Source organism: Cheilinus undulatus, linkage group 18 (assembly GCF_018320785.1).
Source record: "Cheilinus undulatus linkage group 18, ASM1832078v1, whole genome shotgun sequence".
Classification (NCBI taxonomy): domain Eukaryota; kingdom Metazoa; phylum Chordata; class Actinopteri; order Labriformes; family Labridae; genus Cheilinus; species Cheilinus undulatus.
In genome coordinates, this window is record NC_054882.1 from 26,922,621 (window position 1) to 26,994,709 (window position 72,089).

Here is a 72,089-nt window from a genome sequence, read left to right on the forward strand (position 1 = left end):
TCTCCTGGGCATTTGCGTGCTCCGTTTTCAACCTAAGTGTAATTTGAGCCCTGGGTTGATACAAAGTGTATGCAGCAGCTCTGTTCAAACCCAATCACTCACCCTGACGTGTAATCCTTTCCCTCGCCATCATCAACGCTGCTTTGGGAATAATGAAACACACTTAAGCAATACACAGCAGTCGTACAGCTGCGAGCGCCGCCGCATCTTGATGAGACGCCTCGTAACTCTAATGAAAGGTGTTTTGACCTGTCAATGGAGGTAAATGATTGCCTCGCTACAGTATCTGTGGGAAACTTATTGACGGCAATATCTGGTCCAACCGGATGATTTGCATTAGAAACGAGCAGCTTTTAAAAATATAAAAACCTCGCCATCGTGCTCTACATTTCATTTCTGTGAGTTTCCAGATCTTTCTCTTTCATACTCGAGTCGTCTCGTCTTGTGATGCCATTGTTTCCACGAAGAGGATTATTACAATTAATTGGCTGGCAAGACATTATTTCAAAAAGGGAAATTGGCTCTTATAATTATATAGAGAAGGGAATACTTAACTCCCTGGAATATCAGCTTCCTGAAATAATGGAGCCGCAGCCCCCTCTCTTCCCCCACCAAACCTCCACAAGCGTTAGCGTGTCTGTCTGCCTGTTTCCTGTGACGGATCCATTTTCAACGGCTCCTGGCCCTGTGCAGGCTGTGGGTGACGGCTGGGTGGCCTGTGTGAATCTCCGCTTGGCTCGGTTTGCTCGATGCCAAAGAATCTGCGGTCAGCTGGGATCTCATCTTTGTTCTGTCCTTTAGCTGAACTCCTCAACAGCCAGCGTGTGATTGTTCGGGGCAGGATGGGTAAATACAGCGAGCAGAGGGCAGGGTGAGGGTGGGTCTACGGGGTGAGTGACTAAAGGCTGGATCAGACCTCACAAATCTAGGAAGATTCTGACCTGGTTGCATCGTTGTTGCCCATCGTCAAATGTTGGGTAGCGTTGTCTGTGATGGCAAGCGCATTGCAGTGCACCATCAAAAATGAATCCAGGATGCCCTACAACTGATTCAACAAGACAGGCATGTTGGGATTTTTTTGCATCTTCCCTCTGCCTGTAGTTTTTTTTTTGCCTTGATTTCTTCTCTTTTGAGTTGAAAAATCTCAACTACACAGTGGATTGTAATGAAAGACACTAAACATGCCCTTGTCAACTACAGAGTGAAAAGTCAACATTGAGTATCATCTAAATTCTTCCTCTAGGTCAAGATTCACAAGGTTGCAACATACACTGTTAATGACAGTGCCTATTAAAAGTAAAGTATTTAAGTGGTTGTGGCTTGGATGTTTAAACCTTTCATTGATTTTATAAATAAATCATGGTCAATATAATTGGCCTTTTTTAGATTAAGATTACCAGTTGTTCATCTGTGAAAAAGGACATTTTTGTGTTTGTGATTTCAGATATGTTACAAGCAAAGGATGCTGCTACCTTTGGTTCAGTGTAATTGTAAATTTAGTGGAAATTTAATTTATCTATTTTTTTCTAAGCACAAATCTAATGTTTTTTATTATGTTTGACACTGTGAGAACAATAGAAATGTTGAAAAAGTGCAACAAAATACATCAATATTCAATTAAAAATCGAATTGTAGCCCTTTCGATTTGAATCCAATCGTGAGGTGCCTAAAGATTCCAAAAGTGATTGTAGGATAAAGACACCTGTGCCCAGAACATCCAGTTACTGGTTAATCAGTATTCCTGGCTGCCATTACACCTTGAAGACAAAATAACACTTCAAGCAAGGAAGTCGCGGGACGGATAAAAACAAAAAACAAAATCCAAGGCACTGAACATCCCCCAGAATTCAGTTAAATACATCTAGAAGTGGAAGGAAATGGCGCACGTGTAAATCTGCCTAGATCAGGCTGTCTTCACAAACTAAGAGATCGTGAAAGAAGGAGACAAGCGAGAGAGGCCACCAAGAAACCTATGACATCTCTGAAAGAGTTACAAGCTTCAGAGGCTGAGATGGAAGAGACTGTATACAACTGTTGCCTTGGTTCTTCACCAGTCAAAGCTTTATGGTAGAGTGGCGAAAGCCAATGTTGAAGAAAACGTATTAAATCTTGACTAAAGTTTGCCAAAAGGCATGTAGGAGACTTCATGGTCAAGTGGAAGAAAGTTCTTTGGTCTGATGAGACCAAAATGGTGCTTTCTGGATATCAGACAAGACACCATGTTTGGTTGACACCAAACACTGCACACCTCCACAAACACCATCTCCACTGTGAAGTACGGTGGTGGCAGCATCATGCTGTGGGAATGCTTCTCGACGGCCAAGCCACAGAAGGCTTGTAAAGGTAGAGGGTAAAATGAATGTGTCAAAATATAGGAAAATCCTGGAGGACATTCTCATTCAGTCTGCAAGAGAGAGAGAGAGGGAGAACATTTGTTTTCCAGCAGGACGATGACCCAAAGCATACAGCCAGAGCTAAACAGAAATGGTGTTAAGACAGCAAGTTGAATGCTCTGGGATGTTAAAGCCCAGACCTCAGTCCAATAGAGGGTTTGTGGCTGGACTTGAAAAGGGCTGTTCATGCCTGATCCCTGTCCAACCTGACAGAGTTTGAGCAGTTTTGCAAGGAAGAATGGAGAAAAAAATTCAGTGTCCAATCCTGTCTTAGATCTATCCACAGACTTTGTGCTGTGACCAAAGGGGGATTTGCTAAATGCTGACTTGAAGAGGCTGAATGTTCATGCACTTAATTTCTCTTGCATATTCTTGTTTAATGGACGCAACTTTGTAGAAATCTGTTTTCATTTTGACATTACAACATTTTGTTTGTATTTTTTTTTTTATCAAAAAAGAAAAATCATATTGACCATGATTGATTTATAAGACCAACATGACCGTTATTGGCATCTAAACAATGTGGGGTTAACTCAGCACTGTGACAAAACAGGCCTGTATAACTAGCCTGGTCAGATTACTTTCAGAAATTGACTGTGAAACTTCATGGAAAGCAATTTTAAAATTTAAACAAAAAACTTAAAGACACATTTATGAGGACTCTACCAGGACTGTTAATCTTCATGTGCATAGGTGAATGTTAATGGGACAGATTGTAGATGGTGTGTTAGGCTCACTGGTCAACAGTTGGTTGAGCTGACTCCGGTAACTATTGATTATTGATGTTTATTATGTTTTTATAATTGAAGAATTAGTACAATAGTAACCTCCTACAGAGTCGCCATTTTTGTAGTTTACATCCCACACATCCTGTACTTGTATATTCAGCCAGTCCCACTAGAGGGCTCCTTCACTAACGTGTGTTGTGTATGAGAACATGATGTTAAACAGAAAGGCTTTAAATCAGTCACTTTGTACTTGGAAGCAAGAATTAGCATGCTAACATTCTGCTAAGGCAGTGAGCACCTTTGTAGTCATGGTGATAAATACAGTCAGTGGATTGGTAGGCTCACAGAGTCATTGGCAATCTTACCTTTAACATGATAGCTTTTACTGCTTAGATGAATGATATCAATAAGAGCAATGTATGCATCAGTTAAACATTTTCCTTAAAATAGATTTTATGTTCAACCACAAAATAATCACAGAGTTCAGGGAGTTTTTAATTCATTGATCCTTTACCTTTTTGAAAATCAAAACGTAAAAGTTACACAGATATTGGTGATTTAACGATCAGAGATATCAATGAACACCATTGCCAAATGATATATTTCACACCATAAATACTCAGAGCACAGACGCAGGAGATCAGTCACCTGCTCCTGTCTGCAATTTATCATCGAGGGACCAATTCTGACACACTGATGTTCATAAAAACACATACCCACTTTGTAACCAAAAAGGGGAGGAAGGGACGGGGGGGGGGGGGGGTCACACTCACTGATGGTCGAGTCACGTGATGGATGTGAAGCATGCTTTACCTTTACAAACAGATCGATGAAGAATGAATGGGAACAGATCAATAAGTACATTTACAAATGTTTTGGCAGGAGCACTGAGGGAGGAGCGGCGTGTGGGCTAAAAACATGGATGGCTCAGGTATGTCACACATGTGAGGATGATAAAGAGTGTTCAATCAGAGAAATATTGACATTATGATAATGAGGTAGTAGTCAGCAGGGCGCTGCATACTTTATTTTCAATGGTACTTCGGCAACCTACTGTATCAACGCTTATATATTTACAGACAGCTTGTAATGTAAGACATGTTCTCTTTTACTTGACACAGTGTCGTATTGCAAGGTAAATAGAAAAAAGTGAGATAAGAGGAGTCGTGTTATTTATGAGTATTATGGCTGATAGTGTTGGGCTACAAAAGTCTAAGTGTAAAGATTTTATGCAAAACTTCATTTATTTTGTACTTTTATTGAAACAAGCACACTTTTAATCTCAGAGCAAATCAACATGTTTCTGATTAGAGATCAAATATGTCACAGAACTTCTCCCAAATCTAAGTCAAAGCATGCTCATAGCATGGTTTCAGTCAGAATTGGTCCCTGTTGTATTGCACAACAGTAAAATAACTCCTCATCACCCTCTACAGTGAAGCTTGGACAGCTGCTAGTTTAAGTTGGGATAATCGGGTGCTGGAGTGGGTCAAAGCACCCTGTGTTGTGTGGCCAATCAGGCAGCAGGATGAGTGCTAACCATTGATATCAAAAGCATGGCGGCAACTCGATCCTACTGCAATGTCAGGGATTCCTTTGATGACAGTATCATATTGTTGTGACAGCGCCACAATTTATCACATCACATAAAATCCTTCAGTAGTATAAGCATTCCCCCTCACACGGAGACGAGCGCAGTGGACTCCAGTGTTACTCACACCCAGTGCAGTGGACATAGAGCTAAACACAGAGGGGAGATCTGTGTCTCCCACCAGAGATCACACCTTGTACTGACACACTGTTGTACTGCTGCTGACACTTGATTTCTTGCATAGCTATTCACATGTGCACGCTCCGGCTCTCCTCGCAGATGCCTACCTGCCTCCTGGCCAGAGTGGAGGGTGTTACCCGCTCTGCACCGGCCGCTGTGTCAACATGAGGTCAAGAAGAAGTGATCCACGTGTCTACTGTACTCCTAGAGGGAGGCTGTGCAGACAACAATCTCCTGTTGGGTTAAAAATAAACCCAGCGTGAAGTGCCACCAGCCTCACTCTGCACCTGCCGTTTACCTCCGTTTGGTTGAAGCTCTATAAACGTGGGCGTAGCTATTAAAAGAAGGGAGGTGTCTAAAATGGTGAGAGCAGATGCTGGGCACCTTGCTCCCTGTGTGTGGGATGACTCTGCCATGGGCTTAAAGGGCCCCAAAATAGAGCGGCTGACATATGGGCCTCTGATTGTTTGAACATGGAATCTCCTGGACGTGTGCCACACGGCATAAATCCTTTGATACCAGCAACACCAGACCTGCTGATCATCTTTCACCTAGCCTGAATCAGGGCCATCTATTTGCATGCCAAGAGGCAATTTCCCCAGCTTTAACAATGACCAAATTTGGAGTTCAATGGGTCGCAAGAACAGCAAGGAGAGGAGGAGAGAGTGACAGCAGTGCAGTGGTGTGTCAGGCTGGTTTGACAGCAACAGCAGCATTAAAAAGCACATGAAGGATCTGAGTTTAAACCCCCCACAGCTCCCTTTATTGCCGAGTCATTACAGAATAAGACGACAGACTAACTGTACCTGCCTATGCTAGTTTGGTTAAACATGGGACCAGCAAGTCTTCCAGTGTGAGACAGATCCACAAGATCACACGGCTTACTGCTCTGAGAGGTATATCCAAGTACATTTAAACTGATAAGAGTTCACATTTATGTCGTTTTTTTTTTCCAGGAGGAGAACAAGAGAAAATGGCCACCGAGGTCACCAGACTTTAAACTGTACACTCAGTCTTCCATCAATAAATATTTACATGTCCTGGTCAAGTCCAGGCAGAAAGACAGATGGGAGACACACAAGTCTGTGGATGTCGACACCTCGGCCGTCTTCAGAACAGCTTACAAAGAAAGGCTTTTTCTTTTATCAAGATCTGGCAACTACTTGTTCTGAAGATGCTGAGGGGCAGCAGGGTCCTTCTTCATATACAGCATGACCACTGACAATTAACAAAAACCAAAAAAATTATTACTGTACATAGTATTTCTTATATATTTTAAATTAATCTGCATCATTTTTATATTTATACTAATAACCAAGTTTTGTTCTTTTTTATTCACTGTCCCATGTTCCAGGAGGGGGAGGGAGGTCAGTTTCTCCAGCCAGCTCAGTCAGTAGAGGGGTCTCCCTCTCCTGGCTTTGTTAACATCTCTTTGTGCCCCCCCTCGTAGATCAGACCTTGGCCTCCAGCATCTCCAGGAAGAGTTTGTGCATGGGCACTTTGCCCTGCACCTTGATGCTGTAAAAGTGCTGCACAGCCTTTGTGGCCGTCTGCCGCAGCAGAGGCAGCGTCATGAGCAGCTTGCCCGCCCGCCGAGGATCCTCCTGGTGCTGGCTGCTCTCGTAGTCCTGCAGGGCCTCGTGCAGAGCGTCCTGGAGCTTCTGGACTGCCTCCATGTCCTCTATGTGCATGGAGTCTGAAGGGATGAGAGCAGAGACAGGAGCATGAGGAGTGATGGATTTTCAAATATAAAAATAAAGAAGTAACTTGAAGGAATTGTAGTTTACAGCAGGATGTGAAATGGATTTTTCTAAAGCAAAATGAAATCTCATGACTGATCTTTACAGCTCTGTCACAAGCAGGAGGGGAGGCAGAACATTATCAGTGTAACTCAAACACTGACAAGATAAAGAATAGATCATAAAAGCAAAAAAACAACATCTGCTTTATTGTATTTATTTATATATTTTTCTTTTAGGAACTGGGCGGGACTTTCATGTGGCCCTTGACCAGTGGGACTGAAAATCAATGCTCTCCTCCTGTAACAATGGCATGAATAGCACCCAATCTGGGCTGAGTGAGAACACATTAAACACCTCGCTGATCCAAAGGACAGATTGTTTTCCAACAAAATAAAGAAAAAAGGGGCTCCATTAGAGAATTGGACGTTGTAAAGAGGCCTGAGAAGAATGAAACACATCTTTTGAATTAAATTTCTGACCATCACTTATCAAAAAGCAGCTTTTAAAAACTGTCAGATATAAAATCTTCAGTAAAAGTGTTGTATTGTTTCTCCCTCACAAAAGGCCTTTCTCTCTGTATTAAACTGAGAACTAAAAAATGAGTTTCCTCAGCTTCAGTCAGCCTAATTCTCTCCCACCTCCTGGCTGATTTTGGAACAGTCTACAGTTTCAGTCTGGCGTCTCTCCGGTGTTCTTTGCTGCTATAACGTTTCGCTCCATCGCTGCCGATTTTTACTGATCCTACTGTACATCATGTTACAGCTCTCCTCTCTCATTCTCGCCTGTTTCTACCTCCCAGCCTCTCTCAGGGACAGCCCGGGGGTCGTCGTTTTCTCTCACTGGTTAACCGGTGTCTGGCACTCCGGAGGCGGCGTGTCATTGGCTGCCTGACTCGTCTCACCTTGGCGCTGCATATTTTACCACACGGGACAATAAAAGGCAAAACAGATTTCAGACTTCGCCCCAAATTCATTGACTGGAACAACTGTATTCCCAAGACCTTGAGACATTTCTCACCCTGACGGTTTTCAAATCCACAGTGGTAAAATGAAGTAGGTCGTTTCGTAAAGTGAATGTGGGAGGGAGGGAGGAAGAGTGGGGGAGGAGGGGGAACAAAAGGCAAAAAAGAGGAAAAATAAATCTGAGGATGTAGTGTGACATAATTATCTCTTGTTCTTCCTCCTAACAAACAGCATTTTAACAAATCAAACCAGGCTTTTCTTCTGTTTATTTCACCACAACAAAAACACCTCAACACAATCGTGTGTCTGTGTGGAGAAAAAAAAAAGGAATAATAATGAAAAGACGGTGAAAGCTCAACAGATGAGCAGGAAAAGAGGAGAGGAGACAGCGAGCACGCAGCTTGTAGTCCTTGGAGGAGGGGCAGACTTAAAAAAAACAACTTTGAAGAAACAATTTCCTCGCAATCCATCAGTGAGCCCACGTCGATCCGATTGATAAACTGCTAATTACAAAATCAATGGCTATGAATTTTCACAGCTGTCAGACAGAGGGGCTCCCAGGAGAGCGATCTCCCCGAGACCTTGTTCTAACATTCTGGACACCCTCCTCCTCGACCCCCAGCTCCCCCCCTCCCAAAGACCTGTCGTCTGAAAGCAAAGGTCCGACATCAGCATTTTCATTTTTCAGCCGGGGACAAAACAAGGGAAAGCGGCCCAGTGACCGGGGCGTGCATTGATCAGAGCGGGACAGGTCCTGCCTCCTCAAAAGGAGCCTGTCGATAGCAGCGTGCCGTCTCGGCATGGGAACAAACGAGGCCTATCACTCCCTGATACTCATTCCATTCGACTTAACACATTTTATTGACAGCCCCTGTGCTCCTAATGAAATGCTAAATTTATCTCCCGTGGCTGCTGTGCCCTGCAGCTACTGTTATGGAGGTAGAGAAAGAGAGAGGGAGGGTAGGAGAAATACCACAACACTGAAGGTGTTCAATTAAAAACGCTCACTCCTCCATCCCTCTTTTTTCTGCTCACACACACTGCCCTTATCTCCTCTCCATCTCTCCATCCTACGCTCCAAACTAAAGGTTACACCGAGAAACTCTGGAAAAAAATAAGAAAAATGTCATTCCTGAATCTGTGTCAGACATTATCTCCCTGTTTCTGGATGTTATACTGTCCAGGGGACAATACTCAGACACACCAAAACTCCTCACTTTACTTTAGAAAGTCTAAATTTAAAGTTAAAACTTGGGAGGATTTTTTTTTTTCATTTATTGTGGGCAGATACATTTTTCATTAAGGCAGAGAAAAACAAAAAAATATGCTAATTTTTATTGCTCTGTCTTTACAATGGCTGAAAAAAAATCAGCAGCATATTATTTTCAGCTGTTCTAACTTTTATAAAATGTATGTTAACATTACTTAAACCAGGGGCTCTCAGACTTTTCAGCCTGAGACCCCCAAAATAAAGGTGCCACAGACCGGACACCCCCATTGTACCTGAAGGTGATGGAAGCAAAGCTGTACACAGCCATGCACATTTAAGAACAGTCATCTACAGACTTTTTAAACATTGCTTTGATTAACGTGTATATCTAACCCAATTAATATTTTATTATACATTTAACTAATTTTAAGCATATAAATTTATAAAAACTGGTAAAATATACCATTTGAATTCAATTAAAAACTATTCTTTATTTTCTGGAAGGCATATGGTGACCCCCTCTCAGTGTCTCACACCCCAAAGGGGGTCCCAACCCCCAGGTTGAGAAATACTTAAAATAAAGGAGAGTAACATGAGATCTCAAAATAAGAATAAAGGACATTGTGGGGTGAAATTAAGACTTGTATATGAAGCAATCTCTAAGTAATTGTAAATTAGAAATTTGACAACAGATACTGTTAAAATAAAATATTTTTATGTTAATTCAGTCATAAAACTTTCTAAATTAAACCACAAACATTTAAGGATCCATCTCATGTTGTCATAATTTTATTTTAGAGTTTGTAAAATATCTTAGATGATGATAAAAAGCATTACATAGATCGCATATAAAGTCAGAACTCCTCATACCTACCTAGCTACAGCTTATATGTGTGAGCCCCACAGGTGTAGGTGTAGGAGGGGTGACATGCATCGCTTTGGAGGGGACTTAAATTTCTTTTAGAGTGGGGGGGGTCGGGGCTCCTCCCCCTGAAAGTTTTCAAGGCTTAACACCGGTTTTATTTATTCAGGTGCATTTTTATGCAATAGTTTGTCATGAAAGTGTTTTTATTTTTGTAGAAGAGGAGAAAAAAAACAATTTGGCCTATTTTATCTAAACACAAGTTTCCTATACACCTTTAACAACAAATTTAAGACTTTAAAGACCTTTCTAAGACTTGAACTGAGAAAAATTAAAACCCTTTTTGCACAGTAAACTGTCAAACATGAAAGCCATGAGTTTTCTCTGTACACCAGACCAGGGCTGAATTTTCTGATTTAATGAACAGTTTATGAAATGTTAAATGGTCTTGGGTGAAAGAAATTTTTGGGTCATGAACGCCCAAATTTGAACACTCCTGGCACATTTAATGCCTCTGTTCTATTATTATGTCGTATGGTGATGTTTATCATAACACATTTTAGCAGGTTTGCTGAGCCGATTCTGAACAGTCTGACTATTAAAAAGCAGAATAAATAATTTTGTCAGGGATGACCTGGTAAAATAAGGGTGGGCTGCACTGATTTTTAAGTGGGCAACATGGCAGCCCAGGTGTTAGAGAATTGGTAAAGTGTTTCACAACAGACTATTTATCACAGCGAGCCAGATTAAATCAGAGAGGGGTCTGGGGTCCTGCCCTAGAAAATTTAGAACATCCAAAACTGAATTCCTTGAATTATGGAGAATATTTATGCAACAATTTGTTGAAGCAAATGATTAAAATCGTACAAGGTTGGCTAGAAAACAAAGATTGGATAAGGATCTTACTTACTCAAAGTGACTTCTAAAATTAAAGACCTCTTTCTGGTAAAAATCAGACTTTTTTTCCCCCTTAAATTTCAAATGTACAGTATAAGATAATTTAAGACTTTCCAAGGATCTACAGGGATCCTGTAAATACTTAAATGTCAAGTTTTTCCCTCCCGCATAAATTTTAACACTTGTGTCATCATTTGCAGTCTTATTTATGCAAAATAATGCAAACAGAACAGATATTTGCCACTTTACTTTTGATTATCTAAATTTTAAAATAACAGGGATTAACTTGAAAAAGCTATTTCCTCCTGAAATTCAACATGAGTATATTCAGGTTTCATATTTGGTAAAGCTAAAATGTTCGGCGTTGTAATCTGTGTTGTTCACCCTCTTTCTTCATAAAACTCTTCATATGAGCAGTAAATGGTTTTAAAAACTCCACAATTCCTTTCAGTGTTAACTCTACTGTAACCTTCTCTGTGGGGATTTTCCGATACCTTTTTTCCTTTCCGATACAATACAGATACTAAGGTGTTGGGTATCGGCCCATACCGAGTACTGAGCCAATACCAATGTGAACTTTCTGGACTAACTGTGCAGAGTAGCAAACTATTTTAAACCTATATTTGACTCAACAAATACAATCCTAGTGTACAGCATCTCCATGACCCTAAAGTTGTTTTGCTGCTGATTACTGAGTTTTATTTCTAAATATTAAAGTAACAGTAATACAGGGGGCTGAATCACAGGCTTTCCCTCTCTCTTATGCTCTACTCAGGCACCAGGACGTGATTACGGAACAGCCTGCAACTAGCTGACAGGCCCAAACAAATATGGCGGTTAGCATTTGAGTTAGCATTCGGGCTAGCGGTAATAAATGATCGGAACTCAATTAAAGTGGATAAAAAGACATTCAATATCAAGATTAATGCTTTGGATTTAATCATTAAAGTCCCCAAAAGTCACACGAGTTCCAGGCTTGCTGAAAATGCTGCTGCAAGGGATTCGAAGGCATCAATAGCATCAATGGGACGACAAAACAGCTAGCTTCAGGAGAAAACAAAACAAGCGATTTATGCTTCAAAAGTTATTTAACTTTTGATAAACTGTCACTTTTTGTCATGTATGACAGTGCCGGTCTGGAAGGCGTTTTATCACATTCTGAGAGAAACTGGCATTCAGCCACTAATCTTTTCTGCTACAGTGCGTCTTCTAGTTCCTATATGATGCTCTGAAAACGGTAGCCCCTATATGACGTGCTTTCAGGCAGCGAAGAAGAACTGATTTCTGGCTTATAGCCCTAACATTTAGCATGGCTAAACGAAGCAAAATATAAATCTAAACCAAATGGTATCGGATCAGTGCATAAACTTGTGTACTTGCCGATACCAATACCTGCATTTTAAGCAGTATCGGACGCATTTTCAATACTGGTATCAGAATTGAAACGACCCTGCTTCTTTGGTATGTTGTTTTAAATCACACACTAGAACGCTGAAACCAAGATGTTAGGGCGCGAAATACTACATGGTCATTAGGATAAACTATTATAATTCTGAAAAGGGAAAAAGACAGAAAAAATGAGGAAAAACAACAAGAGAACACTGTTCTGTCCCGTCATTTTTGGCAACCTTGCACCTAAATGCAGCTCTCGTCTCATCCCCGCTCTTGCAGAGTTCAGCTCAATCCTTCAGTCAGGTCTTGTGTTACCAGGACACAGGGACAGAAGGCTGCAATTTTATGTTGGTGTGGATTATGTGTATTTGACATGATTCTTACATAATCTGGCAACTTTGGTGTCCTCATACAAACACAAGATGTACGATTCTGTGTTTATGAAAGTGTATTTCACCCAGAGCTTTGATAATTACAGGAGTTTCCTGGGAGAAATGACAAAACAGGAGATGGCCCAGAAACAACACCATTGGCAGGTATGATACTCCTGTTCAAAATTTTGCATTGTTTTTATTAAATTGCAAAAAAAATTCACTCGTATACAAAATAAGAACAAGACAAGGCATATGTCCAAGAGGTGAAGAGAAACCAACCTGAGTTGGCGAGAGCGATAGCCTTCAGGGTGACAAACTCCTCCTTCTCCACTTTGAGCTTCTTGCACTTGCGGACCAGCTGAAGGATGGAGACGTAAAGGTCGAGCAGACCTGTCAGCCGCGAGTGCTCCTCGTCCATGATGTAGTCCTCGGCGTACACCAGCTCGTCCTCGTACGGCAGAGAGCGGAACACGATGCTTAGGATGAGGATCTCCATCCAGGCGCTTTGCAGCAAACTCATCTGATCACCCAGAGAGAGAGAGGAGAAACCTGCGAAGAAAGAGGGGAAAGCTGTGAGCAGACAGACTGAGATGAGGACTGAGCCTCTCTGTGAACCCGACTTTTATTACAATAAAGTATAAACGTAGCAGGCAGCACTTTTAGTTGATCAGTAAACCAAACATGACTCATGGCAGCCTGTTTTACACGCCAAGGCACATGTTAGCGAGTGGTGTTTAATTTTAAATGCACAGAGGAAGGTCCTCTTTGAAGCCGTGTCAAAGCTCTGGAGTGGGCTTTACTGTAAGTGACGACAGTAAATCGGTGCAAAGGTCTGCCATACACAAAGCCATGTGGTTACCCCTTGTATCCTGTCACACTTGTATTGGTGTGAGGGGGGATTAGCACCGAGGCACATTCTCATTGGAGGGGTGGAGGACATGACATGCACTGTGTAGCAAGAGAAGGTGATGAAAGAACGCACACTCCCACACACATAGCAACGTGCACGAATGTGTGTCAACCAGAAAACAGACACACGTGTGCACGAGGATCATGACACCTCGACGTATGCACATAAATCCATACACATAAAAGAGCGCACACACACAAAGAGCGGCAGGGTCACATGGTTCAAGCTTCGCCTGAAGACCTGCTTAAACCCAGGGCTTCTTTCGCCAACAGCAGCTGGAAGAGCTGAGACCAACGAGCACGGGCACATCAAACCTCTGTTATTCCTTCAACACGTCAACATGTGCTCAGAATAGAACACTGAAGCATACTCCAGAAAAAGCAGCAAAAGCTTTCTAGAAGTTAAGACAGGAAGAGAGTGAGGAAAGATAGCAGAGAGATCCTGATCTCATCCTTTCACCTACCCTTCAGCTGTCAATAAACTGCATGAATCCCCCTCACTGTCTCCCACCCTCTCTTCTCTTGCCTGCAGGCGGCCCACTCTGACAGCATATTAGGCTTTTCAGCTCCACCCCTGATTAATATGATTGCTTTAACAAGTTTGCTGTCGCCACACTTCCTGCTGAGGCGTGATTAAGAGGCGACAGATTACAGTATTGACCCAGACGCCCACTGCACCTATGCTGCACGTTTTCTCATATGTACATGAAGTGTTTCACCCCAGTATGACGTTTATCCCCTTAAAAGACAGCAAAATGTGGAGGAACAAGAGACATGATGAGGAACTGTTAGAAAAAAAAGAACGGCTGAGGGAGAGAGAGAGATGGAGGCAGAGAGAAAAGGAGTACCTGAGTGTTCAATTTCCCTTATCGTGGTGATGACCACTGCAGGGGAAGAGCTGCAGGATACATTAATTAACAGATTGGGATCAGAATGTGAGGGCCTTCACATTTTGAAGGGGAATCAATAGTCAGTAGAATAGAGTGCTAACAGAAAGGTGCTGCTGCCTCACTGGACTGGTCAGAGGTCTGAAGAGCCCAAATTAGACCCAACAAAGCAAACTGCCGAAAGCACTCAAAACACTCGGCTATTATCAGCCGAGGCAATAAGCCATATTTTGTGAAGGCCTGTGCCATTACACACATCCAGACTGCATCCCAAAAATCTTCTGTTATGTTATTTCCTTGTCTGCATACGTGGCCATTAAGTCGGACAGAATGTGGACTGGCCGGAGGGAAATTGTCATGCAAGCGTGGACGCGGTCTTGATTGCCGCATCAGGTTGGCATCACAATCACAGGCGAGGCTTTGTCTAGCCTTTTAATGCCAAGGAGGACTGAAGCGGAACTAAAGCGCTGCTCCCAATGTGACAGCCCATGTGAAGGCCTTGTTCAGGGCTTGTTGGAGAGGCTTTAGAGTCGTTCTTGTACGGCAGACACCTCTCAGCCATATGCACACATGCAGCCCAGCAGCCTACAATTACCTTTGACGCTAAAAGTCCTTGAATTTAATCCAGTGTTGTGAGATGGAGAGGTGGTGTTTTTCTCCGGCTCCATCCCCTCTCTTCAGGGCCTAAATTATCGCTCCAAATGGGATCTCGTGTCGTTGCCTCGCCTTTTTCCACTCAATTTAATCGAGTAATGAAGTGACTTCCCGACTCCGCAGGTCACACTGCGCTCCGGCCGCCGCACTCTGAAGGTGGCCCGGTTAAGTGCCGTCGGAGTGGGTGATTTCCTCTAATGAAATATCAATATTTACATCTTCATTTCCAGCCCACTGCCTTGGCGGGGTTTGACCAAACATGACACAATATTGACCAAATCAGAGAGGCCTGTCTACATGTTTGAAGGGCCTTTTCCACTTGGCTGCTGAGTGCTCTGGCAGATTTCTGTCAGAAAGTCTTTGTATACAAAGATAATAACAATGCAGAGTTTTTCTTTGTTCACTTTCACTTAAGCACCATGCTATAGTGATCACACCTCAATTTTCACTTTCAAAATACTAAATTTAAGATAAAGGGAGAAAAACCCTGCAGGAGAAAGAGGGAGAAAACAACAGAACATTTAATATCCACTAACTGCATCAGCACATCATCATTCATGGCTCAGAGGATGAAAACAAGACCCCTAAAGACCACAAACAGAAGCCAAAAGCATCATCTCTTTCTTTATCTACCCAGAAGCCCTGGGCTGTGTGCAGGAGGGGGCAGCCCAAACCCACAGACGGCTGCTTCAAACCCCTCGCAGAGATTAATCAGAGCACCGTTTCATCTGCCAGAGCTCAGGACGGTCCAAAATGAAATGCTGGAGATTTCTGTTGAGCTGGAGTTCATATTCTATTAATTTATTATTGTTTCCCTCTCCCCGAGGGCCATTAGCGCAGGTAATAAAAAGAGATGTAATTACGAGGCACGGTGGCCCCCTCCAGCTGCAGCCCCCTCGTAACTCACCCTCAATCAGACAACAGAGCAGACAGAGAGGGAGAAAAAAATAGCGAGAGAGAGAGCAATGGAGGATAAAAAAGAAGAGAAGATATGGGCCAGAGAGGAGGGAGATAAGGAAGAGAGAAAGAGACCGGGAAAAAAAAAGGTTCAGAGCATGAGGGGGAAAGGATGAGGGAGATAGAAAGAGGAAAGAGAGTAATTCTGGCTGGACAGCGGCTGATCTATCACGGCTGGCTATCAGAAGGACAAGCAGGCCCTGAAGACTTCTGCCCAGCGGCAATCTCACCTCAGCCAAGTCAAGTGCTCTCCGGGCTCCAGTTGGAGTAAAACTGCCCCTAACAGGACCCCAGGGGTTCAGCTCGTCTTTTTTTTTTCTAACCTCAAACTGAGCTGAATGATCACGCTGCCATAAGCTTATTCTATATCAAAGCTGAAAGAGGACAAGAGGAAACTGCACCTATGATTTGTATAGACTCCTCTGATCAGGCAGAGAGACGCTGAAGTGTAAGATGAAGAACCAATAGAGGGATGAAGGGCAGTTGTAGCAGCTTCATAACAATATGGGCAAGTGGATCTGTGTATGCGTTTGTGCAGCTTTCAACCATGATTCTTCTTGAATCACATGACAGTGTCAGGAGAACCCAATCAATAGCCACTTGGTTATAAATTGCTGCGCTCGACATAAATAATATGACCTGCAGTCCAGCTACATGTACGACACAAACAGGGTAGTTTGCTGCAAGCTTTCCCTGGACAGTGATTTCATGACAAACACACTTTTTATTATCGAACAAAGCAAACTAAATAGACCCGGTGAAAAAGAGGATGACGACTGAAAATTAATCTTGTTTTTCCGGCTCCAGTGCTCACTTTCAGGCAGGTCAGCACAGTTATCTGCCTTTTTTGACATGATAGCCAGTCCATTATCCCATAGTAAGTAGCTGGGGAATAGGTGATTTGACCAGTAGCCTGTGAACGTTATGAGGTCTGAAGAGTGTTAAATACAGTAATCCCCTTGTTTTAATCTGCACCCTATGACCTCCTGACCTGATGGAGGAGTCTTTAGCCGTCCCAGGGGCCCCACAGCTCGATACTGAGGGTACATATCTCTGTTTAGCCCAAAGACCAGGACGAATGAGGCTTTAATCATTGCTGTAATTACACATAATTTATCTCCGCTGCCATCAAGCAACACTGCTTAATGAGGGATGGCGCTCTGCTGATGATCTTTTAAAGGCACTTCAGCATTTAAGGAGGGATTTATTCAAAGACTCGTGTTTCAGTTTTTAACTGGGATTTTTAAGGAATTGCGTTCCTGAATGTACCTGCTAATGTGGGACAGTGACTACACAAAGCCCTCCCATCGTGCCTGGCAGATGTCCCTTTCCTGGCCCTGCATACTCCTGCCTGCCTGTCTGACTCCAAAAACGCCCCCATCTCAATCTCCCCCAGGTTTTTTTGCCTCCTCGCCGCTCTCCTGCTGGGGTTCAGGCCTCAGCATCCACCTGATTGCTCAATCTATCTTTATCTCCTGTGTTGAAGCCTACGTCAGAGGGTAAATTGAATATACTAAGAGCTGTCTGTTGGTGTCTATATTTAATAAAGTGCACTGATGAGGTGCTGATTTATTGCCGGGCAGTATTCACACTCTATTACAAGGAGATTACCCAGCTTGAGTGGGATCAGGCTGGCAACACAGTAAGTAGATTTCACAATTTAATGGCAAAGAGAAAACAGGGGCCCGGAGGGGGGTTGGAGGAGGGTGGGCTGAAGGGTGGCTGATTATGTTGGAGGGTTGAGCTGACACAAACACGACAACATACAAGAGGTGCGATCTCTTTATAACGTCGTTGCCTCCATGCTAACAACTTACACGCCGGGCGCTTGTCTGTCAGCTGTGGAGCTGATGAGCTGGAATCCAATAAAGAGCAAATGATGAATATTCCCAAAACACCAGTAGTAATAAAACACAATTCATACAAGATTATTTAATTAGATTAACCTAGTCCTAATCAGAGACAAATATTGTGGAGGATTATTTTCAAGTGAATTTAAATAAATATAAGATGTGGGAGAACACATCTTCCATAGTGGGAATATTTTACATTGTAGGGGCAACATGCCAAAGCCTAAATATGTTTTATTGTGTAGGAGCAAAGCAGCGGCAGCAGCAGAGAGCCAATGTTTGCTTGGCCCTTTAGCCTTCAGAGAATTCCCAAATGAAAACACTCATGCCCGTGAAGCTGGGATTGCAGCTGACAAACAGCAAACAACAAGTTGCTCCTGTATAAGCAGCACGCACGGCCGTTTTTACATATGAACTCATGGCATTCCCATCGCAGGTGGGAAGGGATGTGAGGCCACACAGGTCACATTTTTATCCTGGTGCTCCTCAAAAGACAGCAGTGTCAAAGTGGTAAACAGGTCCTGGTGCACTGAAGCTGTCAGTGTATCTCCCTAAACCTTTTGGATGGAGTGAAATGCAGCTTTATGGGAATGGATGGGGGCCAGAGGGGTGGACAGTGGATTGCTATGTGTGTCAAAGGTTGTTAGCACCTTAGGAGCAACAAGCCATCTGTCAGCATCCCCCTAACACTGCTCCTAATGACCCTTACCCCCCTCAGGCAACAGCCGTGTTGCACTCTGCTTCATGGTGCTATTTGGAGCGCTGACACTGGTGTGCAAAAGCTCCGCAGTGATTATCAATTAATCAAAGGCAGACTGAGAACGAGGGCAGGGCTGCAGTCCGGACCTGTAGATATACTCTGGATATGTGACACCAGCCTTCAATATCTGTGCTAACAAGTGCACCTGAACTGACTGATAGTCACTCGGTTCTTATTTTATTTTACTCAAATCTATAGAAAGAAAGAGTAAAACTTGAAAAGCACTTTATCTATGCAAACTGACCTTTCATGTTCTGCTAATAGAGCTGTGATGACAAAGTCGACATTGGACCCAGTGAGACAAAGATACCATCTATGCTAATGATAGGACTTTGATATCCTCCAATCGCCCTACAATTAAAACTCAATAGGGCCACTCTCCTCCACATTATACCACTTCTGAAATGCATTTTTAAATGTTATCTGAAAATGGGCTGAATTAAAAATCTATTGAGAGAAGGTAAGTGCCAATTTTGGTGACATTTTAATTGTTACATTTGGACTTTAGTTATCGCCCCATCTGTCAATGGCGTAATCAATGTGGTCTACTTCATAATGAACTGTTAATCTTTTTAATTCCATCGCCTAAGGCTTCAAAAATCTATCAGAATGCAATCAGCAGTTTTCTCCTCCCTGTTCCTTTCTTGTCCCGGAGCAGAGGGAAGGAGAAGTATAGTAGGAAGTGAGCATGCGAGGAAGCCCTGGGGTACCATGGTTGCACGGAGTGTTAGTGCACAGAGTCTCGCTCAACCAGTGAACCGTCTCTGATCAGGTTCAGCCATGTACAACTCAATTATGCAGCCATTTCATGGCCAGAGGACACTGACTGTCCTAATAAAGACACCACCAAAGGGACAGACACAGACCAAGCAGTGAGCTGGAGCGGAAGTCTTTATCCCCTCAAATCTAAAAAGAATGTCTGTGATTTAACTGTTTCAGTTAAAAAGTTAATAAAACAAAGGCACAACTGTGACCTAATTTATTTAACCAGAAACAGATACGATTATCTGCTTTAGGTCCATCATTCTGCAGGTAGAGAGCACTGTTAAATCCTCTGTTCAGTTCCAGGTATTCATTGTCTGAGAACAGACCCTGCATCAGGTTTTGGGGTTAAATGATCATTACCATCATATGTGGGGCAAATCCCATAATTAGTATGATTCCATCCACTGTACAATAGGTGTGAGCATAATCAGATTAACTATTAATCCAATTAATGTGTAGAAACAATGGGTTATGATGCACTACAGGACAACAAAACTTTTTAGGGTAATGACTTTTAAAAAATTCTCACTCAAGTCTAAGTAATTTCGTACAAGTTTTGTTGCAGAATTAGCTCCACATCTGTGAATTATTTTGTTTTTCTAATGCATCTGTATGCCTGTGAGTGTTGTCACGCTAGCACAGCCAAGCAGCCAGTTCAGGAATGTAATAAAGAAGGTTTTTTTTTTAAATGGCTGTGACGCTGGTGTAATTTTTGGGTCACAATGATGAGAGTGTGTTATCGGGTCAGTTGTGATCCAGTCCTGACTAAGCTCCTTGTTAAACTCTCACTCTGCTGACCATGCAGGACCCGTGGGGAGTGATCCAAACTGTTTAGACGCTGAGGGGGCTGGGGCTGAGGCCAGGGGCTGGGAGCATATCCATCTCTAATCTCCTTACTATCAGATCTGTACCTGATTAATACCCCTCCTTCTGAGAAGTACTCTAATACCTTTTCAGTACAAAATGCACCTGCCTGAGAGAGGTCAGCTGGAGTCCATCTCACTTTGCTGAAAATAAATGAACCTGCTTCACTGAAATTGAAATTTATCATCTGAAATAAGTGATATGACTCTAAAGCATACACACATATTGTGAGACAGAGGCAGACGGTGTGTATTTGTGCTGCAGTGATGCTGCAGGTCTCGTGGATGCTGACAGCTGTGTGCCTGTCCGAGTTATGCTGATGAGAAGAGGGGTTACGGAGGTGCCGCTGAGGGACACATTCATTTACTTTGTTACCCCTCCGTCCCTACAGCTCTGTAATGTTATAGAGTTATGGGGTCAAGCTCAAGATCAAGGAGAATCTGCCTCGCTGGCAAAAAAAAGAGCGGCTAAACAATGTGTTCTCCGTCAAAATCAGAGGAAAAACTCTTGAAGGAAGCAAAATCTCTGCTGACGTGAGGCGCTGTATCCTTAATTCAACAGCCTCTTATAACCTAACACCTCGTCTATCAGAATGCCTATGGGGCAGGGAAGAAACATGATTATGCCCATCAATAATTCAATGTGTGTGTGTGTGTGCTTGTGCTTCTGTGCATTCATGTGTGCATATGTGAGTGTGATATGATGTGTTTTTCATTGGGCAGATCCCAAACTTTGTTCTGATCCTCCCTGGTGATTACAACATACATTGGCACTGTCCCTCCTTCGGTTCAATGCAGGGATTTTAGATGCACTCTATTGATTTGTGTGCATTTTGCACCCCCTCCTCTCCCTCCGTCCATCCTCTGAACACCCTGAGGCTGTATGAGCTGCTGTCATTAATTATCTTGATGTGTGTGAGCCTGCATGTTTATTCTTACAGAGACAGAGGACGACAGAAAAACAAAACTGAAATGTACAATGCAGTTATAACTTGTTTGAATACCTGGGATGTGTTTGGCCCAGCCGATGATGACCACCAGCTCACGGTCAGCCAGGTCGCACAGCGTGGTCAGAGCCTTGATGTCACTCTCTGGCATAGTGGGGTCAGGCATGGCGTAGATTTTCTCCGGCTCTGCCACCAACAGGTGAGACACTATCTTTGTGACTGAGGATAAAGGAGGAAGGACGGAAGGAGAGAGGGCGGTCAATGCAAAGCTGAAGTCAAAGGTAGCATCAATGTAAAACACACTGATAAACACAGGTGAAACTGTGAACTCGCTTTCTCTCTCTGATTATTCAAACTAATGGATGGGGGTTGAACTTGTATGAAGGCTCTAAAAGCTCTTATCCCTACAGAATGTATGCGAGTGGGAAAAATTACATGCGTCAAAGTGTCCTCGAGCACTCTGCTGCTTTATGTCGGCCACATTTCAGCTCTAACTGGAACTATACCTGGCCTACATTTCTGACCTGTGTACTCCTAGCTGTCCAAACACGGGGGAGACAAAGGGAGGGCATAGTCTGGCCTAGAACGCCACCTCAGTTTTACCTGTGTGCTGTCCTGGCACAGGAGGAGCGGCGGCAGGAGACAATGGGTTAGAGACGGGGCAGTACTCACGAGGTTTTTTGGTGGGAGGGGGGAGCGTCAAGCCCAGGTATGGGTTGTTTTCTGTGTCCAACCTCCGCTTGTACTTCTGTCTGCCCCCTCGCACACGGTCCAGACGAACCCCTGGGTTTGGAACAAGAGGAGAGACACAGTAAGAAGATAGTGGGATATTTAAGGGATAATTAAACAACCAAGCCCAGAAATGCTTTTAAAATACAAAAAGATAAGCTACATAATGCAACCTGGAAGACTTTATGAATTCATTTAGGAAAGCTGTAGCGTGTTTATGATTTTTATTCAAGTGTCAGCGATGTAAAAAGACTGCATTCTGGCATAAGTGTGTGTATGCGGATGTGTCAGAGGCACGGCTGCCTTCCCATATGTGGTCCATGCCTGGCTGGTCTACTGTGACACAGCTGAGCCCAGAGCAGGTCTAAACATATGAATATTTAACGCAGGGTCAATGATCTCACAGACTGGCCCTCTAATTATTTAGCTTTTGGGGTGAGGCAGACTGCATACTAATTAGCTGCCAGCTACATGCCTCTGTGCTGGTTTGTGTGCTCAGGTGTGTGGTCCTTGCTGTCCGGAAAGAGAACCGGCAAAGACATAGTCACACAAACACACTAAACAAACCTCTCTGCTGTCACACTGCAGATAGATAACTAGGTATTGCTTTCCCATAAAAGACCCTTATTTCACCCCTCTTTCACAGGAGTAGAACTGAGGCCTTATCACCCACAGCCACAGCTAGAGGGCCAGGTTGCACACTGATACTGTAAATGTCAAGCCAGCCTCATCATAACATAAGTTATTTATTATCTCATTATTTGATAAGGATGTTTCCATTTGGATGTCTTTTCTTTTCTATTAATTTTCAACATAGTTAAAATATTTCATCTTGCACTCTTTCTATTTATTTGATACCAGTGGGCAGGTATTTGGTTATTTAATGCTATTGTATGCAAACATTTCTATCACCCATCCCCGCTGCTACCACACAGCTTAAATATCCCTGATATCTTAATCCTGTCAAGAGGGAGAATCCCTTCAATTTACTTTGTATGCATAATGCAGCCCCACTCCCCCCCTCCCCAAATAAATTTAATACTAAAGGGTGGATGAGAAAAGGCTCAATGAAATGCTTGCAGTGGAGGAGGAGTTAATTTGTCAGCCGCCTGCGTCCTCTGGGCGAACAAAACACCCGCAGCCAGAGCACTTCCTTGATGATTTCATCACTTTATAACAGGGAGGACGGTGTCAAACCTGGGCATTGTGTGGCCACTGCAAATGAGCCTAATACAATTTGCCCATCAGCGAGTGCTCTTGGAAGGGATGAGTTTGGATGTGTCCCATGCACCGTGATTGGAGGTCGCTTGTAGAACGGATATGGGAAGCAAAATCAGATGATGTAAGAGGAACTGTGGCCTTCATTTAACAAATAGGGCTCCATAGTGGATTTATGCAAAAAATCCTTCTGGTTTTTAACATCAAGTTATGTCACCTTTCTCTCACGTTTATGAAAGTTCCACATGTATCATACTGCATCTAAAGCATAGAGATTTCTGCTACTAATATAAATGATTTGATTCCCAAGAAACACAAATCTGATTAGGATTGTCTTTCAATTTCCTGACACTGACAACCCACTAACCTAATTACCCCCAATTCCCAACAGAGCCTCATCCTTCCCAGCAAGCACCAGGGAATCATCTGATGGCAACCACCTCTACTTTACATAGACACACCATGACAGTTTTTGATCTGTAACACATAAAGATTATTTTTTTCTGTGAAGGCATCTTGAGAAAAGTCTTCAAACAACCTCCACTTGCTGCTCAGGCTTAAGTGCTTAGAAACTTTCCAATTCAACTGAGATGCTGCTGTTAACTTCTGTCAGGGTGGAAAATTCCTCTCATTGTCTAACGTGATGTCATCCCTTTCTACGGTTTCTTCCGGCGCTGGCGGTGAGCTCGGACTCGGCCAGGTGGCTGTGCCTCTGCTTTCCGTGATCCTCCCTGCCGGTTGAGTCATGTGGCTGTATGAGGCGGTGTAAAGCCAGCCATGAAGGTAGATGGGTGCCTCTTTTAATTAGAACAGTCCTGGCCATAATTAACAGATGCTGACAGGAATTAAAGCTTGGCACTAACCTGTCTCATTTTACTGTCCAACAGGGCCAGACAGAGGTGGAGAGGAAGAGAGTGTGATTTTAGAGCTTGATGGAGTCATTCTGTCGGCCACTATGGCCAGGACTTTCAACAGATCTTTCGAGGGTCATGAGTCTCCCACAGCTTTAAGGAGTCCTCCAAAGTAAACAGTAGGTGTGTTATAAATGCGCAAAGTGAGTTAAACATCTCACTGTTTTATGGCTCACTACACAGCTCAGCGAGGAGAGCAGTGGGAGAGCTCGGGTATCATCTCTTCAAAGCAGGGTGCAGGGGGAGAGGGCTTTTGGCCAAGGCGGCTGGCATTTGTGCACGGATTAGCACAGGGCCTTGGGTGGGGGCTGGGGCCAGCTGACCTAGGGCTCCTCTTTCTCTCCAAAAACAATAATAATCCCTTTCCAAGCACCCTCCTACAAAAGGGCCTGTCTTCACTCACTTTGTGTGGCCGGCCGTGGTAAGAGGCCCTTATTTTGAGTCCCTCACCTGTTCTGGGTGTCTCTCCCTGGGGAAAGTGTCAGGATGTCTGGGATGGTTGGCAATGCCAAGGGGGGCTTAGGCGGACCCTATTTTAGCTGGGAAAATCAGAAGGCCACATGGCAAGGCATGGTGAACCTTGCCTTTCAAGGAAGCCGCCCTGCTAAACTGCCGTCAGCACTATTTCAAAGGGCCCCTGTTGCCAGCTTTGCATACTTGTAAGTCTGTTGCAGCATTTTTAATCACGAGTCGTGATGAGCGAGGCTAGCGGAAAATTTGTCTCACAGTGCCCCCCTCCCCTTCTGCTGACCCTGGGGGCTACCATGGTGACACCCTTGTCACATACTCCATTTACAGGTTAGCTGCAACATCTCCTGTGAGCTGACAACACTGCTCGTCCTGCTAATTGAAAAGACTAATCGCTACATAAGGTACACTTTATTTCAAAAGTGATGCTTTCCTCACCACAAATATTCTGATTGCTCATTATCACACTTAAGAAGCCACATGTGTTTATCTTGCAACATGTGATCATTTCCATGTCTAGTATTTCAGAGACTTTACATGCGAGGGGTCTGTGTATGTTCTGTATGTTGTGCATGTGACTGTGATGGGGCTATTATGGGATGTGGTTGTTCTCTGCATGCCAGTTGGCTGAACAATGAGCGGTGTATTGTATATCAGTGCAGACACACTTTGCTCCTTTGTTCAGACATAGTTCATGAGTGACTCCCTGTTCTCTCACAATAAGAGAGAATACTTTCTACCCTTACACACAGAAAAAACTACACAGAGAAGACAATGGAACAAAAAGCTATAGTCTTTGATTAATGTTGGATAAAATTACATATATAAGTCAGTTATTTTTCTGCAGTATTGTGAAGGATCGGTGCACCACAAAGTGAGGGAGAGAGGAAGCATGTGCGGAGAGCTACTGCCACTGAATGATGTCAATGTAATCTCTGAAAAGTATCTTGTCTTCTCTCCTGCTCTAAGCTCTGATCTGTTTCCATTGATCAGAAGAAAAACCTGTTGCCCCTGACATTTGATTCTTTTATTGATCACTTCCTCCTTTATACAGTCGAGGGAAAGTACAGCGACTCGACACAGGGTTTAAGCAGGCCTTCTGTAATCACACAGCAGATCGTAGTAGACCATTTTCCTCACCCCTCTTAGAACGTAGCTTAAGTGCTTGGTATTAATGATATCCAGTGGATTTTGAGAGTTAAAATACCTTTAATTTAACAGGGAGATGATAGTAGTATTGTTATTATATCAAAGACAGTAACTGATTTAATGTTGAGTTTCATTGGGGGGCAGCACTGCACCTTCTAGGAGCTGTAAAGTTATACTTAGGCGATTTTCCATTGAGACACAATGTGACCTTTCTGCAGTAATCACAGTAAGAGGCAACCTCAGTCACATGAGCGGTGGCCATCTCTTTACTGTGGGCCTGAGCGTGGCGTTGAGCCGGTGGCTTCATGGAGCTTACAGTGGACATGGACCATGTGTCCCTCTTTTCTACTTTGATTCTTTAAAGTGCTGACCTCAAGGCAGAGCTTATGCAATAAGCAATTTCTTTTAACTCAGAAAATATACACCTGTAATTACAGCTTTGAAATGAGCACAATTCAGTTAATTAGATGAATCTACAACATCACATGCACAAGACTTCAATAATATGTGGCCAGAGTGGCAATGAGGAGTAAAAAGGAGGGTCATTCTTATTCTGTGAATGTGCTGAACTCACAGAAGTGTGCATTAGAACCCCAGGCTTAGCCAAAGTCTGCATATTTGAGTTTTACACTCTTTTTACTCTGACCTGACACTGGTCATTCATTTATAGCCAAGGCTACATATTTTTGTAGTCTCTTATTCTCCAAGATGATATATTGGCATAAATTTTTCATCAGATAGTAATGCGATTACTCCGTCTTTCTGGCACTCCAGCTTTATCTGGCCACATGCAGTCCAGGGGATTCTGTTACTGAGCAGAGATCCATACGGGCTGTGACTGGCTTCAGGTGGCGATTGGATATATATATGCATCTATAAATCCCACTCTTCAGTGAATAATGGGAGGAATAATAGTGGTATGTATAAATTGTACAGAGTTTGACAGAGAACTTAAAAGAGGAAGTTATTGCTGAATTTTAAAAGGCTTTTATACAACTGTATAACCATGAGGGACAATCATACTTTGCACAACATAAGTGCTACCTGACCCACACTCATCAGCACTCCAGGAAAACACGTTTCCTTACAGAGTCCCTCAGCTACTCCCTGAGGAGGCTTGAATAAATATTACACCACCACTTCACCCCCAAGCCACATATCTTTCATTATTCATTTGTCTGGCCTTTCTAGAGCAACCAACAAGTGAGGGAGAGGCAGGGGAGAATACAAGGTGGGAAAGGGAGAACGGATAGGTGTTTCCCCCCAGAAGAAGAGCCATGCCTCTGGGTCTCAGGGGGCTTCGTCCCTTGCAACAGGGAGGGTGAGGGGGAGAAAAACCCGGCCAGACAAATCCATCGGAAGCATGTTTAATTGTCACTGAATTCCCTGCTGGCGTGACTTAAAAAAAAACCCTCCACAGGAAGAGAGCCCGAGATGTTCGGAAAACATTTAGTGGATCAATATGCCGGGGAGAGCTGAGAGCATGCCGAGTGTGTGCTCAGGGACCCGGCCTGAGCCTCTCCAGCAGGAATACTGTTACATTTCTATTACTCAGACGGCAGGATCAAGCTATTCAGCATATTTCTGTCCCCGGCTCAACTGCACATTATTTACTGCTGTGTTGGTAGGGGGAGGACAGGGGGGCTGGGAACTGGCGTTGAGGCAGGCCAGTTGTATGTGTGTCTTAATCTGGGCTTGGGGAACAAAAACAGTAGGAGTTTCTGCTAAAGCTGTGTGGGAGTTTAAAGGAGCTATCTTTAGGGCTGAGTACCAAAATCAGGTAACAATGTGGCCCCAGTGCCAACACATCTGATACCTACCAAACCAAGTCATACAAAGATTTCAGTGCCACATTTCAGTACTGCTACACTTCATCGTTACCCCCCACCAGTCCAAATAAAAGGCACAAAATATCTTTGCCTTAATGTAATTAATGTAGTCCTACTTGTTTTAGTTCAGTAGAGCACTGAAGTCTTTTATTCATTTGTAATGTCTCTACTCTGCTCACGTGCATCTTTATTTTCTTGATAGCTGCCTCTGATACAGCACCAGTATATAAATTTTGGCTGAGTCGCGAAATCACAATGGTTTATTTTTCTTATCCCGTGCCCAACTGGTATCTTTTGAAGATATTTCTCTGAATACCAAGACAGCTTTTATTTACACACTTTCTTCAGTGATGTAATTGATTCATGTGAGCGCGCTGAAGCATACCACTCTTATAGTGCAAAAATAGTATTTAGGGTGCTAATCACTTTCTGATCTGTTTTGAAAAAAACCCCTCTTTTTGATGATATGGATGGATTATTATTGGTTTATGTTCATAGTGGAGGGAGGGAAAGAGAGATCATTGATGAATGATGGCCTTCAATGCAGGAGAGCACTGCAGACTGTATTAGCAAGCTTGTCTCGGCAGAAAAGATAAAATATTAACAATCAGACAATGTAGGAACTTTAAGCACTACTTCTTGTCATTTCTAAGTTTGTTTCTGGTATTTGTTGGTCTTAATAAGCTAAGAACTGTTTAAACGGTATGAAAGCATACAGAGACTCACCACCAGCATCATTGTGGATCAGATCGAAGAAGGAGAAACAAAAAGTTTTTAACTGGGTCAAAGTTTAGTCCCTTTCCCTCTACGTTGTTGTTGTTTTCCTTTGTGTACCATCAACAGACAACTCTGTCCCACTGCTGACTGTTTTGCAGGGTGGGGGGTAATTTTGTGTGCACACTGATCATTTATCTTCATGATTTTAATTTATTTAAAAAATACTAAAATAAAAAAACAACCTAGTTGTTACAGTTACGTAGTTAAAATTATTGAGTGACATTTACAAAGTCTAGTAGGACTTATTAGAAAATTTGGCAAAGATACAATTTATCTGAGTTGGGTATGGTTTTATTATTTAATTGTATGAATTTGTTCATAGTGGATTTCTAATTTAAGATTTAATCTATTGCTCAATTTTAAGTTTAAAGTCGCCTTTGCAATTATAAAAGTGTTTTTGTGCCACTATTATCATTTTTTCTCTTGGAAAAAACCCAAGCAATACCAAACCCTAGCCATCTTGAGCACTATCTTCCATAATTGCCATTTTAAAATCAGCACATTGGTTGTTTTTGTATTCACATGAATGTTGAAATCTAAACTACATCATGTGTATGTGTGGGTGCCAGAATAATAAAAATGTTCTTACTCTTCTTACCTTCTTTGAGCATCCCCACTTTGAGGCATTTCATGAAGCGACAAGCCTGACATGATTTGCGTCTCCGTTTTGTGATCTCACACTCATTTGTGGCGGGACAGCTGTACTCTATGTTACCTGGGGAGAGAAGAGGAACAGGGTTGATTCAGGCCTGATAAATTATTTTCTAATAGAAATAAGTTAGTATGAAAATAAAATACTTGTTCGTATTTGAGCACTTGAGATAAATTGGGAGCTACTAATAGAGTAATAACGAGCAGTGTGTACTCTCTGCTCTATCAGAGGGTCTATAATAAATCATTTTAGCCAACCAGGCCTGGGCACTTGTTAATCATACAGATTCCTATAGAATCCATTTCTGTAGTGTTAGGTAGTTCAAGTGTTTTCCAGTGAGTACAGGACCTGACAGCACTGTGGGCTACAAGGAGGGGAGGGCTTGAGTAAAAGTTAAAGCATGGGGGTGGGGTGAGTGGAGGTACTGCTACAATAGTCCTTCAGGACCCATCAGTAGACGCCACCCTAGTCCAACACTAAATTGGCCTCATTAATTCTGTGCGTGTCCCCTCCGGGCTCCGGGCTCCGGCCGTGTCCCCTGCGCTCAGAGGGGCCTGAAACTGCCTCAATAGCAGGCTGGATAGACAGACAAGCAGCCCCCTGACCACTTTACATAATACTCCTGCAGACCCAAACCTGTTGTTACCACTGTTGCCATTGTTGACTATTTACATAGTGTACAGGCAAGAGGCTTTATGCATTATTCAACTGCAGCGTCTGATTCCAGGACGGAGCTATGAAAACGAGTTTCACTGCTGCACAATAAAAGAGCTGCTGGTGCTCTACTCTAGCATTAGCAACAGAAAGGGCAGATATGTGAGGCAGTCCTCTGCTTCGGTCTGATTCCCTACATTTTACTGTATTCAGGGTTTCAATAAAGGGTTTCAATATAATGGTTCCTTCAGACGAGGAATTTGAATTAACCTCTTTCAGGATTGTCTTTTAGCTTTAAAGCTTCTGACATTGGTATTTTTCTTAACTTTCTTTTGACCAAATGTTTCTGTCATTGTTACTTTAGCTTGATAAATCGAGTGAAGTAAAAATGTTGTTTCATCACTGTTATAGCCTTGATATTTTTTTCTTTACCCATGAACATATAAGCAAATACTTTCTGCTGAAGCATCTCCACCAGTGTACTAGGATAACCCTTAAATCATCTATATCATTCATTGATTTGACTGAAGGGCCGAAGCGCATTAGGATTGCACCCCATCATGCTGCATCTGCTCCTCAGCTCTGACCCTCCCTCCATATTCCTGTACAGAGACAGAAAGCTGTGTAATATTCCACCGGCGTTCCTCCACTAGCCCTCCAACATCCTTTGACAACTTATGCAATTATGTTAACATTATTGGACAGATCAAGTGGAGGGTCCCAAGTTGTTATAAATAATTAGAAATTCCTCCTTATATCTGGGTAAGAAATCATTATGCTAATTCTCCTCATCTCTTTGGGATTGGGGTAAATAAAGGTGTGAGGGAAGCGGCTGATGAGCTCTGATTGTCTTTCCCCTCTCTGTTTTCTCTGTTGTCTTTGCAGAAGCAGACCATAATAATCCTATCCATTTCCCATATGCTGGGAGGAGGCAATCAGTGCCACCCTGTGCTGGAATCAATTCACTGAGGTCTTTTTGGTTTGTGTTCCCATTATACACTAACCAATCAGCAATTTGCAGGAACGTAAATACTAAATACATCTAAAAAGAATATGAGGCATGATTTCAAATCTGAAACTATTTACTTCTTATTTTATTCCCTTTATTCAATCATTTCAATGTTATGCACATGCATGCTATGTTGGAAATTCGTCTGCACAGTTGACCCTGTGTGTCCCTGAGGACGTGTTGTTTATGGGGGTATTTTACCCCCCCCTTACAGGGGCACACGTGCACAAAATACACCTGGTGGCTAACAGAGAGAGTCAGCCTTTTGATATCACACACCAAAAAAAAACACACACTGCTGTGTCCACCTGTCCTGTGGAGCTCTGCGTCTGATGTTCTGTCAGGGGGGCTTCTCTCAGCTCAACGCAGAGAGAGGGGGGATTAACTCATTTCTCATCCCTATGTTTGGTTAATATTTAGGGGCAGGCGTATATTTTAGGATGCATATAGATATTCTCGGTTCAAAACATAAATAACAGCTCTTAGCAGGTAAATAAGCTCTAACTTACATTATCCACAATGATGAAAGAGAAAGGTGGAATCCATACAGCGAAGCGTAAACACAACTTGACTCCCACTTTGGTTTGAATATTTCTATTAAAGTACACAAATATGATAAAAGCCAGAGAGCATATTTCTGAAATGTACAACAGCCAATTCAATAAAAAAAAAGATACTTATTGGTGTTGAATGGGTTCTTATGTTTTTTAGTTATCTTTTTGCATGTGTGTCAAAGCTCTTATTAAACTCTTGTTTTTAAAGGTGATCAGTAGAGGTGCACAACATCATCAGCATAATACTGGTATTAGCATTAGATAGATTAAAAAGAAAAATACAGCAATACATTGGTAAAACATGTAAGCAGTGAGAGAGGTATACTTGAGAGAAAATCGTATTTGAAATTCATTTAGAAGGAATTATGAAGATTGTGAGAGATGGACCGAGTTGCACATCTTTGTCATTAACACATAATACAAATTGCCATTAACAGGCTGACAAACTTAGCATTGCTTGGCACTGATTTTAACTGCTTTTACTTGACAACACCAAGATCAATAGATCATTTAACTGATCATTTACATAAACATTTTCCATAATAGATTGTTTCTTAAGTTAAGAGAACTGAAAGCCTCTTTGCACCTCAGTTGTGTCACCTGATATAACTGCTTTCTTCTTCTGAAGTCATTAAATGGGGGTTAGCAAACAGTATTCAGAAGTGCTACAGCCACCATCTGGTGGTGGTCCTGCATTGAAACCTGGCGCCAGTAAAAATAATGGAAAAAATAAAGATTTAAATCAAGATCAGGGACGCGTGGTATTATCAGCATATTGGTACCAGCAGATATGAAAATTATATTTGCAAGCAATATCTGGCTATATTGGCTTATGAACAAATAAGTTAGTGAAGTTTTAGGCTGGTCCAATAGACCTGTTTCAGTGGAAGTCTTTATTATTTATTTTTGTTCTGAGAACGGAAATTTGTTTAATTCATCCCCAAACTTTAAACTGTGTGTTGTACAGACTGAGGTTTCAGGTCTAAACACATTTAAATATTGGTATCAGGTAAACTTATTTTCCAAATATTGGTGTATGGGATGTTGGCAAAAATCCAGTGTGGTGCGCACCCTTATTAAGATAATAGTTGGAATAAATCTCAAGTAATAACTGAATTTGTAAAGCACTTCCCATCCTTTGCTTTACCTTATTATGTAAACATTATATTTGTGGAGCTTAACAAAGAATTTTCTGTTGGTTTCGGCAAAAATAAGCTTGGAAATATGGGGATATTTAAGCAAAAATCCAATATCATGCATCCCTTGTTATCCGTTAAGTTATCAAATGTATTTTTACTTTAAATCAAGGCTGTTAAGACTAATCACATTAATCATGATTTACTGCAATTCACAATTAGTGCTTTCACATTTTTTAATCGCAATTAATCGCATGATCTATTGTCTCTCTCAGCACTCCTTGGTGAAACCACTGCAGCCTCTCTCTGCAGCCACAGTGATGCAAAATGGGTCCACCTAAATGCCCATCTAAATGTCTCATTTCACTTAATAAAAACTGCGATAGCTCAGTGGACAAGTCAAAAGTTACTTGCATCTAATGATATCAATCTTTTTAATCTTTTTACTGTCCCCTTTTTTCATTTCAATCCCTAATGAGTTCTTTCTTCTGTTAAGTTGACATCATATCTTCTAGAAAGTAGGGCTGTGTCCAAACAGGAAGTCAATTATTCTTTGTTTAAGACAGTAGAAAAATCCAAAATGACACAATAACAATTTTAATGCAAAATAAGGGAATTTTCAAATGCACTTAATAGGGTGTGATTAATTGTGATTAACTATAGGAATTCTGAGATTAATCACGATTACAATTTTTGACAATCTTTGGCCAGTCCCACTAAAATGCTTCATTAACACTTCTTCATCAAAGATTTTTTCTTTACAAATAACTTTTTCACAAATATTGAACAGACTCAGTATTCTGACTAAAACTAAATCATTTCCTTTCATATCTGTTTATGATTTCTTGTCATTATTGCTAAATTTATTTAGGATTTTGTAGGTAAAAATATATTGTCCTTCAGTTTCTCAATTCTTGCAGACCTCTTTCCAAGGAATAGAAGAACAAAGTTCATTTGAATTTGGCTTAAATGGCTATTGAATAAAACACTTTTATTGAAGTGATTTTGTAAATCTTATAAACAGAATCCCTGTTTAATCTAACAATAGTTGTAAGTAGTAGTAGTAATAATGCAGCATTGCAACGTTAAAACAGGAGGAAGCCAATAAAAACTAAATTCAACAGTAATTGGTAACACTCCATCTAAAAAGGTGTACCTTTAAATTGAAAAATAACCGCCATTTAAAAGTAAACCCTGGAAATTGTGGCTTGCAGATCGACAGTGACCAGTTTCATTTTCAAAAATGAAGCACACTGGCAGCGCCCCTTTAACCCCGGGGCCATGCTCTGGTTTTTCCGTCTGTAGAGAGGTTATGGTTTGGTTACCAATAACATTACAGTGGAGGGAGGAGAAAAAGATTTCCCTTCTTCTTCTCTTGATAAGTATCTGTCTCAATCTATTTTATGGCTTTTCAGGACCCATGCCAGGGCACAGAGGGGAAAGTCAGGTCTTGTAAGTAAATTACAGTAAAATGGCAGGTATTTCTCATCAAAATCTAAACTGACTTTTACAGGCTTACTGTCAAGGTCTATTACTTCATATAAAAGAGGGCCACTGAGTTCAGTTGGTTTTCAAGCAATTTTACACTTGGGTTCAAAATGGGAAGAAAACACGGTTCAATAAGAGATTTATGTTTTTGATTGGTGGGGCATGTGAGGTGTAGGAACAGAAGGGATGATTAGAAAGCTCTGAGGACCGGGGTATTTCTGGGATGGATGGAGATCCAGGTTGACATTAATTTGGGCCTGGCCTTGACTAATGTAACTATCTCCCCGTAAGAGTTCAAGGGGCTTTTCACTGGATGAATAGGTGATACAAGATGGATTTTTCATCCACTTTTGTTGAAAAGGAAAGGGCATCAGCTGGAGATGTGCAGGTTAGAGAGGTAGATCCAGGATTTCTGAATGAATAGGCATAAATATTTTCATTAAAGACTATATTTCAATAAATTCCCTTTTGAAAATTACTAGCTGTCTCACCAAACACCCAGAGTTACACAAGGTGAGCACAAGGTGATAAAGAAACTGTCATGTACGTGGTTAACATTAACTTAGCATGTTGTTTGCCCTGAGTGCTACAGAACAATGTGATAAAGGGCTGGAAAAGACAGCTCCTTTGTTTTCCTCTCATTAGAGAGGGCCGTCTCACACTCCACCCTTGACTGCCTCGTTATTCCTTTAATTAATCAGTTCTCATCAACGGCACCCTCTTATTCTTTCAAGGGCTCAACATCCCGCTTTTTAACCGCCTCAATTTTCCTCCAGCAATCCTGCATGTGTTTCTTTTATCATCTGGGAAGCTTTCACCTCCCCCCTCCCCAAAAAACTCCCTGCTTCCCCCTGCCTTCTCTGCATCGGACCCCTGTCTGATTATTATGCCATTAAGCCTCTCCTCCTCTCCTCTGAAAGAGCAGCAGGGTCCCTCTCCAATCTAAAGAAGTCCTGGGTTTTTTTCCCCTCCTTTCCCTGAAATTACCCGGCGACGCGTGCCTGAGTTTCTAATTGGCATGCCCGTCCCTGGAGACGGCCCCCTCCCTTCTTCCTAATGAAAAGCCTCGGCCTTAATTACACTTTCCAAACGCTGATTGTTATTGACAAAACTCCTGTGGCTCGGACAAACGACGGCAGATTAGCTCCATTACAGGCAGCCCTCCAAGAAGAGAAAGAGAGGGATTTCAAATCGACAACGCAGAATGAGGAGGGCAAAAAAAGAGGAGCTTTCTTTTTTTCTCCATGTACCTTTCTCTTAATTGTTTGGGCCATTGCTCTAAGATGTCTTTTTCATCCCCAGATGCCTCTTTTCTGTTCCATTGTGTTGCCGTCAGTGTACTTTTAGTGAGGGGACAAAAGCCCAGTTATGTTACTTGAGAGAAAATGTTCATCTTTTGTCAATAGACAGGATTGCTGATGGCAGCATGGGTAAACAGGAGGATTTGGCCTAATGCTTTTGTTTGCCTGCAAAAGGTACATAGACTGTCTAAAGCTGATAGGGCTGTAAGGTCCAAAATCAACACCTATCATCCAGACTGACAGCCTGCTCTCCATTTAATGCCCAAAATCATCTGAGGATGAAAATGTATTAAAAATAGATAACTGGTGTCAGGCACATTTGGCTTTTCCTTTTACTTAAATCATTCTTCTCAGTTTACCTATTTTGTCCATCTCTCAGCTGTATGGATTCCTCTTTTAAGCCAGCAGACTGGGGCAGCTGTGACTGTTGTGCAGGTTTTTTAGGCACAACAATATCTCAGTCTACCTGATTAATCCTGAGCAGAACGCAGTTTCACAGTGGGGGGCTTTTCATTGCCCCTCTAATGAGAAGCTGTGATACATCAGGGTTGCAGATAGCCAATGGCTGAGGGCCCCCACCCACCCACACAAAAATCCACAAACAGAAAACATGACTGGAATAATAGATTACGTTCTCTGAACCCCCCCTACGGCATCTGGAAAACGAGCCCCCACCTTTCACCAAATCTGACCTCTGAGTGATGATGTCATGTCCACCGTACACCACCAACCATGACAAATGATCCAATCATGCCTACTGAATTGATCTGTCTGGAAATATTCCTGTTTTCTACTCCTTATAAAGTGGATACAGCCAGCGTTTTTTAAATGTGTAATCATCTGATAATCACTGAGAACGACTATAACACTACAGTAGCTAGCTGTACATGGTGATAAAATCAAAAACAGTGATTTTTTGCTGCAGGTCTCAGGAGGGAGAGAACACATCTTCCACACTCCGGTGATTCTTTTTACATGTTAACTTGCTTGGACTGAGTATGTTTCAGTGTTGTTGTGGGGCCAAAGGTGCCTTGTATGGTGGATGTTTTTATGTCTGGTGATGCAGCAACATGGGATGAAATATCTTGTATCGAGAGGGGAAAAATACCTTGTATTGTCCTTTTAAAAAAGGCTTTGCAGGCCTCACAAGAGGCCACCCCATAGTGATACCCCGAGGCTATATCTCCACAGACCAAGCACAGCCTCTTGGGGAGGGAGTTCAACATGTATTCGCACTTTATGGATGAGTCCTCCATGATGGTGCTGGAACAGTCGTCGTAGCGCTTGCGGCAGGAGCCGGCGCCAAGCCCGTTGGGGGTGAACATGGGTGGAGAGTCCAGACCATTGGAGTGGCTGTTCATGGTGCTGACATAGCCGCCGCTGGCGTCTGAGTTGCCGCTGGGACTGTGGTGGCTGACCGTGTCGATGACCGAGGAGGGACTGGATGGCTCCGTCTTGATGTAGGACCCACAACTGGAGGGTAGGTGCCGGTCATCAGCGGCCATTCTATTCAGCAGCCTGGGGTGTGAGAGGGATGGAGGGAGGAGGAGAGGAAAATGATCAGTAGAGGTCCTCAGAGAGTAGAAATCAACCTCATCAACTAGTGGAAATGCCTAAATAGCAAAACAACATGATTGACATTTAATACAAAATATAGAGATTGTTTGGCATGTCATGCTTATTACAACACTAATACTCTTTTTCTTTCATGTTACCTTTAAATTGGGCTGTCAAGATTAATAGAGTTAATTCTGATTTTTAAAAATTGCAATTAATCTCATGTTTTATTCTCCCTTTCAACACACTTTGGTTAAGGCACATCAGCATCTCACTGCTGCCACAGTGATGTAAAATAAGTCCTCCACTGCTCCTTAATGTCTCGCTTTTCTTAAAAAAAAAAAACAAAAAAAAAAAAACAAAAACAAGTCAGAAGTCTGAATCCTTTCAATGTTCTTTTTTTTTTTTTTTAATCCATAACAAGTTCCTTTGTTTATAGTTAAGTTCATGTTATAATCTTCACTTTTGCTCTAAAAGCTGTATCCAGATTGGAAGTTAATTTCCTTTAGTTCAAAACAGTTTGAAATGCAAAAAAGTGGAATTTTAAAACGCAATAGAAAATGGTGCAATTAATTGCTATTAACTACAGAAATTCTGAAATGAATCACTATTGAAAATTTGAATCTTTTGACAGCCGTAGTTTAAATCTTCATTGAAAATGATTTGCTGAAAGAAAAGCTCAACATACTGTCACAACGTAGTTCCTGTAGAGTACATAAACGCTTAAACAAAAGAAACAAGTTTCTGATAGGACAGGGGAAATCAGACATACTTAAAGTTTTGTTGTACAACATTTCCTAAATTATTAGATTGTTTTTAAGTCATCCCAGTTGAGCCCAAATCTTCCCAAAACCCAGCAAGCCAGAAGGAAAATGCTAAGTGCTTTAGTAGCCTCACGCCACAGCAGCAGTAAAAATGTGCTCTATTGTGCATATACCCACTGTATGTATGGATAGTAACACAGAGAGCCACACATTACAATCACAAGAAAGAAAGAAAGTGAAAGGAAGAGAGAAAGGTGGAGAGAGAGAGAGAGAGAGAGAGACAGGGATGGGTATAAAGAAAGAGAGAGAGAGCACTCAAATAACTTCACAGGCAAGTGCACACAGACAAACAGAGCCCAATGAGTCAGGAGTATCTCCATAGTTTAGAGAGCAGAGCGGACCTTGGCTTGTCTCCTTGAGTCAGCAGTCAACCAAAAGAAAACATGAAGGCAAGGTATTGACTTTTTCACTGTCTGCCTAATAACTGTATTTTAGAGTACATGCAATATGATTGTGTGTAGACTAAAGTGCAGCTGTTGAGCTGTGGTCACAAAACGCACTCTCAAGCCTCCCTCGTCCAAATAAATCTTATTCTGTCTCAGCTCTATCACCTTTAACTTGAAGTTGCACTGGGAGAAACTTAGCTTGGATGAGTTATGTTTTGTCTGCAGAGAGAGTAAACTGAAGTGCTGGACTGTAGAGGAGATGGATGTTGGAGAGGCAGTCCTTGTGACCTTTTAGGGTTAAGGAAACGTAAGACACCACACCCGTTCCCTTGTATTAGGTACCACCAAGGGGGTGAAAGGTCTCCTGCATGTGCCTACATTAACAAAATTGAGCCTTGCATGGCTTATGCAAATTTACACACAGAGGCTCCTACTGAGTGGCAGCTAGACAGCCCAAGTTGTGCTTTAGCACATTAGCTCCATTAGCATATTGCCAACTAATGCTAATGTTTACATATTTGACATGTCAGTTCACCATCAGCATGGGGGGGGGGGGGGGGGGGGGTTGTTCCCGCAATCTGCCTGATTGGACGGTGCTTCAGAGGAAACAGGAAATAAGAGGCCTCCGTTATGTACCCTCTCAGTTGGCCGGAATGCCTCTTGCTCTCTGAGGCTGATTTAATTGTGAGGGTGGGTTACGGAGGGGTTCAGGCCCAGGGGTCAGTGGGTCAACCTTATTTTCTCACCCAGGCTTCCTGGGCCCGTGGAGATGGGGGTCAGCATGTCAAATTAAATCTCATTCCCAGGTTTCCCTGCCTGCTGTCATGTATATTCATCGGAGCTCCAGGTGCCTACCACTTCTGGAAATTCACAAAAAGGTTAACTGCTAAAATAAATAATAAAAAATGCCCCCTGTTAAAACCGTTGACCTTGTGGAATAAGCCCTTTGCCTGAGCACTTCTCAAATTCTTCTTGCAATGTGACGCTTTCTCCATAAAAACTGATACATAACTGTTGTGCAGAAAGATCTTTTTAATTTACAGATCTCTATCCACTGTCTTCACCAAAACGATGCAGAAATTCTTGTTACTCTTACTATATGATATCAAAGGCTGTTACCATTGTAAAAATTATCCCCTTATACTCTTAACTGTCCTTGCAGACAGAAATTGAAAAAGTGAATCAATTTCATGCCTTTCTTAAATAGAATATGCTCCTCTTGATAATGAATGCAGATTGCATCTCCATAAATTAATGCACGGCTCTGTGTTCATCTGCTTTATGTTCTCTGTTTCAGATGGATATGTGCACCTGTGCGATAGGGCACCTGCACTCGGCTTATTAAAGGCTATATATTAAAACGCAGGAGCCCAAGATGGCTCCATTTAGCTTTTATTTCACAAATTCAGAGTAAGCTTAACCCTGGTTCAAAGGCCACCTTCAGGGTGACACTTAGCATAATTGCATAAGTGTCTTAACTGTTTCCCCTCCAGCTCTATGTGGTCATTTATAATAAATGTGCTGGCTAGAATCCCCCTTAACTCATTCTGCTATGACACATTATACCACTGCTATGCTTATGTTTTTAACAAGCCTGCATATATTGATTAATGATACTGAGGGAATACTAACCACTTGAACCTGGTGTATTAATCAAACAGTCTAAAATATTTCTATAAATATTAGTAACCTCTAATGGGACAGGTCCAATTTAAATCTATAAATACCATTGTATGGAGAAAATGAATCATGAACATTATATAGTCTGACAGCAGCAATAGTTGTTATAAATAATTCAATATGCGGGGCAGGTGCTAATTAGCTTGTATGCTTCTCAGATAGAGCAGACGGTAAAGGGTCTGCTTGATGCTGTAAAATCTATAGCTCTGTCTTACTTCCTCAAGGTAAGAGCATTTCAAATTCTGCTGCCCAAAGGAGCAGTGCTCGTCTAAGATACAGTATCTCTCCCCCTCTCCTTTTCTCTCTCTGTTCCTCCTCCTTTTGTTCCCTTTGTACCGATCAAAATTCATGCTGAGTAGTGGGTTATGGGCCTGCAAACGCACACTGCGCAGTTTGGTTTTAATCTGATTCCACCTGGCCCCCCTAACAGAATTTCAGATCCCTAATATCATTCCATCGGTGCTGCTGTGACCAGGATTAGCTGGCCTAATGATCTCGCAGATCGTCTCACGTTCGCTGTTCTTCCACTTCCAAGAGGAGGACTGAGGAGCGTTCCTTCTCTCATGCCTTCTCTTGCCTGCAAGCAAAAACTCTGAACACTGGATGACAATGTGGTAAGGAGGCAGTACATTAAGGATATAATTGAGCCAATTTGTAAGTATTCCTGCTGAGAGGCGCCTTCTCTCTTAAGGAGTCTGACATCCTCCGGTGTTCTCTCTACTACAACCCTCTCCTTTTTATTTGTGGAAATAAAAAGCATAAACCTGTACTACGGGCTCAGCTCAGAGTAAATTCCAGATGTCCTTTTCACTCTCAAGGCCACCGGATGCCAAAAACAAGATTTTCTAACATTCGCTAACCTCATCCCAGAGTGTCACATCCCTGCTACCTGATCAGACCGTATATGGAGGGGAAGGCAAAGGGGGGTGGAGGAGGTGGGAGTTGACATCTGCAGGCAGGGTGATGGTGATATCAGATGCCCCAGTAGGGGCAGATCTGTCTGGTGGGCCCCAGGCGATGTGGCCTGATAAGCCACTGGCCCCAGAGTCAGCGCTGGTAGGACGAACTCAATTAGCTCCTGACAGACCCCCTCTCGGCCCGGCTCAGCCTCCTCGCCACAGCCAGAGCCCACTAGCAGCTGCCACGCTGACCTCTCCTCCAGGGGCCACTGCCACCTCTTACTGCTCCAACACAGCACCATCGAGTTGTGTTTGGGAGAGCCAACACCTTGCTGAAATTCTGCACTGCTCAAAAATACATGAGTGTGCTGTGTGCGTGTTCTCTGAGGGGAAAATGTAAACAAAAATGGACTGGGGCTCAGGGAGGGATATTTAGGGAAAGAGGGGTAAAAAAAAAATCAAATTTTGAGACAGTTGGAAGCATACAGAACACTAGGAAGAAATATGGAGGACCACTCTGTGTCTAACTGGTTCCAGGGTAAAGACCATCAAGGGAATAAAGGGGCAAATGCACTCTGGGGGAACGCGTGTCTGCTGATTTGTTTTTGTGTGGTGGACAGAATATTAAAGATGGAAATATGGTAGGGAGGGGGTGGTAAGTTGGTTGGTTGGCAGTTGTGGTTTGGTTGGAGGCAAGCCCGGCACTCCATAGGGACCCATTCTAATCTATGAGGAGAGAGGCCCCTAATTTTTGGAGTTTCTCATTCATTAGTCTGACTCTGGCACAGAGAGGAAGGGGTGCAGGGAGGGGTGTGGACCTGAAGGGAAGGGAGGGGCCTTTATTAACGGATATGCCAGACACTCTGAAGAAGCTGACAGAGATTTATGACGTGCAGATCAATGGAGGCAAACAAAAGGGGAAGTCGAAGAGACAGAAAAACAGGAAAAGAGAAAGTAAGCGATACGAGAGGGAAAGCAAGAGAGAGGAGACTGAGAGAGATCTGTGTTTATCGTACCGATGGAGAATGAAGGCCCCGGATCAATAGTCCGTAGGCTTGGGGCTCGTGCAGGGTTACCACTGAGGAAGGGGAGGGAGGTGGGGTAGAGCTTCTCTGTGGCCTGGGCAATTAAGTTTTTCAGTCTCCAGCAGAGGATTATATTTAGCTGCTCCACAGCGATGTCACTGTAGTCTTTATAAAGCTATGAGCTCACTCCACTACGACAACATGAGCCCCATGCTCCAGCGGCACCACAAGATAGCGCAGGCCAAGAAGCAGATCACATCTATTGATCCCCTTTCGTGCTCCTTCCTGTTCTGGAGATGCTGCTGGCAGGAAAGAGAGGGCCTCTTGTGATACAGGCGCTGCTGTTTGTCTGACGTAAACTGTCTGGGCCACTCTGGGCGGATCTGGTTCTTATAAGAGGCTGAGTTCAGGATGTTGAGAGAAGCAAATGGCTAATGATAGAGCTACTGTCAGCTTGGGAATGTGAGGGAGCTGTCTGGTCTCTCAACTTCCACCTATGGTGAGCAAAGAGTTAACAATCATAAGACGACCCAGCGGGGAAGCCCCCTACAGAATTAGACAGCTCATCATACTGTATGAAAAGGAGAAGAGCAGTGATAAGTCTTGGCTGCTGTGTAGGACATTTGGGATTAAATTTCTAATTCGGCCTTTTTCATTAGAAAAGATTAGTTTCCATTACATCCATTATGAGGAGTGGCTATGGTATAATTCAACAGCATTCACTTACAATGGCAGATAGTTATACAAAAGTAGTAATAGTCCATGACTGGCAAAAACAACCTTAAAAGTATGCAGCTATCTTTAAAGCTTTCTTTACAGCTTGTCATAAGAAATCGAGTGCTGGTAATGACATCAGACACAGGTTGGTGGTGCGTGATACGTAACTGATACACTGACATCAATATCAGAATACACAGCACCATATTGAGGCATGGCTGGAGTCTTTTGTTTCAACTGTTTGAACTCTCTACTTTTCTACGTCGTTACAGCCCAACTTCAAGACTTGAATGCTAAAATACTAAAACATGATAAAAAAAAAAACATCACTTTTAGTTTTTACGATGACAGCTTTAAATACTGATGCAAAGAAGCAAAGTTAATACAGATTTCAGTTTTTTTTCCCAGCCAGATTTTAGCAAAACAGCACTGTGCCTTCTTCAGTTGCATAGATAATATTTCATTTTAAACAAATATTTCACAAGTTATGTTTTTTAAGGATTTGTTTTTCGCTTTCATCACCCTGTGATGTCAATTCATCTCATCCAGTTACAAAAATTACTTCCCCTTTAACAAAGTCTATTCTATGATAATTTAATGAACTAATGGAATCAGTTTCAAGACTTTAAAGACACAGTTTCACCAAAAAGAGATTGAACTGAACAGCCCTAGATTGTAGAAATGAGTCACAGAATTTCACTTATAAGGCTGTTTTTTGTTAGACAGTCACAAATTATGAGGAAAGCCAGCAGGTATCATCCACAACACACCGCTCATGTACTCACAGTAGGGTTCCTCGTGCAAAAAAGAGAGGAGGGATTATAAAATATGAATGATGGAAACTTGAGCACAAAAATTTTAGATGAGTGTTCGGCAAGCATCCCTGATCACTGTCTGGATATGTGTGAATCACACTCTCAGAGGATATAAGAGAAATGTGAAAGATATTTCAGATGTGTGTGTCAAACAGAGAGAAATATTATTATAAAGGGTTAAGGCTATTTAACAGAGTCCAGTGTAAATCATAGGTTTAGACACAGTGGCTGTGCGTACAGGAGGACAGAGGCATAGAGCCATGCATGAAATTACTTCATTAATCTTCTTCTGATAGGCCGTCCTTGTTTAGGGGGGAACTCTACCTGCTAAAAACAAAGAGCCTCTCCTGCCTTCATCATAAACGACCCTCTTTATAAGAAGAGCTACAAACAAATAAAAAGATGAGAATTAACAGACAAATATTAGCAGGTTTGTCAGGTGTCCTGGATCATTTAAAAGTAATCACATGTGTAAATGTTTACAAAGCTTCACAGAAGGTAAGATTCAAATGACATGCATAATACAACACAATCACGGTGTCAAAAATTGCGCCTGATTTCCCTCATTTATATTGTTTGTAGCATGCAATTCAAGCATTTCCAAAATGAACTGAAGCTGCACAAAAACACCATTTGTATGACAGTCTGCCACTGCAGACACAGTCGGAGCAATCGCCTCTAGCTTTTTACTGGCTCATCTCTACCAGCTGCCACACATTCCCCATAAATAGTGCTGCTAATAAAAAGGCGGGTGGGCCTAACTGATTTATACACCAGTGTCCACCACCACACCATTCAGGAATAATTAAACTTTGGGGATATTTACTGAATTAACATGTCTCCTTCCAGGGTTCACCTAAACATACATTTTAATGTTCGGCACGTCTGGAATCACAGGATGTATGGGGAAGGGAGGGAGGGAGACTCTGTGTGAAAGGTTCAACAACCAGACACTCAATGTGACTACTGGATCGCGCTCAGCCCTGTAGGGGTGGTCTCATAATGAGGCATTTTAATGTGAAGATATTTTGTGACCAACAGGAAATTACACAAAAGCACACAGTTGTATAATGTGATGGCAGGCAAGGAAGCACAAACACAACAAGACCCTAACACACACATAATGCTTTACACTGACAATGTTGTAGCTTGGAAGAAAAAAAATTCTATTTTAACTATTTAAGATGATAAGAAGGCATAATACAAAAGTTAGTGTGTTATAAATTACGGATGCACAATATTATCAGCATTATATCGTATTTGCAGACATTAGCTTAAAAAGTGAATTTTATCAGATAAGAAAATTCCTGCCATTATTTAGAACAGATATTTAGGGATGCACGATACTGGATTTTTGATGGTATCTGATATGCCGATATTTTCAAATTAATTTTGGGCAATACCGATATCAACACCAATATTTGAAAGTTATTGAGACCCAAAACTTTAGGTCTTACAATTCAAATTTTTAAGCTTGTGGGTACACAAATTCACAAATTTCAGTCCATAGAGCACACTTTAAAGTGTAAAGAATGATAATGAATAAAGAAAAGGACATCAGCTGATGTAGGTCTGTTGGCCCAGCCTAAAACTCTTTAAACTTATTTTTGCATATGGCCAATAATTACAGCTGGCAGACTTTTGGAGCTGAAGAAATTTTCATATCTGCTGATACAGATTTCCTCCCTACAATATCATGCACCCCTATGGATTTTTTTCTTTAAAAATCTGCCTGTATCAGCTGTACATATATTGCCATATTAACAAATAAGTCAGTGGGGTTTTAGGCTGGACCAACAGACCAACTTCCGCTGGCATCTTTGTCATTCTTCATCATCATTCCTTACACTTTAAAGTGTTTTAACGGCTAAAATGTGTACATTTTTTTATCCTCAAACTTTAAATAGTGGCTTAAGGATTGAAGCTTTATGTCTGAACTACATTCAAATATCTGTATCAATAACTGGTATCAGTTAAAATTAATTTGTAAATACTGGCATATCAGATCTGGGAAAAAATACAATATTGTGCATCCATATTATGACATTTTGTGTTGCGTTAAGTCATGCATTAAGGCTGATAAATTTTGCTGTTTTATTTTGTTGATTAAAAGTGACTGAAACATTTTTGAGTGTTAGTAGTGGGAAAATCAAGAAGACTAATCAGGTTAAGCCAAATCAGACAACACAATTCTATATCTATAGAGCTAAACTGAAATAAGACCAACTTCAGTTCAAGATAAATTAAAAAAATCCTGGAGTCTTTAAAAGTTTGAAGTGAGGAAATACAAGTGCCTTTGCAAAAGGAACTCATTTTTTCCCTTACCGCTCCATATCTAATTCTTATTCCTAGATTCCTATATTAGGACCGAAGGAAATAAAAGGAACTGAGGAAAAGCAAAACTTTTCGAGCTTTTCGAAATTTCGAGCTTTGTTATTTTCTAAAATGAGAAAAGCAGCTTTGATATGGGTCAGGTGGAGAAAGACATCAATAATAATCTCTGCTTAGCACAGAGAAACTAGGCCTGTAGTGGCTGCCTGTCTGTGCACTGCCGTGTTAATGGCTGGTTATTGGTCACATCTATTTCCTCTGGGCAAATCAGAGAACAGCGATAGTAGTACTCTCTCTCTCTGTGAAACACTCACACACATAACTGTCAGTTTGGACACAGCATTGGTTATTCTGGTTAAAAATGCTGATGATGCTCTGCTGCAGCTTTTATTCAAACTACAGATAGTGTGTTTTGGTACAGGAGCCTGAGACATTTTTTAACAGCTTTCAAAAGAATGAAGTTAATAACAGACTCTTTCTAAAAGCTGTAATGGGTGTGAGGATCTCCCGGCTGTGTGGAGAACACTTGGTGAAGCTGTCAGTGGGAATCAGAGCTGCTGCTGTGACGGACGGTTTCTATATTGATTTCATAAATAAACAAAGCTAACCATCGATCCTAATGTTATTTTGCATTTCAATTACTGCTCTGAAACATAACCTTCAAACAACTGGCCATTCAATACCAATAGCCTTCACTGATAAACACCCATATAGTTACCCAGCGTACCTCACATTTTCTAACAGAGTGAGAATTAGTGGACCCTCAATTTTTATCCACTAAAGCAACAGAGTTGTAGTCAGTATTTGTAACTACAGGGAAACATGTTACAGTAACATACAAGACACAACAGTGTGAGCAAACAGGAAACTTTGTGTTTTCTTCAAACTACTTAACAGCTTCTGTTTTTTCAGTATTTTGTGCTCATCATTCTGTTATTAAGATGACAGCTTCTTTGGTGACTCAGTATTTAATGTTTCAGATTGAATGTGTCCAAGAGTGTGCAGAGGCATGCAAGCATGTGTGTATAAATGAGGAGGGGCCCTTCAATGTTGGAGCAACAGGAAGAAGTGCTGACGCACCGTGTCAGTGATAGCACTCTGCTGCCACAAGGGCATGAGAGCCCACATAGGCTAGCATTATCCTTCTAGACTAATGGACCTGGTTATTTTTAAACAGATTCTCACACTGCTGCGGTGGAGGTGTCCAAGGTTACAACGGATGAGAAATCAGAAGGGACGCGTGCGGTGACGGTTGGTGGTTTCTGTATGGGTGGATGTGGTGAGAAAGCCAAAGAGGCTCTAATCACTAAAAGGTGTAAAGGCCAATAGTCTCTACAGAAAAATGTTATAATACCATTAAAAATATGAAAATGTAATACTTTGTGCAAAGAAACTGATGCAATGTTTTTAACCAAGAAGTTTGCTTGACATTCAAACATTTAATCTGATTCTTAAGTACAAAATAAGCTGGAATGTTGCCTATAAATGAGGAGTTTAAGGGCAGGGAAGTCCGAATACTGCATGCATTTCCTACTCTTATTTTTCAAGTTGATGATCTGGGGAATTAAGCAGCACTACAGATGAATAAGTGAGTTTAATGTGCCAGCCTAAGTGCTAACAAGAATGAACCCAAATACCTCCAAAGCTGCAGAGCAGTGAACATTCAGAGAGTGTCAATATACTCTGCATCCCCATTTGGCCTGGAGAGGGACAACATGCTCCACCCTCCCCCCGCTCAGCCTGAGCTGAGTGACATATTTACAGTGAAAGTAATGATACTAGATACCAGAAATGAGAGGGCTCCAGCGTGGCCAGTGGACTCAGGAATCTCTCTAATGAATTGGACAACAAAGCCCTGTTGGTACAAGAAGGAAGTATTTAGAATTGGGTGACAAATGGAATTTTAAGACATTAAGTTTTCTTTTATAAAGGCACATATCCCAACACCTCCTAAAAGCTCGGGGAGATGAGGGTGGGAGTGGTGTCTGGAGCTGCAGCGACCAGCTCCTGGCTTATATCGCAGCATGGCCATCCTCGGCCAGGAGCCTCTTCTGGTAATGTATTCTGAAACCAAATTACCGTAAGCTGATCCCATCTGGATAGTGTCTGTGCACGGCTGCTTTGGTTACCCACCACTGCCTCTAGCCTGTGATAGCATCTCCATGAAGACAGCAAAAATCTGATTAACCCAATAACAATGAAACACTTGGTCAAAGAGCAAAGAGCTTTTAACTTGAGATACACTAATGCAATTCCCTCGCCTTGTTTTCTTTAACCTAATAAGAATCAAGCGGACGGACTGCTGGAGATGGGTGTTTGCAGGCTCTAATGCAGCAGGCTGGGAATGAGGTCAAATAAATTGAAATCTAATTCATCACTGTGTTCTAACTTCTCTAAAAAAATACATTAAAAAGCTATTATTTCACGAAAGGAAATTGGATATCCTAGTTAGTTTACAGCAGAGGCTCTGCTAAGGAAAGCAAGGGTGTTGATGGAACATTTAGAGGAAGAAAAGAGTCACATCTCAATTCAGCGCCACTCACACTCTGTGTGTGTTTTCTAGCGAGCAGCCGGGAACTCGAACTGACAATCCTCTGCATTGGCTGACTTCTGAGTAGAGCGAACTGACACTGCAATAGATGATCAACAACAAGCCTGTCAGACTCACACAGTAAATGACTCGTCTCCCAGCAGGAGCCGAGTGCTATTTAGACTGGAACAAGTCAGGCGAAAGTAGAGAACGGGTTGACTTCTATCGGATATATACCATCTGTAATGTGAGCGTGAATCTCTGTGCTGAAATTCTGAGATCATACAGAAAATAAAACTTTTACCAAAATATGTTCCATTGAAACTTTTGTGTTTTGTGTCTCTCCATTCTGATGGCAAACTTCTCTCTTTACAAGCCATTTCCAGACAGTGGCAATGCCCCTCGGGTCAATATATAGAGTGTATTACTACAGTGATTCCACAACAGTGCTGTGCTAATTACATGAAGCACATACATCCCACTAATCCTCCCCTCCAAGCACCAGCGCCACATCCAGCCCACAAAGAGGGGCTGCAAATACTGCTGTGCAATTAGCAGAGAAGAACCTAAATATCCAGCACACACAGGCCGATGCTGGAGAGACTGGCACCTTCACATAGTTAGTGAAACACTAATTCACTAATGTGAAAGATCTGTAACTCAAGAAAAAATCTACTGGTACAGCCAACTTTTTCTTAACACATCCACGGTAAATCACTGAAGCAAATTTCACATTGAACACCTGCTCATATGTCAGCTTTCAAATACAGTTCATCGGGGTTATTCTGAATGTTATGTGCTTAGAAAATAATAGAACGCGTCAACACAAGGGCAAAAAATGAAACAACTTTCTTGGCATTCTGCGGTTAAATATTAATCTAAATTTACTTTACCAAAAATACAGTTCAAATCAGAGCACTCCATTACCACAGCTGAAATTCTATTTAAACATTTCCATAGATAGCTGTTATATTTAGGGAAAAATAGCAACAGATAAACAATAAGAAGTAATTTTTCATCATAAGATGTATATTCTGTGTCACACTAAGGGGGAAGTTTTCTTCTAAATTGTAAAATCCAGTTTTTATACTTGACTGTAAAAGAAGAAGTGGAAAATATGCCTCACAATTTTCCCTTAGTAAATTGAAACAACTGGAAAAAAAATCAAAAGAATAATTTTTAGGATAAATTAAAGTTTCTCATTTTGATACTAATGTTAAATAAAATACAATAAAAAAAGAAAAATCTAAATATCTGCAAAACATTATGTTAACTTTTAATATTCACAGACTTTTTGTTTTTTTTTTTTAATTAAAATAACCGTATTTTACTCCCTAATAAAGGTAATGTTTTCAGGAAATACTGGAATAAAAATATAAATGGCTTTATATGTAGAATATATAATGTGAGTGTAATTTTGATTTGAGATGTTTTAAGGTTAGAAGTCAGCATTTCTAAATTATTTCATAAGTAAAAACAAAGATGATTTCTATACATATGTTCTTTTCCAGACTTGCTTGTTGAATTTGTAGATATTAAAGCCTTTGGTTAAGAATATCTGATTAATAAAAATCAAGTTGAGTAAAGAACACTTTGAATATTAAGTTGTCTAAACTAACACTAAATTGATTTCTGTTTAGTATTTTGCCTCATGTTTTGCTTCAAAATTGAGTGGTTTAATTTATTTTAAAATGTGCAGCACATTCACCGTTTTGTAACAAAAAAATGTACTCAGGCAAATCCTTCTACACAAATTAAATATAACTGTTGACATGTTTTAAGAGAATAAAACAAAAATTGTTGAAGTGCACTCAGACATCAGTTACAAATAAGTAAAGTGTCACTGAATGTCTGATGTGTCCACCACAAATCTACAATTTTCTAAATGTTCTACTCTCTTGTTCATATCAGGTAAAATGATCATAAAACAAAATCAAGATAAATGTGAAGATGATGTAAAAATGTAAACAATTTTCCTCAAGCCTCTTGCTTTCATGTGTTTCTTCTAAACACCAGAAAGGGCATTTTTCTGTCAATTAAAAATTTCAAACTAAAGAACTCATTCCAACAAAAATCAAAACAACAAATACATTTTTTTCTTAACCAAAGGTTTTTCTTTTTAACAGTGTAAATTTTAAATCAATGATTAAGAAAGTGTGTACAATAAGCTCAGACTAAGGAGCAGCTTGCCTCGTGTGCCGCTGGCTGGGACAGAACTGGTGGCTCACAGGGGTTACACAGTCCCTCTTTCATCCCTCTTTCTCTGACTACAAATATTACAGTTTGTAATTTATCCGCCTCAATTCTACGGATTCACTTTAATCTCATCTCCCTAAAATATTATCTCATTCTCTCTGTGCGGCCAGGTCTGGGAACAAAGCCATCAACAAACAGCCTTCTAACCCGACCAGACAGGTATCCCAACTTCTTTGGAGAGAAAATACACACTTTGAAGAGGGGCAAGCTAAATCAATTAGCCATGCTCTGAGTGATATTTTAAAAGACTTGCATATATAGTGTGCACACAAATAAACCTACAGACATTCGCACATGCTGCACAGTTGCACCTGCCCTGTTGCTCTCTATACTGTCAAGTCCTGCATGATTCAAGAGCCCTAAAAACAATGAAGAAGAGAAAGTGCATGTTTAAGAGTGCAGGAAGGTGGGAAAGAAAAAAAAGCTCAGAAAAGTACATCACTGTAAAAAAACAAAACAAAAAAAAAAAAAAGTTCAGAGATGAGTGAAGTAAAAGAAACAAAACTAGAGCAGGCACGGGAGAAGAGAGTGATGAAGAGGAAAAAGAAAGGGGTTAAAAGGTGAAAGAGAGAAATAAAGAAGCAAAGTGCACCTACTGGTTATGATAGCTGAGAGGGTCTGGAAGACAAAGTTCTGAAATGTCCATCAGTCCAGTTTTAGCATTCCAGGAGTGAGAGGAAGAGGAAAGAGGAAACAACTGAAACCCGCTTCTTCCCCCAAATGATCGCGCAGCACCCTCAGAGACAACGCTGCCGAAAAGCCCCTCCAGCACCGCTCCCCCCAGCCTGCACAGGTATGTTGGGCTCTGATGGATTGAGTGGGCGCGCGCGTTTGTGTGAGCATGTGTGTGTTTATGTATATATGTGTTGGAGAGAGAGAAGGAGTGTGTGTCTGAGTGTATGACAGAGAGAGAGAGAGAGAGAAGGGGAGAGAGAGCGAAGGGGGGAGGGACAGAGAGGTAAAGGGGGGTGAGAGAGAGAGGGAGAGAAAAGGAGAGAGAGAGAAGCGCAGGCAGCAGCAGCAGCAGCAGCAGCAGCGGGATGAGCGCTAAGATGGAGAGAGCATGAGAGCGCGAGCGAGAGGAATGACTCTTTCCATGGTCGGGATAGGGCTCTTTAAGACTCAAGGGCTTGATGAATATGGAACAGCTGCTGTTGGCTGGCTCCGAGGGGCAGGACTTAAAGCGACAGAGGGGCCGGCAGAGCACCGGGGAGGAGGGATCCAAACGCTCACTCGCTCGCACACTTCGCTATACACAATTACAGCACACTCACATGCAGATAGACAAAACAAGTTATCATATGAACAACAGAGACGCAGCTAGCGCAGTCACCACATAAAGTTTTCATCTCAATTACATAAAAGAGTTCTGTACATGTGCAAGCTTTAAAGTCAAATTCAAATAACCAGGATGAATAAAAGTAAATAACTTTGTGTTTTAGAGTCCAGGTTGCATTTGGAATAATTAAAAAAAGGTAACTTTTCATTTTGCCACAGTTCTTGTATTTCAGATTTCACAAAAATAGTCTGCTTCTGCTCACATTTTTATAATTTTTTTTTTTTAAATTCCAAATAAAATCATTTTTTCTCTCAGTCTATAAATCCTGTTTGCATGCGTGCATCGATATGCATCAAAGAAAGCCAAAACAACATAACCTCACACAACAGCAGAGAACTTTACCATTTCAAAACTTCTGCACCACTATAACAAAAAACCCAACTGTAATCTACACAATGCATTTTAAAGATATCAATATGAAGCCTTTTACTGTTATATAACACAGAAAGTAAAATCTGACACCAGCCTCATCCACACCACAGAAACTCCAGCAAGCAGTCGAGTGCATCTGCAGCACTTCACTCTCAAAAAGCAATAGCTTTCAAAGCGCTGAGGACAGTAAATGTATTTATTGAGCTGTGTCGCTGGCTCCATTTGCGGGTGTTACATGTGAGGTACCATTGTGAAACCTTTCACCACCTGTGAGAGATGATCTCAAGCCCATAACTCATATTCTGGAAGCCCATCAGCTCCTAAAGCAGCGGAAAATCCAGCTCTGTCTTCTCTAACCCCAGCTTTAGAGCCGCCTGTGTTTCACTGTTGATCAAGCCCAGTAAGAATGCCGAGAATGCAGATAGCGTTTCACAGTCAGTAAGGGTCTCCATGTTACTGTATCCCCACATTATAAGAACAGAGCTTACCATGGCATCTTATTGGAGAAACGAGAGGTCCGACAGCAGCAGACACTTGGCTGAGTCGAGCAGAAAGAAAACAGCAGCCTGTCCACTTCTTAGAAACTCACAAGGTGCCTGCTGACAGTCTGCAGCTACTTCAGTAAAAGTCAGAGTGAGCGAGGAGGAGTCCAGATCTACCAGCAGATTCAGACAGAAAAGGTGTGTTAGGTTGTTCTCTGGTTTTCTCTGCTGAACAGGAACTGCATATCCCTCAGAGAGGAATCCAGTTCCATTCATCGGCTCACGTTTCTATAATCAATGCAAAAACATCACGCAATCCCTATTGATCATCACAGGCCTATTGATGTGCAGCAATAGTGCCTGCCTCCACAGCGGTGCAGATCACACAGCATCTGCTCTCTTTTTGTGGCAAAAACAAGTGACTAAATAAATGAAAATTCTATGAAGATGGATGCAAAATCAAACACCTGTCAGTTTAATTCCTTAATGGGGGATAAAAACCACCATTTAACACAGTTCTCAGACCTCTGTGTTACACTTGTGGGAATGCAAAGTAAGAAAGAAAATATCTGTACAGATCACAAAGCATTAAAAGGTGCAAAATGAACTCAATGTTTGCCAAATTATTAAATATAACTTAGACACTATCTTACATTAAGGAGAATTTCAAACCTTTCCTTCAGGATGTAAGAAGCTTTTTTCTTATTTCAAACCTGTCCAAAAAAAAAAAAAAAGTCAGATCATTGCAAAACACACCAAATATGCTGGAAGGATGAACAGCTGATCTAGCATAAGTAAGGAGACTTACAACAGGGAATCACAACAAGGAGTACTTTTTCATGATGGACTGCAATATGATATCTGATATCAAACCAACGTCTCTTGCATTGATATGCACCTTCACTGGATAAATCACATTTGCTTCCTTTGGCCTCCCAAATCTTTCCACTGACACCTCACAGACTTTTGTCACACAGTGTGAGCTATGAAAGCACTGCTGCTGCTATCGCTGCTTCTTATCAGCTCTGTTATGAAAAAGGAATCAGGACAGGTGACAGCTGATTTGACTGGAAGGGATCAGATACAAATAAAGAATTGAGCTGCATAGGAAAATGCTCGATCACACGTGGCATAACAAAGTTACAGGAGTATGACGACTAAGAGAGGGGCTGTTTGAGCATCTTACATGGTCACTCTGCTTAATATTTCACATTTGTTTATCTGTTTTATGATAAAATCCTATTTAAGGCTTGATTGTTAGGTATTTGATTCTGAATGCATGAGTTGCTGAAGGGAAAAAAGTTACAGTTCACTGACTTTGCATAGGAACATAAGTAGTTTTAGGTCACTTTAGCACTTACATAATTAAAAGCAGCACTGTCAACTAATTTCTCTAAAGGTAATACATCTGTTCCTGTCATAAAATTATAGTTTTAACATATTTCTTTGATAGTCTTTAAATTAAACAGCACGTTTCCACAAAGCTGGCCTTTAAACACCGTCCTGGAATGATAATACTGCCTCGCAACTGACATATTTATATAGTACACAGTGCTATTATGGGCTAAATCAGTTAACAAAAGAAAGAACCAGCGTTTATGATAGCTCTTAACGCCAAGTTTTGGAAAATATAACGAAGAAAAATTGCGTTATTTCTTTGCTGTATTTGAAAAAAAATCACCTCGTTATTTTTTTTAGAATAAAAGGACTGCGAAGCCTCATAAAATACTCATACTTTAGCTTTTCATACACTCAGAAATGGTCAAGTCGACAACGTAATTCAGTCATCATCCCCAGAGGAAAAGGCACAGAGTGGCAGCTCCGCGTGCACTGTACACGCCAGAGTTACAGAGTTATGTCGCGTGCACACTGATGTAATTTACTTTAGCTCGCCCCGGGTGCGTCAAAACTTCACATTAAAACGCTACACAAACTTTTAAAAAGTTGACAGAGTAATGTGTTTCCAATGTGCAACAGAAGGATAAAGTTAGGCTGATGAGTGTACGGTGTACCTTACTCGGACAGGTCATGTCACATCCCGGGCTGAGCACGGCGCACAGTAGCCGTGGTGTCTCCACGTTGTGGTGGTTTTTCTGCTGTGACTGTGTGCTTCTGAGCGCGCCGTTTAACCAACACACGCTGCAGCCACAATATCAACTCCTCCTCCGGCGCGCCCCGTGGCTAAACCAAACACCTCCACCGGCAGCAGGACCCGGGTGAGCGGGGTCAAACGGGATTCAAGATGAAAAGAAGTGCGTTATTGGGGGAAATAAGCTTGAAATGAAGGCTACAGTCTATGCTTATTTGGATTTAAGTCCTGCATTTAGCTCTGTCTACACTTCAATTTTAGTGTGTTTATCAAAAACCGTTTTTTTTTTTTTTTTGTAATTTTATTGCTCCTTGAATTCAAGTAAGCAACCAAACCATAGAAGAAGCCGCTCATTGTAGTCCTTCTGCAGTACTTCCGTTTACATTTCGGCATATTTTTTCTCGAAATAGGCTGTAATTTGACTTATTTTGTTCAGTAACCCTGAGGTTTACTGTGCACATTTTCAGCAGAGAGAACGGCAGGTGACAACAGCCAAGAGGTTGAACACCCAAGCAGTCGACTAACTTCCCTTATGATGAATAAATAACAGCATTTCAGACCTTAGCAGTGTTGCATGTGTCTCATAGAGCACAATTAAACCTGCAACTTCATGTTTTTTATTTTTGGGGACAATATAAATATCTACATTTTTTAAAGTTTGACATGTGTAGTTTTTCTATTGTAAGTGAGCTATAATGAAAGAAAATTGAATTATAGCTAATGTATTTTTTATACATAATACTTGAGTTTTAGTTATCATACCTCTCTCATATGCTTATCTGAATCCACTGTCAGTATTAGGTCTAATACTCACGTATCACCACAAGTACATGCATGTAAAAGTAATATTGAAAACAATTTACCAGCATTTAACCTCTACATATAGCACATTTCACTTTAAAAAAAAGCCAGAGAAGGTTGGGTTTTTTTTGGTATATTTTCAGTTTTATCCTGTCTCTAATCTTGAAGCCATAATTTGACATTCTCCATCACTGACTATCTCAGCTGTGGAGCAGAGCTTGAAACCAGCTGACAGCAGAAACCAACTCTATCATCCCCACTAGAGGGAGGGCTCTCTCACAACAAGGGCACCAAGGAGCTGCAGCAGATCTACATTTATTTATTTTCCAGGGGTGTTAGTGTAATTCATAAACTGAATGAATGACAGTCAGGACAGTGCCAACAACCAGGCGCACAATGGAGACCTCGCTGCATTTACCACTGAGCACAAAAACCTATCCATTACAAAGGTGTAATTATTGTCCCTAATAGATTAATTCATGCTGAAAGATAGAAATGGGTTCCAGGCTATTGATGTAATCATTTCACTGAGGAAATTAAGGGACATTAAAAGAATGATATTGTCACCGTGAAAGTGTCATTGATTCTTTTTGAATGCAATTAACTGTATTTGAAAATGGGACCTGCACGTTGAGCTCCACACGGAGCGCTGAGGACCACTTCATTTGTGAGAGATATAAAGACCAAATGATCCCATCAAAGAGAAAATCTATAAATGTAATGGCAGAGCGCTTCAGCACTAAGGAATGACAACAGCGGGCCTGTTCAGTTCCTTCTTTTAGGTGTATTAACCACCAGTTACCTGTTCTCAACAACCCACAGGTCTGAGAAGGAAAATATCACTCAATTTAGGAACTCAAGTGTAATTTTCACTGGCTAACATAAACAGTTAAGTCATTAATAGAAGGTGCCATGAGATATAGCACCATTGAAACAAAGAGATTGAGAAAGAAAAACTATATAAAAAACTTTTGGTCAACTTCAAAGTAAATGAACTGAATGTCTAAGAGGAGACTCACTGGTGCATGAAAAAAGTCTCCTGTACTAGTATTTAAAATGTCTTGAATACAGCCTGAAATACAGTATGGCAAATACACCAGTCCTTTAACAAATGCTGTGCACAATTTAACGCTTGAAAATAATGTGCTTATTCTCTTAGGCTGGCTAACCTGACACGCCAGATTGACTGTTTCATATATCCATTGCATTGATGTATTTTATATTCATCTGGGAAACCTCCATGCATATTGTTTGGGGAAGGGCAGAACTTTTCAAAAAATTCTTAGAGGTGATTGGATGTACGCACTGTCTGTCACATTCATTACGGGCCAATCACAGCAAAAAGACATGATGAGGTTGTACGCATGGACAGCTCCAGTAGTAAACTCAGCTTGACAGGTAAGCGCTGCTGTAATTACTTAACAGTGGAGCTATTTGGCGGATAAAACTCTTGCTGTGGCCAGTGGGAGAAATGTAAAAACATCTTCTCCCCAAGAGAAGCTTTCAGCGTGTCTCTTTGCTAATTTTTAATAGACATTTGGCCCATTTTGATAAAACTACAGCTATACTGCACTGAAGCCAATTGCTACAATGGTGGCAGTCATTGTATATATATGCTTACAGTACAGCTAAAACCCTCCCAAACTCATGCTGAAGCAGGTAGGGAGAAGTCCACAAACATCTCTGCCAAGAGAAGCTTTCAGTGTTGTGCTGTTATCTTGTTTGAATAAAGAAATTCTGATCAATTTCTGATCAAAATGCAGCTATACTATAGCTACATCCAAACTAATCACTACACTACTGGCAGCCATTGCTACCCTCTCCCAGTTCAACTAAATCGTGCCTGTTGCTACTGCCTCGTTCTCCTCAAATGACGTTGACTGGTCAGATCTGTTTTCAGACCTGGTAAAAGCATTTCACCCTGAAGCTTTGCAAGATGAATTTGCCTGATGACAGACAAGGAATCAGGCAAATCAAAAGTTACAGGCTGGCTTCACACCAGACAAATTTAAACCTGAGTTTAGGTTTGATTATCAAACGTGAGACATTCACATGGTGCAGATGGCCTTGTGGTTAGGTGTGCCCTATGTGCGTAGGCGTGTTCAGGGCTGGTCTGCAGCTCCTTTCCCGTGTGTCTCTCTTGTGTCTGGAGGCATGAAAAGCTTCCCAAAAAATCTTAAAAAGAAAAAAAAAGAGCATGTTTGATGTTCTTGGTTTCTGATAGCTGGATAGCTCAGTGGTTTATGTTACTAACGTTGTTACAGGAGATTGAGGATTCAAAGACCGGTCAGGGCACACTGAATATCCAGTGTGGGCCCTTAGGTAAGATCCTTAATGCCATAAATACCTGTCCAGATCCATCGCTCTGAAAGTCTCTGCTAAATGACACTGTAACATTTTAACGATTCTAGGTTGGGCTTCCTCTGACAGAACACCCTCCGTAACCAGTGACAACGAGCATGATCAGGTAGCATTATCATCCAGGTATTGATGCTATACAGCTCATGAAAATAAAAACAAATAAACCTTCTTCTCAGCCAGGTTTTGCCCATATTCGTTTCCTCCTTTTTTGTGGCAAAACAGAAAGCATTCTGCATACATTCAAGTCATGTTTGATTATGCCAGTTTCTATGAAATCTCTTGTCCGATGAACCACCACTATTAAAGAGTTACTACATATCTGGTGTGTGGCTTCAAAGTGTGGCCAAATCATCTAGCATGCTCGTAAGGGTAATCTCCCACCGTTTTAAAGTCCATAAAGGTTTGAAAATCATGTAGTGTGTAGCCAGCATAAAGCACTAGGTTACAAAAGATAAAATATTAGCGACTATTGAAACTTTTCATTCAGAGCTGGAAAGAACAAGCTGGAAAACAATCTAGTGATGATAGCAAACCAGAGTGTGAGACAAACAGACAGTGTAACGTTTCCGTCATCATCTAACAGACCTCTCTGACCTTTGAGAACAGATATTAATAATTCAGTAATCCAGGTAAAACCAGTGTACTGTGTTAATGACTTCCAGGTAAGACTTATTTTTCCATGTGGTGTTTACACCTACACCATAAAGGCTATCAGTTATTTGTCTATGACATAATGTCTTGGTCTGTATTGCCTTTTATCTGCTGAGTCTCAGTTCAAATTTAAAATAAAAGTGATACAGAAGCTTCACTCTCACTAAAATCAGCATGAGCCATAAAAAGAAAATCATTTTCCTCTGACTAACTTGAAATTAGCAAAACTTGATTTCATTATAGTAACACCATGTAAGATTTAGGAGAGTTATTTGGGGGTTTTGGATTTAATTTAGATAAAATATAAAGTAAATAGGACAGTGGGAAGGAAAGTGTGTGTGAAAGAACATGCAGATAAGGATTGGCCTTAGTGTCATCAACGTAATTTGTTAATAAAGTTTGGTAGTGCCCTGTAGAGGTCTCCTCCAGTATAGTATATATACAAGAATGCTCAGCATGTAGACTGACATGCACAGACGAAAGGTGTAAAAGCAAGTAAAGTGCCTTTAGGAAGGATTCATCTACTTGGTAATTACCATTTTTATCAATTTTTACAAATCAATTGAGGTCAATATAATTTGCTTTTGTTTTTGACAAAATTATTGAAAAAAAAAAAAAACTTTCTAATGTCAAAGCGAAAACAGATTTCTAAAAAAGTAACATAAAAAAAAACTATGAAATGTTAAACAAGTGGCTGCAAAAATATTCACCCCCTTCAAGTCAGTATTTCATAGATGCACCTTTGGCTGCAATCACAGCGCTGAGTTTGTGTGGATAGGTCTCAATCAGGCTTGCACATCTGGACACCGCAATTTACTACATTCTTTTTTGCAAAATAACTCAAGTTCTGTCAGGTTGTACAGAGATCAGGTTTTAAAAGCTGTTTTCAAGTCTAACCACAAATTCTGAATTAAACTGAGGTTTGGGCTCTGATTTGGCCACTCCAGAATATTCACTTTGTTGTCCTAAAACCATTTCTGTGTAGCTTTCACTGTATGCTTCGGGTCATTGTCTTGATGGAAAATAAATCTGAGACTGCAGACTGAATAAGGTTGTCCTCAGGGATTGTCCTATATTTTGCTACATACATTTTACCCTCTGCCTTTATAAGCCTTCCAGGGCTGGCTGTCAGGAAGCATCCCCACGCTGCACAGTGCTTCACAGTGGTGATGGTATGTTTGTGGTGGTGTGCCAGGTTTTTGTCTTGCCAAGCTTAGCGTCTTGTCTCATGGCCAAAAAGCAACATTTTGGTCTCATCAGACCAAGGAACTTTCTCCCACTTGACCATGGAGTCTCCCACACTCCTTTGTTGAACTCTAGCTGAGATTTCATATAAGTTTTCTTTAACAGTGGCTTTCTCTTTGACACTCTCTCATAAAGCTCTGACTGGTGAAGAAGCAAGGCAAGAGTTGTATGTAGAGTCTCTCCCATCTCAGCTGCTGAAACTTGTAACTCCTTCAGAGTCGTCATAGGTGTCTTGGGGGCCTCTCTACTTCTTGCACGGTCACTCAGTTTGGGAAATTAATAAAAGGGTAAAACATCCAAGGGGGTAAATACTTTTTATAGCCAATGTAGTAGTATATCTCCTTCCCAACTCTGTTACTGGATCCACGATTCTAATTTAGACCACTTTGGCACTTCTGGAAACCCCCCTTATGATCTGCAGTTCAGGAGATACTCTGACCCAGTCATTTCCAACTAATCTGAACTGACGCCTGTTTACATGCTAACATTCACTAGGAAGAACACTTGCTTGCTACCCCAATGCAATATTGTCCACAAAAAAACATTTTCATTCATTTGACTATCAAATCCAACAGTCTCTCTTCATTAAATGCATGTACATACGGGTTGTTGTTTGATTTCCTGATTGTCATCACTGAATAAATTGTGATAACGGCAACATCAATGCAGCCTTTAAGAGCAAATTCATCATGCATTCTCTTCTGTCTGCTGCCCTATCCTCACACTGATGCACATTTTTGTTTGTTTTGAGCTCAGAGTCAATGTAATCATGAACAGAGTTGTACATTTACTCGACGGGCATTTAGTAATATCAGTCGTGTGTGTGTTTTTTTGCTGTCTTTCCGTAGTTCTGTGCTGAGTTTGATGGATTCCAACAAAAGCGTGCTTGTGCAGCTGTAACTGGTCCATGTGGCTCTTTAACTCGATTACACTGTTTGTAATCCAGTGAAGAGAAATTCAGTGGAGAAACAGAGAGGCAGACTGAGAGGTAAAAACATGAAACATATCAGACACAAGCACTGATATGATGTCCAAGCATCAGATGAATCAGGCATCAATCTCCAGGCCTGGTCAGAAATGCTGCATAATTCAAACCCAAACATTTTTCTTTTCGTGTTTCAAACCAAATCAGAGGGTCTGAAGCCTTTCTCCCTCCACCTGCTGTCAGCCTCCCTCAATCCCAGCCTCACCTAAATTTCATTTAGGAGACATCTTTCTCCCTTACCCCCTCTCTCTCATGCTCTCTACGTGGCTGTCTCGGCGCTCTCTTTGAATTCTGTGCACTGTAGCCCTTAGATTTACTTGCTTAACAAATATGGACAGGGGGCCTAAGTGGTTTTTGAAATCTTCGAATGGACTTTGGAGTGCCTGTGCAGTGCTGGGTGACAACAGTCTCTATGTCTCTCTACCTCAAACCCATACATGTGTGTGAGAGACTGTGTATGTCCTGCTGTCTGTCTGTTTATGGTAACTTCTGTAAATGTCTGTGTGCATGCACGTCTATGGCTTCCCCACACTCTCTCAGACTCCCTGGCTGAAGAGATGGCAGCGCTCGCTGGAGCGGTAGTCTGGAAATGAGATAAGGATGTCTGATTCATAGGATCTGACAGGAAATCTATACTCTGCAATGTTTATAATCCAGCCATTACTACACAGCCAAATGAAAGAACAATAATCCAATCATTTACTCCATATTTACCTGAGGCAGATTCTCGGCTTTAGAGGCAAAGTGACGCAGGCTGTAGAACAGCTGATATGGGTGAGGGTGAGGATGAGGGTGTTTGGGGGCAGATTCTAGCTCTGAAAGAGGACTTCAGAGGATGGTTTGTTCTCTGAGGGAATTTGTGTCAAGAGATGGCATGGTTCACCTGTATGCAAGGTTAGAGGCCCCTCATTACTCATCAAAACCTCACTGATTTATAAGTAACTTAAAATAAAAAGGAGAAATGAAACACATGGTTTAGGGCCTGTACCCACAGGCACCATTCATGCAAAGGCAGCACTCATTTTCTATGCAAAACCAAAGCAGTTTAAACCATTGCCTGTATATTAAAATGGATCAGTCTCCCTCTGTTATACTAAATTGAAACCAGAACACCCACCCTAAGAGATGCTAACATATTGTTCTGATGAAGTAGTGTAGCAGAAGGAAGCTGGCTGGTGGAACCACATAATTCATAATACCTCTCCCACTAAGCGCAGTACAGATTAAACTTATCATTAAAATTTCACTGAACATTCAGACTTGTATAGGCCACAGCAGGATAAAAAAATCACAGCTAGTAAAGTTTTATGACTGTGTTGTTAGTTTGGCAAGTTTTCTGCTGTTATTCCTCCTCTGCTGTGTTAATCCACTTTTGAATGCTACAAGGGGTCACATTAGTCATCACATGACGTTACAGCTGGTATTTTTGACATAACTTGAAACAAAACTATTCAGAAAATAAACACTTGGACACAAATCATCACAATACTAACTAACCAGAGCAGAGAAAGCAGTTGCAATAATAAATGAACACTAACCAGTGACCTATTCCACCTCACAACATTACTATTACCAGAGGTGGGAGAAACTCATTGTTTTGCAAGTCTCAAGTAAGTCTCAAGTCTTTAATCCCAAGTCTTGAGTCAAGTCTCAAATAAAGACGTGCAAGTCCAAGTCAAGTCTCAAGTAAAGACAAGACAAGTCGAGTCAAGTCCGAAGTCATAGGCTTGAAATTTTCGAGTCCTTACAAGTCATAAGCACTGTTTACCAAATAAAATGCCATTTTAACAATGTAACAATCTATTAAATTTGACAAATACAATGAATGCATTTTGAATTGTTTTATTTTTTTTTAAATAAAATAAGTCCAGTGTGACAGAACTTAATCACACAGAAAAAGAGTGCTGACATAGCATTCAGGATATGATCAGTGCTAAGTGGTGCAACAACAAATGAACTTCTGAAGACGTTGTACAGTCATTTTAACTCATCTGATGTGAGTGTGTGTGTCTATGTGGTGAGTGTGTGTATATGTATAGGTGTGTGAGTGGATATATAGGGTTTGTGTGTGTTTGTAAGTGAACATGTTTGACTAGTCAGCATTAGGATTATGGTGTTATAACCAGTTCTTAACCTTGAGTTATGTGTTATGTGTTAATTACAAGACCTCAGCTTATGTGAACACAATGACTGCCTCCTAGTGAATAAACAAAAAAAGAGCTGATGAATCATGGGTGTCTCTTTGGGTAATTTATATTTAATATTTTAACATTTACTGTATTTATATTGTATTTCTGTGACTCTGTTAACTTTAAGTTATACTTTCTATTTTTCCCTCTCATTATTATTGCTTTTAGCTAAAGGGGGAGGGTCCCCATATTGGTCTTTGCCCTGGGCCTCCAAATGGCTAAAACCGGCCCTGCCTCACACCTGCAGCTCCCCCTCACAAATCATTCTGTCCTGTTAGTTTGTTGCTTTCATATTTCTGTTTCTGCCCTTTTGACAGTATTTATCATTAGTACATTTAAGACCAAATAAAACACCCACGTTTGGACAAGTTTTACTCAATTTTACATTATTTCAAAATGTGATCTGTGTTTGTTTGGCCCGTTGATGATGGTGTGCATCATAAAAGTCATCATCAAATATGAGTATGGGAGAGCATCGGCGGGGAGTGACTGAAGAAATGTGTTAAAATGAGGGCATTAGAAGCTTATCTTGGAACACAAGACAGCACACCTCTATGAATTTACTTAATGAAGACAAGCGACACCAGCAGACTTCCTCTGCGCTCTTTTACGTACATTCCTCCGTCCAGCGCGCATCCAACGGTAATAATACACAAGTTTTTATTTTAGTTTGGAAGTTAAAGTCTGTCTTCTCTGTGTGGATTATATTTATAGAGGATTTCAGGAGGTTTTTTTTAAAGTTAGCCTTAAAAGAGCCGCAACTGGTCACTAAAGAGTCACATGCAGCTCGGGAGCCACGGGTTGAGTATCACTGCGTTAGTTTGAATGGGGGCACATTTTACTCTACACACTCACTGAAAATCTCAAGTACTTTCAAGTCATCTGACTAAAGTCCGAGTCAAGTTCCGAGTCACTGGTGTCAAAGTTCAAGTCGAGTTGCAAGTCTTTGATGATATTGTCAAGTCGAGTCCAAAGTCATCAAAATTGTGACTCGAGTCTGACTCAAGTCCAAGTCGTGTGACTTGAGTCCACACCTCTATTACTATTATTATTTATTAGAATACCTTGTTTTTGTTTATGTATTTATTTTGCACTGAATGGAACTGCGCACAATTTCATTGTGCTTGGGTACAATGACAATAAAGATTCTGATCTGATCTAATCTAACCATCACAACAGAGAAAACTGTATTTAACATGTATTTTTCCTTTGATAGTCTGACCCATGTCCCATCTGAAATCCTCGAGATAGAGTACAGGTGCATCCTGATGATTGCACCTTATGGCTAAAAAAATTAAATATCCACTATCTCAAAAAATCATAATAAGATGGAGCTCTTTTGAGCAAATTGCTGCATCTATGCAAAGTGGCATGGAGCCAATCAGTTTGTGGCACTGATGGGTTGTTATTAAGCCCAGGTTGCTCTGACAACAGCCTTCAACTCATCTGTATTTTTGAGTCTGGTGTCTCTCATTCTCCTCTTGACATTTCCCCAGAAATTCTCTATGGGATTCAGGTCAGGCCAGTTGGCTGGCCAATCAAGCACAGTAATACCATGGTCAGCAAACCAGTTTCTGGTAGTTTTGACTTCACTGTGTGCAGGTGCCAAGTTCTACAGGAAAAGGACATTAGTATCTCCATAAAGCTTCTCAGCAAATGAAGCATGAAGTGCTCTCCTCTTCCGGTAGATGCTTGACAGCATTGACTCTGGATTTGATAAAGCACAGTGGACCAACAGCAGCAGATTACATGGTACCCCAAACCATTTCTGACTGTGAAAACTGAAAACACTGGACTCCAAACACCTTGGATTCTCTGCCTCTCTGATCTTCCTCCAGACTCTGGACACTCTGGGTCAGCGTCCTGAGCCCAGAACTTTTGGAACAGCGCTGTGCTCTATGACAGGGCTGCACAATTTTGGTGGAAATCATAAACCAGTAGAGGACCATAAGGAGTTTTCTATGAACAGAGCATGTATGATAAACACAAACAGTTACAGTCAATCTTATTTCTCGGTTTTTGGGAAGGCCAATATTGTAATCATAATTAAATGTCAATTGTACAGCTCTACTCATAATGTCACACTTTCCTGATCAGTTAGTCAAAATCTAAAGGGGGCAGGACTTCTGATAACAACTCTGTCAACAAAAATCTGACTTGTTTTAACAAAGGTACAATTTCCAGGTTTAAAGCTGCTGCTAACACTAGGACACTAAATTTTCCTTGTATAAATGAAAATATTAAGTAAAAAGAGCAATTAAAAACAGGCTCTATGAGTATGAAAACTACACTTTACTAAGAAGTGTTTTTTCCTATTGGATAACTGACTTGCCAGATGTGGTGGTGGTCAATATCAAAATTGACGTAGTCTTGCAGACCTGCTAGATGTTTATCCAGACGAAGGGAGACAAGTCTTAAGGAGTCTTGTACTGAATTAAGAGGCTAACTACGGAGCTTTAATAGCTTTTCACACTTGTCTTGTCATAATTATTATTTTGATGGAAACAGTGATAAAGGCCAATAAACCTTGTGAGGTAACCTAGTAATGATGTGTCATTCACAATAAGATGGTTCAGTGAGCTGACTCTTTCATATGAACCACAGGAGATGGCTTTCGTTTGAGAGTCAGTTTCTTTGCTTACATGTTTTTCATTATTTAATACACATTAAAAAAAAGCCAAACTGGTCCTGAATGAATAGGCGTTTGGGAGTTGGTAACTTGCTTTTGTGACTGAGCTGAGCCAAATGATCCAGTTCTCTACAAGGAGATGGATTTCTCATCACAACAAGTGAGGTTTTATGGGCATTTGCTGTGGAAATACAAGCAAGATCAGGGTTTGCCATGACATACTGTACAAACCGGACTGCTTGGAGGACCATACACATGTACTGTCTGACTCTTTTCCTCTGATAGAGGCTTTTAATCCTTGTCTGCTGTTGTTTCTCTGCGACACTATGTGTCACTGTTCCCATGACTCAAAAGCAGCTCAACTTGTCCCCCCTCCCCACAAATCAGTTTGAACAGTTGTAAGAGCCACAAAACTTTGGCATGAATGTTGCTTCTCTATGCAGAAATTACTTCCTGCCCCCCATCTAGAGTTCTTGGCCGTGATGTGACATCACCCATAAACAACCTATAGAGGGAAGCAGAAGTGCAGTGAGACAACTTTTGAAACCTATTTCCAGCAAAAGAGCTTTGAAATTGAGGTTGTGAGTGCTGTCAACACAAGAAAAAAGACTTAGGGGGCACAGGCCCTTGTAGTCAGAAATATTAGTAAGCTCTAAAAATTTAAATAATTAGAACAAATACTCTAAAGAGCTTCTGGTGCAGTTTAAAGGACTGACTCCCTCTCATGTTCCTCTCATCCAAAACAGCGAGGTGCACATAGCTAATGTCTCTCCATAAGCATAGAGGAATTCTCTGGTGGGGGTTTACTTATCATAGAGTCTTTCATGGACAGTATGAGCCGCTCTTCATTGTATACGAGGGGGGAGGTTTATCTTATTTGGGAAAAAAGTGAAGGGGGCCTGCCCTTATCTGTCAATAAACAGTAATTAGATTTTGTGGCCGATAGCGTCGATTGGTTTCTAATCTAGCTGTCGCCCTAGACGTGTGTAATTAAAATCCTGATTGATAAAGGGGCAGAAGCCCGCCCAAGCCACCACTTTACCAGACCCTACCCCCCGACCCCTCTCAAAACACAAACAAGAGAGAGATATGAAAGAAGGCCTGGGGAGAAAACTGCACTACCTATTGATCAGCTCTATCTGCCTTCCTATCAATGCCCTTTTCCCACAATGGAGGGGCCGGTACAAAGGTTTTCTCACGTAAAACTTCATCACTAATCTTTATCTGGCAGATTTTATCCTCCTTCAGAAATAAAAACAAAACATGTTATCAAGAAAAATGTGACCCATGTGATGGAAATGTCAATACACTGCACGTGTTTGCATGTGTTATTGTGTCTAAATTATAAAAATTAAAGCATGCCTACCACTAATGAAGGAAAGCTTTTTGTAATTGCATTGAAATAAAAGAAAAAATGCCCCCTAGGCGATAAATAGACAAAAAGGGAGCAGTGCATTTTATCTATTTAACTAATGGGCCTGTGAACATGAGAAGAAAGATCCACACAACCAGGCACACACACAGGTGAATGTCAAATCTGCATCATGCATTAGACAAATAAGGTAGTACCTTCAAATCCGAGGTCTCCCACCGAGAGTTTCCAGGCTGAAAGATGTTCAAACACACAGCCTGCAGACTTCACTGTCATCAGGGTCCGTGCAGACACACGAGCAGGAAGAAAGGCCGTCTAAGTTCTGGAGACAAAGGGACAAAAAAAGGAAGTGAAATAGTGAGAAAAGGACAGGAAAAACACATCAGGCTAAGAGGCATCCTGCAGAGTGAGCGTGCATGTTTGGCCAGTGAATTTCTCATCACGACCCAAACCTCAGAGCTGTACCATGACAGCGTGAGACGCAGATAATCTGTCTTACAGAGTCAGATTTTTAGCCTGGTTGTCTGCGGGATTTTTTAAGCTCTGCAAACCAGGAGAGAGAGCAGATTGCGGGCCAGGTGACCTTTCCTGTCTGACACTGGTCACCTGCTGTCACGTGTGAGGGCTGACCCACAGCAGTGAATGATGGCTGAAAACTCTGCCACATACGCACAAGAACACACACACACATACTGTACCCAGCGTGGAGTGCACAGCTCTCACTCAACGGCACGCCAATACTCCCAACACATCGAGAGCATAATAAATCATGGATTAGAAGTGTGTGCATGTGTGTAAGTTTCGAGGGGGTGGACTCACTGGTCCAGTGCTTAATTTAATTCTTAATGGAAGGCAAAATTTCCAAAGGAAAACTTTCATTGGGCACAAAATGACTTTCCTTAGTTTTCACTTTCTCGGTGTGGGGGAGATTGAGATTGATAAATGCTGGCAGTGCATTGCCAGCTCATGCATGGTGTACCTCATTTAACTGATTCCACTAATTTCCCCACTAAACAATGAATAATTAATGGTAACCTAAACAAATGGGACTTAAAGTGAAAAAAGATCATTAGGAAAGCTTTTAAACTTCTTTTGGAACTATCCTATAAACATACAATTTAGAAAATAATGACTTGCAGTATTACAAGGCATTATTTCAGGTAGATATGACGCTTTTCTTGAAACCCACTAAATACAAGGATGTGGCTTAATATTTGGCTTCATATGTGCAAGAGCATATATTAAGTCTAATCAATCTAATGGAAATGATTAGATTTATTATTTACAGATGATAAAACATTTTAGTGTCAATATTTCAACATCCTGCACATTACTAAAAAGAAAAGAAAAAAGAGCAGGGATTTTGAAATAAAAATTTTGCGACATAGTGAGCCTGGGCTTGAGCTTTGGCCTTTGTAGGGCTCTTGCACAGTTCTTACACTACCCTGTATTACTCCCTGTTCTCATTTCCCCTATGTCGCTCGCATTGGGGTGAGCAAAGAACAAGGAAACAGGTGGATAACAAGGCATGATGAGTGCCAGACAGAATATTTCCTTGCTTTCTCACTTTCCTCGCTCTGCAGAGTAAAGTGAGAAAAGTGGAGATAGTTGTGCATTATTAATATCAAATCCATATTTAAAATGTATTGTGTTCTGTCTCGTGTAAACACGGAGACTCAAAGCTTTCAAATGCTCGTCAATACAAAGCACCCCACTTCTGTTTCTACCCTTTTTACATAAAGGACTAGATGCCATATTTTTACACAGAGAAACTGAAATTTCTGCAATTCTCTTTTGTCCCATGTGCAATTAATGCAGTGAACTTGCACAACCCTTAAATGCACCTCCATGTGGTACTGATGATGATTTTAGTGTGTTTTAGAATGACCTTTCTGGAGGGCTGTGATCACTGCTTAGTTTTTACGTTTTTCATTGACTTTTGAATGTTCTGTTATGCACTTTATCATGAAAATGTCTTGTGAGTATTGAAGAATTCTTTCTTAATCAGTGTTGCTATGCATGTTGCTACTACGATGTACCTTGTTAATGTGAATTTGTGTGTTTTTAACTGTTAAGTGTTCTTGTGCCACTTTCTGCAAACCAAATTCCCCCCTGCGGGACAATACACCAGCATGACACCATGGATTCCCACTACTGGCAGCACTTCATCCTTGCTCTTTAATACACAGTCTGTTAACGCACGGACCTGCTGATTGTTTATTTGGACACAACGAGCTTTCCTTAATCCTAAATTACACTCATTGCCCGGTTAGGTTAACTAAACGTAACTTTGAACGTCATTAAATGGTTGATGGCATACAGGAAGATAGTAACGACTTTATTTGTTTGTTTGTTAACAAACAAATCCATCTGTTCTCTCTCTCTGCCCAGTTTGTATTATTTTAAATGCCGAAATGACTTAAAAACCCCAATGAGTAAAATATATATAATTGTTGATTTAAATTAAACAAATGTACATAAAAAGGCATTACATTCATCTGGTGTATTCCTTTTTTTATTGAAAAAAAGTCACAAAATATCTCACAGAGAGGAAAACTACCACAATGTATGTTTTGTCCAGTCCAATATCGTTCAGCCTTAGTATTCAGTTCCTGATTTTTCTCACATAATCAACCACTCTTTCCTTTCTATTTTAGGTCACAGTCCTACAACACACAGGAAAGGATTTAAAAGCACCACTTGTGCAATATACTTTTAATAATGTAGGAGTTGTTAAAAGTGAAGCTTTAAACATTAATTTCTGTCAAACTTGTGTGGTGCCTGTGATGTATTTCCTTGCAATTTCAGTGTTTTTATGTTTAGATTTTGAGGTGCAATTTGTAGATTTTTTTACTGAAATGTCATCATCAATACAAAAAATGGGTGCTCCTATGTCGTATATTTTTAGTTGAGTAACCACATTAACTCAAGTATTTGCAATTGTTCTTAAACCAGTGAAATTCTTAATTTTTTGTGGTCGCTGCTGTCGAATCGCTGAATGTTATTTCAAAGACAGCTACATGAGGAAGCAAGAACTGCTTCTGTAAGTTGCTGTTTTGTATTTTGTATGTCATTCAAATTTCATGCTACCTGTGATGAACCACAAATATTCTCTCTCATAGACTGCTTCCAGGCTCCTCTGTAATGCTCTACCCTAACCCTGCCATCTCCAAGTCTCTCCTCAGTTCTGCCAAACTCTGCAGCGCACTCTTTGAGTCTTTCAACAATACCTGAACTACATATGGAGGATTTACTAAACAGTAAACTACTTTTTCTTCTGTTGACAAATTTCACATCATGAGGGAAAACAGTCGTATGCTGAAAGTGATCCCAGAATTCTTCATGGGTACCTTGCAATGTAAACTAGGAAGACCATTTTTAACAGCTTTTCTCCCTCATTCAGTGAAATTCATCCATGAAATATAAAAGGAGGTTCACTGTTTGGTAACAAGATCTTATGGAGAGCAACTTTATTGAGAGTTTTCCATTCATAGCTTGAGGAGTAAGCAGTGGAGGTGAAAGGGGGTAAACAGCAGGTCTCTAGTCGTCATCATTTCTGTTTTGATTGAGATAACCCTGGAGTTCTTATTGTGACTGTATTGATATGACTGTTCCTCTGCATGCTATCACAGGTGAAATAAAATCACAAGTAAATATGATGAAAAAATGATCTGATTTAAAATCATATAATGTGGCTCATGGCATCTTATGACCCTTTTTTAATTAAAATTTTACCCTTGAAAACTTAGACAGAAAGCTTGTGGGTATAAAATACCTTGTCTTGTGTGAATATATTTGATCATACATCAGATCCTCCTTTAGCTTCTTCTTTTAAAAATCTTCCCTCCTGATAATAAGGCCAGCTCCCCCCATGGTGCCACAACAGTGGAGTGACCTTGTCACCAGGGTGCCATGTGTCACTGTGGGGGGGCCCAAAGGGAGAGGATCAGGGTTAACAGATCATCTCCCTGCATGCCTGGTACCTGTGCCCTACCCTGCCTGCTCCCACCACAGGACCAGCACCAGAGAGGCAGAGTAGTGAAAGCAGCAGCTCCAGGCTCCAGAGAACATGACTCCAATTAAGCGGTGGAGGCCCGGCTCACGCTCCACTGCCTCAGCCCGGTCATCCTATGCAGAAAGACACACAGTCAAAGGAGGGAATAAACTCTGTCAGCATAGTCAGGACCGTCACTATGTGAAGTAGATTCTGTTTTACAAACAGATTATAGTAGATAAGGACTCAATGAGATCCAGCAAGAAACCACAGAATTAAATGCACTATAAAACTTGATTTGCACAAACGGTACAAAAATTAAATCACAGCAAAAGATCAACAGAGATGCTAGCTTGTTTCCTGTTTTGAGAACCCTGGAGAAAAATGCAGAGAGTTAAGCACACAGTAATAGATGAGAGCGATTGAGAGGCCTCGTTTTCCCCTGTGATTAAAAATGTATGTTGCCACACGCAGCCTTTGGTGTGGAACTCTCCTGGAAAAGAAGCTGGTTAATATTCAGGCCCATGTCTGGCTAATGTCTTAAAGTGATAAATAGGAGGGGGTTGCTGCCGTTTGATTGTTCTTCACAGGCAGTCTGGGAGCAGCAGCACAGGGGGATTTAAGGTGGAGGAATCCTCTCAAAGCTCCTCATTCATTCACTCTCAGACGCCCCATCATTAATTGGGCCTGTCGACATGACTTCTCTGTACCCAGGGCCGCTGGCAGCTACCGTGGTGGATGAGCTTTTTAAGACAGTTCAAAAGAGTCCTTGCCTCATGAAAGGCATTCAAATTACATGAAATTGCATTCATGTCAAGCCTTGCAGGCATATTCATACAGTACAGCAGCATAATGTCTTGTTTCGTGCCCTGCATATCTGTGTGGCTATATAATCGTCCTCTCGGGAGCAAATCGACTATAAAGAGTTTGCTTTAAAAACTATTAGCACATAATGTTTCATTTTTCAACTGACTGTATGTATAAAGAGAGTAAATACAGCACTGCAGGGTGTTGCAAATGTACACACCACTCCATGTAATGTGAATGAGGTACGTAAAAACAACATCTTAGCTGTTTAATATACCAACAGGGAACTCATACTGTAGAAAACATGTCCAAAACCACATAGTTTTTATGGCTGAAAGAACTTATTCTTCTCTTGAAAATGCACAGAAATCCAAAGTAAGTTTCTATTGTTATAACAGGAACATAAAGTACTGGACAAAGCCTGAGTGACATCAGCCTTTTTTTCTGATTTGAAGCCAATCAGCAGCAGCCACCTTATTGGATGCTCTGTCTCAAACTAACTTCAGTCAGCATTGAAACAGACTAAGAGGTGGAGCTGAGGTGGGCCTTAAGCCTCCTGACCAACAAAATCTCTGAGGCATGCAGACATACATTATATGGACAAAATTCATCATTACACCAACAGGTACTGTAATGACATTGTAATCAAATACATGTACTTAATATGGAGTTGATTCTCCTTTTGCAGCTATAACAGCTTCCAATCTTCTTCACAAGATTTTGGAGTATTTCTGTGGGGATCTGTGTCCACATAGTGTATCATCCATGCTTAGAATCATGCACAACTGCGTCCTTGGTAAAACCAAAAAGGCATGACTGTTCAGACCAAAACTGATTTTTTAAAAAATAATAAACTTTTCTGTTTCTTGTAAAAATCTACATCTTAAGATGAGCTGTATAGGCAACCAACACTTGAGTGTTGCAGGTTTTTTGCACTTCTGCATTGGCTCATTTC

The 72,089-nt window shown here is 41.2% G+C and overlaps 1 protein-coding gene across 9 annotated transcripts; it reads right to left on the minus strand.

Annotated features, from left to right (window-relative positions):
* Nucleotides 1-3,704: 3,704 nt before the first annotated feature.
* esrrb (estrogen-related receptor beta) lies at nucleotides 3,705-54,114 on the minus strand. 9 transcript variants are annotated; one of them, XM_041813436.1, is made up of 10 exons: nucleotides 54,024-54,087; nucleotides 52,684-52,724; nucleotides 52,018-52,184; nucleotides 46,819-46,887; nucleotides 35,907-36,316; nucleotides 28,594-28,719; nucleotides 21,596-21,706; nucleotides 20,981-21,142; nucleotides 12,611-12,880; nucleotides 3,705-6,588 (listed from the first exon to the last, which is right to left on the minus strand). In XM_041813436.1, the coding sequence occupies exons 3-10, from the start codon at nucleotides 52,023-52,025 to the stop codon at nucleotides 6,344-6,346; spliced, it is 1,401 nt and encodes a 466-aa protein (XP_041669370.1). In that variant the 5' UTR covers nucleotides 52,026-52,184; nucleotides 52,684-52,724; nucleotides 54,024-54,087; the 3' UTR covers nucleotides 3,705-6,343. The 9 variants fall into 9 exon arrangements, with proteins under 9 accessions (XP_041669370.1, XP_041669369.1, XP_041669367.1 ...); XM_041813435.1 differs by having other exon boundaries at nucleotides 52,665-52,724; nucleotides 54,024-54,048; XM_041813433.1 differs by lacking the exon at nucleotides 52,684-52,724 and having other exon boundaries at nucleotides 54,024-54,114.
* Between the last annotated feature and the right edge of the window lie 17,975 nt (nucleotides 54,115-72,089).

Bases quoted from the DNA above. Each gene is read 5' to 3' on its own strand.
- esrrb (XM_041813431.1), bottom strand. From the start codon at position 50,464: ATGGACATTTCAGAACTTTGTCTTCCAGACCCTCTCAGCTATCATAAC. The intron at 46,888-50,414 runs GTAGGTGCACTT...TTGTACCAACAG, and splicing joins CCTCTCAGCTATCATAACCA to GGCTTTGTTGTCCAATTCAT. The intron at 36,317-46,818 runs GTATCTAGTATC...CTCACACCCCAG, and splicing joins CTGGAGCCCTCTCATTTCTG to GCTGCTGAATAGAATGGCCG.